The 72,089-nt window shown below is 33.5% G+C and overlaps 3 protein-coding genes across 7 annotated transcripts; 2 read left to right on the forward strand and 1 right to left on the reverse strand.

The window, feature by feature from the left end:
• The first annotated feature begins 22,452 nt into the window (after positions 1–22,452).
• LOC131675076 (uncharacterized) lies at positions 22,453–27,649 on the forward strand. Of its 4 annotated transcripts, none has more exons than XM_058953921.1 (2): positions 22,453–22,729; positions 26,052–27,649. In XM_058953921.1, exon 2 carries the CDS (start codon positions 26,073–26,075, stop codon positions 27,414–27,416), a length of 1,344 nt encoding a protein of 447 aa, XP_058809904.1. In that variant the 5' UTR covers positions 22,453–22,729; positions 26,052–26,072; the 3' UTR covers positions 27,417–27,649. The 4 variants fall into 4 exon arrangements, with proteins under 4 accessions (XP_058809904.1, XP_058809903.1, XP_058809902.1 ...); XM_058953920.1 differs by having other exon boundaries at positions 22,453–22,923; positions 26,052–27,648; XM_058953919.1 differs by having other exon boundaries at positions 22,453–22,702; positions 26,052–27,647.
• A 7,958-nt stretch (positions 27,650–35,607) lies between these two features.
• LOC131675091 (ATPase family AAA domain-containing protein 2-like) lies at positions 35,608–58,660 on the reverse strand. The gene is made up of 9 exons (XM_058953936.1): positions 58,507–58,660; positions 58,124–58,272; positions 57,792–58,061; positions 56,443–56,634; positions 56,115–56,296; positions 55,641–55,827; positions 37,584–37,769; positions 37,205–37,346; positions 35,608–35,990 (listed from the first exon to the last, which is right to left on the reverse strand). Exons 1-9 carry the CDS (start codon positions 58,658–58,660, stop codon positions 35,608–35,610), a joined length of 1,845 nt encoding a protein of 614 aa, XP_058809919.1.
• Positions 47,633–49,872, forward strand: LOC131675149 (uncharacterized). Of its 2 annotated transcripts, XR_009303001.1 has the most exons (4): positions 47,633–47,724; positions 48,427–48,720; positions 48,778–49,045; positions 49,123–49,872. XR_009303001.1 is itself a non-coding variant. In XM_058954014.1 (3 exons), the coding sequence occupies exons 2-3, from the start codon at positions 48,865–48,867 to the stop codon at positions 49,311–49,313; spliced, it is 372 nt and encodes a 123-aa protein (XP_058809997.1). In that variant the 5' UTR covers positions 48,355–48,720; positions 48,778–48,864; the 3' UTR covers positions 49,314–49,871. The 2 variants fall into 2 exon arrangements, 1 of the variants encoding a protein (XP_058809997.1); XM_058954014.1 differs by lacking the exon at positions 47,633–47,724 and having other exon boundaries at positions 48,355–48,720; positions 49,123–49,871.
• Positions 58,661–72,089: the final 13,429 nt, after the last annotated feature.

A 72,089-nucleotide genomic window follows, 5' to 3' on the forward strand; every position in this document is an offset into this window, starting at 1 on the left:
ACGGTATGGTTAATCATAATGAAATCGCAGAAGTAAATCAAGAGAGAGTTACCGAAAACGTACAATTCAGTGCCGCAAAATTTATTATTAATATCAAAGAAAACTGTAGAGTATCACAAAATACTCTTGATTATGTTATCAGTGGTAGTTAAAATATATTTACAATTTACATGAATAACATTATTGTAAGTACAGTTTCGTCATCATTAGATACTATTCATAATTTATTCAAAAGCAATATATTTCCTAACCTATAGAATTCTTAGAAGGAATTACAAAACAAAAAAGATCAAGAAACGAATTTGATTAATATAGAAGAAGTCGAAGCTATGTTACTAGAAACAAATTCTCCTACTTCAATATTCAATTTTGTACAGACAAAAAAATCAATGGATAAATTTTTAACTGAAGATTTAAATATGGTCTAAGCAGAGAGTTTAGTTATAGATATTGAGTATAAATGGAAAAAGAAAAAATTTCATGGTAAAATTCAACCCCGGTTATGTACACTAGAAGAAAATGCTTATATCATACCTTTTCTAACAAAATTTAGAAAATTTTCTAAAAAATGAAGATGTTCGCTCAAACATAGACAATCCTCGACCTCATCACAATACTGTTTATCAAACTGTGCTGGATGATAATTATTATAATACAGATGAATTTTTTAAAAATAACCAGAATGCAATAGCGATAATCTTTTATCAAGATGATGTTGGCATGATCCATTTTTTTTTTTCTAGCGTTTCCAAAGACTATAAAGTATCAATGTTTTATTGGATGATAGCTAATATTTATCCTGAACATCGGTCATCTCCTAACAGTGTGCAATTATATTGTACACTGTTCACTGTACACTATTGTAAAAACCAAGTTCATAAAAAAGCCTGGAGTTCTAGCAAAAGTACTTGTATTAAAACCATTTATAGACAGCATCCAGCAACTAAAAACTGTCGGCATAGATATTAGATTGATAACGTTAAAAAAAATTATAAAGGTTATAAAAATATTGTTATTCTACTAAAGTTAACTATGTTAATCATTGCTTCCAATTAATATTATTCTTCTTACCGTTCTCTTAATGAAACGCTGCAACGTCATCGATCCTACTAGAGCTATGGCAGCGACTTGGAAAGGATTATACAAGCGACATATCGGCTACGCCATACAAGACGCACGAAGATGAAAAGAAAAACAATTTATTTGGTTTCTGCATTAAAGCTTATGAATATTAAAAGTGATATAAGTTCCAACTTAATACTATTGAATAATAAATTTGTAATTCGATTTTTCATTAAGAAAATAAAATGTAATGAGTTAAAATTGTGATTATTAGTATTATTGCATGTTGAAAATATTTATTCGAGGTATTATCAATGAAAATACGCTTATATCAATAATTTTTTTTGGTACCGCATGCGGAATCCCATGTGGGATCCCATGAGGGATCCCATGTGGGATCCTATGTGGTATCCCATGTGGGAAATTCCAATAGGGGCCCTTAAGTTCCGCTTCTAATTTTGCCTCTCACGTCACCTAAGACATGAGATGTTACTTCAACTTATTTCAGCACATATTAATTGAAGGGCCTTTGAAATTAACATATAAATTATTTTTAAAATACTACATTGAAGAAATTGAATTATTTACATTAGATGAATTGAATAATAGAAGAAAGCACTTCAATTTTGGTCATTTTGACAAAGATAAACATGCTCCTGTACTAGTCGAATATTTGGATGGCAATAACATTTTGAGACAAAGTGCAGGGCAGATGATTACATTAGCTCATACTCTTTTATTCTTAATTGCCGAATGGACGAGTGTTTTTGGTCATAGAAGATTAAATGAACGAATACAAAACTTTGTTGTTTTATTGCAAATTATGAATGTAAGTTTGGCATTCGAAAATGATGAAGATAGTATCAATCTTTTAGAAGTGATGATAGCGAGGTATTTTGAGACATTTACACGTTTATATCCTAATTATGCCATACCGAAAGATCATTTTATGGTATACGTTCCAAAATATGTCCGGTTATTTGGTCCACCTAGAGAGAAATGGTGTTTTCAATTTGAAGCTACACATGCTTACTTTAAAAGTCTTATTCCAATAGTCAAGAATTTTTTAAATATTGCATCAACTTTTTGCTATCGATATCAAGCACGGATATGCTCCAGGTTAATAGCGAATTCTGGCATGCCGTCTCCAAAATTTTTGTATAACGGTGATTGTATTTCCCCTGGTCCAACTATACTTCTACAAAATTTATCCTATGGTTATTTATTTCATGAACTTGTCAATCAAGATCTATGAGAAATCCAAAAAATTATGTGTACCTCCAAAATTATTACTCATGAAACTGATTTTATACAAAAAAGCATTGTACTACTTGAACTTACGGAAGAGCACTTACCTGCTTGTGGAGAAGTCGAAAACCTTTATATTTTGAATAACGAAAAAATTCTTTTGATTTCACGATTAAAAACTGTAAAATTCAATGAAATACTGAATGCATACTACGTAAAAAAATCATAGGTGACCAAAACACAATCATCTTAAATACAAGAGATTTAATTTTTTTACACCCATTGTCTTCATTCAGAGCGTTGAATAGAACTTATATTCCATTGATAAACCATGAACACATTGAATTTTATTAACTAAGACATTATCAATGATTGGAATTATGAAGCTTATAATTGCACACTCTAAATATTGATAATTAAGCTTTTTATCTGTATAAAACTAATAAACGCTTTATCTGTGTAAAATTAAACGCTCTATGCGAATAAAAATCTAACCCGTTTGAATTTAAACACCTTACACGTATTATTTAGTTTTAAACACTTACATGTTTAAATTTATGCGCGTTAGTGTGTGAATTTAATCACTTGGTTTTGCCGTGTCTATCTAGTATAATTTTAGTGAATATTATTTTCAATCTATCTATTGGTATTATTTCTGTCGTTTACTCTATGTCATCCTGAATATAAGTTCCCACTCCGTCAGCTTTATTTATTCTACTATTGTTGTGGTACATATTGTTTCTTTTTATGTTGAAATACTGATAATAATCTAGATTTTAAGTTTCAATGCAAATTATAATGCTAGGCTTATTTTCAAAGCTATTTATAAGAACTATTAACCCATTAATGCCCATGGACATCACATGCACCAGAGCACTTTGAAACCAATGCCGATTAGAACATCAGCCCTAATTATGTTAGAATATGCTAAAATTATAACTTGATTTATTTGTTTCAACAATTATTATTTAAACAAATTAAGCAAAATTTAATTTTTCGAAAAACCAACGACGGATATGGATTCTCTGTCAAATTACTAAAGAAATGACTTTTTGTTCTGTAATTATTAATAGCACCTACACTTTTATCAAAATTTCTAATGTCATTATTTTTTTGAGCTACTGAAGTATTTACTCGTACAATATCTGTAAAAAAATATATCTGGATTTCTTTAGGCCTGGAAATTATACATAGGAAAGAAAACTATGTTAAATTAATAAATAAAACAATATGGAATATTGAATAGATCTCAAGTTATAATAATTGGTTCAATTACAAATCGTTCTAAAGTTTCACAAGATTTTCCGTAACAAGTTGTCTTTCTTCTAAAGTTGCACGTTTGCAACTGAGCTCGGCTTCCATTTCAATAGTTGCCCTGACTTCTCTTTCGTATCTCTTATAGGTTGTACACTAAGAAAAATGTTATAATATAATTTACAATATGTATAGATAAAATTACTATTCAGTTAAGGAAAACGTGGACATATGACATATATAAAAGATATCGCTACATATTTAATAAATTTTATCAAAATATCATGGAAAAAATATAAATACATTAATAAAAATTATTATATTATATACTAAAAATTAATTCAAGAAAATGTATTATTTTATATAGTTTTTATTACTACCAACATAATTTTTACTCTTTATTTAATAACTTTTACTATTGTATCAAAAGTTTTTACTATATAAAATAGTAAAAATTATATCTTCTAAAAACACTGCCTAGTAATCATGATTTTTCCTACTTTATATAGTAAAATCTACTGCTGGAAGATTTCAAACTTCTAATGGCGGCGCCAATGTCGCGACAGGTCACTGTTAGCGTTGTTTACTAACAGCGGCAAGCCAGTTTGTTCACTAAAAGTGGCAAGTGCTTATTTTTATAACACAAGTGGCGAGATGTATTCGAGTAATATTCGTTAAACATTTAATAAAAAGTAAGTATGAATTAATTATTCAATATTTGTTATGCTTCCACGATGATTGGTTTTTGCATGGTGATATCATTTCATTTTTATATTGTATGTACGAGTACGGAATCTTTGTATTAACGTAGCGTTTTGTGAATCATTTGAAAGGTGATAGTTATTAAAAAGGTTTTCATTTTGACTTCCGGTCGAGAGCTCGAACGGGAAAGACGCACGCGATGTGAGCTAACGTTTCGGACAGCAAAAACTGAGGAAAAATTGAGCAAAATTAGTTTAAAAGTGAAGTGGCAAGAAGGGAAAGAGGTTAGCTAACGATTTAACGAAAAAGAAGTGAAAGTCAAGTGTAAAAAAGAAGAGGATGAGTGAATCTAAGAAGAGCGACGAAAGTAAGGTTATGGAAGCAATAGATAAGAAGCCGGTGGGTGATGATGAGCAAGGGTTGATAAAGCGGGGCCGAGGCAGGTCAAAAATAAGAGCATTCATGAATAGAGAAGATGTAAACAAGGAGGAGAAAGGCAGGTTCGCGAAAAGCAACAAAACGCCGCGCTCGCCGACGAGGGGGCCAAGCGAAATGGCCGTCGATAACGATGAGACGAAGACCCAGCACGAGATAGTAGAGCAAGCTAAGGAGAAGGACGTCGACGGTATAATTGAAGAGGAAGAGCAGGCAGAAGAGGGCATGGAAGGAAGTGATGAAATCCAAAGAGAAAGCGCAAGGGACAACCAGGACGACGAAAACCAAAACGAGCCGGTGGAAAAAGACGCGCAGGCGCAAGAGGGTAAAGCAGAGGAGGTAGATGGAAGATAAAGCAGAGGAGGTCGATAAGGAAGAGCAAAGGGAGGCAGAGGGGCAAGCAACAGAACGATCAAAAGAAGTGGCAAGACTAGCGATAGAGCTGGTCGACAGAAAACTGATGGAATTGGAAAGCTAATTCGAGGAAAAGTTGAGAGAGCAGAGAGAAGTACTTGAGGAGAAAATGAAGATGGTAACCAAATACAACAGGTGTAGGAGGGAGGAGATCTCCTCGAGGGAACAGGCGAGCGAGAGCAGAGAGCAGGTGAGCGAGAGTAGAGAAGAAGAAGATGGGGAAGCAGCGGCGCCAGCTGACGTCGGGCAACAAGGAAAAGCAGACGACGGACAACAGAAGCACACGAATGAGAGCACCGCGGAAGGAGAGGAGGAGTTGAAGAAAGAAAAACTGGACGCGATAAAAAAAGGAGAGTACGAATTTGAAATGAAGGAGAGAATGAGCAGAAAAAACAACGCGTTCATAAGAGGAGCGAGGACATCGGGATAAGACTAATGGAGGAAATAGAAGCAATAATAATGAGGATTACAAGAAAGCAGTTCAACATAAAAAGGATGAGACCGCTGAAAGGAGGAAGGCTCTTAACTTTTGAAAACTTCAGAGAAAAAATAGAATTTGTAGATTAGGCAGAGAAATTTGAAAGAATGAGAATAAACGTAGAAGAGGATAGGACGCCCAGAGAGCTGCAAATACAAAAATGGATAGAAGCGGTGACAGAAGTGGAAAGAACAAAAATGAAACAGGTAGCAGTGGGATACTTAAAAATAAAAAACAACGAAAGGATGAGCTTATGAGACGAAAGAAGAGAACTAGTAGGAGCACAAGAGAGGAGGTTTTTTCCGAGCAGAGGAGGGGGAGAGGGCCAGCAGACGAGTCTACGGCAAGAAAACATGGAGCAGTAAAATGGCGGAGAAGGGGGCGGGAACAGGGACAATGTTTTCGGAAGAGGAAAGCAGCAACTTGGTGACACACGGAGAGGGTAACGAGCCGGAGGTAAGTTGTAAGTGCGTATCGTGGAACATTGCGGGTTCTAAAAACATACTAAAATACAGAGACTTCCTGAGTAATTTCGACATTGTTCTATTACAGGAAACGTGGTTAAAAAAAAACAAGGATATAAACATAATTGAAAAATTGAACAAAAAGTATAGATGGATCACGAAATCAGCTAATAAAGTGAAAACGAGGGGGCAAGCAAGTGGCGGTGGGAATTAAGAAAGAGCTAGGTAAAAACGTGGAAATCAAAGAGTGGGAATGCGGATTAGTAATAAGGAATGTCGAGATAGAGAAAGAAAAAATTGATTTGATAACGATTTATAACCACATGAAAATTAAAAAAATGATTAATAAACTAAAGGAAGTGATAGAGATAAGTCTGTTTGAAGAGAAAAAATTCATTGTAGTGGGTGACTTTAATGCAAGGCTGGGGAACGAGCGATTAAGTAAGGGTAAAAAGAGAAATTCTGAAGATAAAAAAACGAATAGAGAGGGAATAAAACTGTTAGAAAGTTTAAAAAATACTGTAACGCGGAAATCAAAAACGGATGTACGGAAGGGGACGAGGAGGGGGGCACTTTTATTGGGGGTGCGGGCTCATCTATTCTCTTTTTGAAGGAGGGATAGGATTATCAGAACTTGTGACGAGATTGGAAGTAGCGACGCGGATAGAATCTGATCACCTGCCAGTAATTTTCGAGATGGGGAAAAGAGACAAAGTGAGGGGGAGGGAAAAAGGGAACAGAAAACTCACAGAAAAACTGGAATGGAGGAACGAGAAAGTAGAAGAGTATGAGTGGCGATGGGGAAAAGGTGGAACGCAGAAGAACTAAGAGGGGAAACGGCGCAGGAAAAATGGGACATACTGGTAGAGAATTTAAAAGTAACAGCCAAGGACTAAGCATGAATAATAGCAGAGGGGAGGGGAGAGCGATAGAAGCAAACTGAGTGAGGTAATAGAACAAAAAAAGAGAGTATGGGAGAGTTTGAACCAATAGAAGGAGGATAGATCAGAGGAGATGAGGGAAATTTACAAAGGCGAGAAGATCAAATTGAAAGAAATGATAGCGAGAGGAATCAGGAATGCGAACAAGGAAAAAATCGAAACTATGGCAGCGAGCAGGGACATGGGAGAATTCTGGAAGATAGTGAACAAGGAGAGGTCGAGGAAAAGTAGGAAGGGGAAAACAATTAAAAAAGAGGAGTGGGCCGAGCACTTCAAGAATCTTCTGGGAACAACAAGAGGGGGGAAAAAGCACAGAGGGGGAGGAAAGTGTGATCGAGAGGGAAAGCGAAAACGAGGGGGGGGGGGGAGGGGGAATAGACATTCTAAGCAGAGGGCTTAGCGAAGGGGAATTCAAGGACGCTTTAAATCGAATGAAAAACGGGAAAGCAGCCGGACAGGACGGACTCACGACCGAATTCTTAAAAGGACTACCGAAAAATTAGATGCGAACAATAATTGAAATTTTCAACGAGTTATGGGATAAGGGCAGATCCTAAGGAGATGGGAAACGGCACGAATTTACCCTATATTCAAAAGTAGAGACGAGGAGGAGGCAAAAAATTATAGAGGGGTATCGCTTCTTGACGTAAGCTGCAAATTGCTAGCAAAAATCATGACCAGAAGAATAAACTAATGGGCAGAGAGCAAAAACATTTTCATGGAAAGCCAGGCAGGTTTTAGGGGGAAAAGAGGGACAAGAGAGCATATTTTCATAATGAATTCGATCTTAGGCAACAAGTTGAAACAGAAGGGGGAAAAATTATATCTGGGATTCATCGACTTTAATACCGCGTTCGACAAAATCGATAGGCAAAAGATGATAGAGAAAATAAAAGAAAAGAAGATAAGGGGAAAAATGCTACGAATGATATCTATGAAACGACAAAAAATGAGGTAATCTCTAACGAGGGGCTATCGGAGAGCTTTGAGACGTTTCAAGGGGTAAAGCAGGGATGCCCATTGAGCCCTAGCTTATTCTGCCTATTCCTAGACGATATAGACGATATCTGGAAGAGGAAGAAAATAGGAGGCACGGTAGTGGGAGGGAAAAAATTCTATTGTTTAAAGTTCGCGGACGACATTGTTGTACTGGCAGAAAGCGCGGAAGGGCTGAGAGAAATAATGAGGGAGACGGAGATCTATAGCGACGAGTCAGGGATGGAGGTTAACACAGATAAAACTAAGATGATGATATGGAGTGAGGGTAGATTAGGCAAAGAGAAGGATTTCATATACAAGGGGAAAAAGTAGAAGTCGTCAAAGAATTGAAGTATCTAGGGTATTGGTTCACGCAGAAAAACGGGAACACAATACATATAAACAAAATAACAGGGAGGGTCACAAGAGCAATTAACGTGGCATGGGGAATTTTAAAGATGGAAAAAATAGAAAATTTAAGGAAAAGGCTTATAGACAGCTTATAGACAGTTTAATAAAGGCAGTGTACATGTATAGAGTGGAAATCTGGGGGTGGCAAAAATGGAAAAATTTAGAGAGGGTACAGAGGAAATTTTTAAAAATGGCTATGGGCTTAAATAGAAACACACCGAACTACATTACAGCAATGGAAGCAGGGAGGGCATCGATGGAGTTACAAATAGTAAGGAGGGCGATGGAATACTTAGTCACGATAGAGCAGATGGAGGAAAACAGGTGGCCGAAGATATGCTTAAGAGAGAAAGTGAGGGGAATGATAAACAATAATCCAACGAAATGGGGTAAGAAGGTAAGGAAGTGCCTGGAAGGAGTAAGGGATGGGGAAACTCTAAAAATGATATGGGACAAAAAAGAAGTAGAAAAAATAAAGGGCAAATTAGAGAGTGGGTTAGAAAGAAAAGCAGAACAAGAACTACAAAGTTTGTGGGGAAAATAGACGGGTAAACATATAACGAACTTTATAAAAAACTGAAAGAGATGGTGTGGGAAGAGGCTTATTGGAGGGACAGGATGACTCCGGGATGGATAAAAGAATAATAGGCGAGAAAAAGATGTGGAAACATAGACAGAGAACAGGCGAAAGGGTTTAAAGAAAGTGAGTGCAGATTCTGTTGAAGGATAGAAGAGAGCTTGGAACAGAGGATATAGGGGGTAAATGTGTAAGAGAGCTTGAGGAACAGGAAATTACTGTTAGGGGAAGGGTAAAAAACAATAAATTGATTGAAATATTAAAAGGGAGTCCTAACAGAGCAATCTGTAACTATGTATACATTTTTGAAAAATTGGCCAAATCGAGGAGGGATAGTGAGCATCCCGAATAAGAGCAGAGGTAGTAGGGCAAAGAGCAAATAAAGAAAAGGCTAGATATACATGTGCAAATATTTATATTGTTAAAGCGAATTTTTTTGCGGATTTTATTATGCAAAGATAGTTTTTTGTAAGTGTTTTTTTTAGAATGTAAGAAATAATGTAAAAGGAAATTTTTGTAAAAAGCCGTGAAGGCTATACACGAGCAATAAAATACTACGACTGCGAGGGGGTGGGGGGTCTTTCCAAAAAGAAGGAAAAAAAAGTTTTGCGTATGTAATTTTTTTTTATTTTTTAACATAATCTCCTTGAAGGTCGATACATTTTATTAAACGGCCTTTCAGTTTTTTTAAGTCATCAGAAAAATATGATTTCTGAAAACCCTCAAAATAGGCATTTGTTGCAGAAAATATATTTGATAAAATACGATTCTACCTCCTCCAAAATAAGGGAAGCAAATTCTTAAGTCGATTTTACTATTGGGTTATTAGTTATTGGATTAGTAAAAATAACTGTATTTGGTTCAAAAATATTGAGTGAAAGTGAAACTATCTGTAAAAGTATTTTAACGGTGATATTTAGAGGTAAATTTAAGCAGTGGTTACTTAATTATCCCTCTCAATTATCGTATCAGCAGCTGAAAAAAAACACGTATTTAATATTTTTCGATAATCTATTGATGAATAGAGTTTCAAGAAAATCGAAGAGGGACATCTCCCTGCCTTCCCTTGTTAGTAGTATTCGAAGCGAAAGAAGATATGGTCTAGTCATTTTTTATGTAAAATGCAAATGTAGTAGTTCACAATCAGTACAAGTAGAAAATAGACACAAAATTCCTGGTACGAAAAAATTCACATTTGAATTAAAGTCCGGATTGCCAATAGTTACAAACTTTCAGTATATTAGATAATAATTGTATATACTTTATAATATTTTACTAAATTTATACTACTGTGGGCAAAAAGTAAGGTGAATTTTCAATTTAAACTTCGCGGGCTTAACATTTCGGGCTAGTTCATTTTTTCTTGAGTTGGTAGGACTGCGAATGACATCTGGGACAAATTTCATGTCAATGTCATCATCAGTAATATATTTACGCTTGTGTTTACCAAACGACCAAGAGTGCATGTTTCGATTTTTACAATGTCTGATTTAATTGAGCAAAGAAGTGCCATCAAATTTTGTTTGCGGAATGAAATTTCGGCTGCGGAAACGTTGAGGATGTTGCGGAAGGCCTTTGGTGATTCTACCATGTCGCAGAAAAATGTTTATAAGTGGTACAAAGACTTCAAAGAGGGTCGAGAACGTGTTGATGACTTGGAGCGCTCCGGACGACCATCGACGTCAACAGATGACCAACACGTCAATAAAGTGAAGGAGTTAGTGCTGGAAAATCGTCGGTTGACTGTTAGAGACCTTACTGATATGATCGGAATATCAGAAGAATCTGTGAAAACAATTTTGAAAGACCATTTGGGCCTACGAAAAGTCAAATCTCGTTTGGTACCGAAAACGCTCAATTTCTTGCAAAAAATTCGCCAAAAATTCGACGCATATCGTTCCGCAACCACCGTATTCGCCTGATTTGGCTCCGTGTGACTTCTGGCTATTCCCAAAACTCAAGAGACCACTCCGGGGAACGCGTTTCGAGTCGATTGAGGAGATAAGAGCTGAATCGAAGAAGGCGCTGATGGCTATACCGGAAAGGGACTATTTGGCATGTTTCGAGGATTGGAAAAAACGTTGGCATAAGTGTATTTTATCGGGAGGGGATTACTTCGAAGGGGATGACATTGATGTAGAAGAATAAATAAAGATTTTTCATTTTACAAACAAATTCACCTTACTTTTTGCCCACAGTAGTATGTATACATGTGTTTTTATAGGAGCTATATCAATAGTTCTTAAATAGACAAGTTATTCACATTTAATATGCCAGTCTTATCAAAGCGAACGTTTAAAAAATAATTAAAGAGCTGTTGGCCCATTTATAGAGCAAGTGACAAAGGAAAGCTGCTACTCTGTTGTATAATTAAAGAGACTAAAGGTGTTGTAAGTTTTCAATTACGCGTGAAACATCTAATCTTGAAATGTATGTGTGTTTCTAAAATGACCAGTTCTATAAATTATAAATGAATGTCATAGTACAATTAGGATTATATATATTTCAAAACTTTCTGCCCAATTTCAAAATTTGAATGTCTTAATAATACTCGCCATAGTCCATTTTCTCCTTGTAACATTTCAAGGGCTCGTAGTCAGATCTAGTGCCTGGTTTATCAGCGTCGTAAGCTTGAATATTTTAATCCGATATCACGTCAATTAAATTTTGATCGAAAAATCTGACTAGAACCATGAAAATATTGTTGTTCAGTTTTTCCAATAACAACAACTAGTCGTTATCTGAAATATAAACAAATGCAAATAAAGTTACTAAGAAAATGTTATATCATCAATAGTAATCGACTGAATTTTTGTTTCTCCAACCTCTTAATTCACGAATAAAAATATTATGATAAATATTGCCATAATTCGCTTTTGCATGATAGATTGTGTATTTATCACACTGTAGCTTGTGTCTCAGTTACGTGGATTTCAATTCCTTGATATTTTCAATTGGTACTATTTGCAATTCTTCTAGTTCAATCATATGCACAAGTACTAGCGAAATGGTATGATTGTCGGTGTCTTGTAATGATTTCCCTATTTCATCAATGCCTGAATAATAAATTAAAAACAATATAGTGTGACGTCGGGGTCACTTTCAGGTAAGCTTGGAGTAAGTGTAAACTTAGGGTTGCTCTGATTTGGCTTGCGTGCAACACATAAGCCGGTACGAGCAATATTGTTGCGCAGAGAAATTACTAACCGTGAAATAATAACTGAGTGTTATTATTGAACACACCAGACTCTCACTTAATGTGTTCTTAATGGACTCTCGCCAGATTCACGCTTAACGAATTTCCAGAAAGAAAGGGTTACCAGAGAGAAAGAAAAGAAAAGGAAGGAACGAAAAGGAAAGATAGCCACATATGAAATTCACTTACTTTTTATTTTATTTGATTATTTGATACTTAGGCTGCGTACTCTCTGTTCTTTGACTTCTCTCCCTCTCTTTCTCTCTCTTTCTCTCTCTCTCTCTCTCTCTCTCTCAATTCTAGATGCACTTGGCTGACTTCTTGGTTGAGCTTTTGGCTGAGTTCTTGGCTGAGGTTTTGGCTGACTTCTTGGCACTACACTGCACTACTGATCCTTCTTAAAAAATGTTCTATCCTTTTGTGTTTTCTCCAGCAGTGGTCCTACAGTCATGTATAGAGTTTTTTATAAGCAGTGGGTGGTTGGGTGGAAATCCCCTTCTTCCGGCCCATGACATGATGACGATTAAAATTTTCTGTATTGGTGGAAAAATTTTCTTATTCGATTTGGTATTTTTAATTGGTCGGAGGCGTGAGTTTTCAAAGAGAGATAGGGCGGTCCTTTCTTAACTTGGGCCTTTTTCTCCAGAGATGCCTTTTTCTCTTGGAGTGCCACTTTCGAGAGCAAGAGTGACACTATGGTTTATAATTACTTACACAAAATCGTAATTGACTTAGGTAATTTTAAAGATATATAGTGATTATTTAATAGTGAGAGAATTATAATAACTATAAATTACAATAATTCAATAATTAACTATTATAAACATTTAGAAAAATCCAAAAACTTCTAAGAGTTATTATAAAATGTATTACGGTTCTATTGTTTTTTTCGCTTAAAACATGAAATTATTTACTAATTATTTTGTTCTTGCAAGGATTGAACTGGATAAATAATATATCTTTAAAAGGTGCGCATTATGGTACGATTTTTATTAGAACAATCACTATTTGATAAATACTTAAAAAATTGCATAAAACCCATTTAATATTACGGATATTCTCTTAGTGTTTTCTGACTAAAATGATTTTCAGAATGAGAACTTCGATTATAGGTTTCATAAAGCCACAATTATCTATTAATAAGGAAAATTTTGGGATCTCAACAATTTTATTTTAATCGATTTCAATGGTGAATTGCAAAGTTTCTTACAAAGAGAAAATTCGGTGGGAAATAAAAGATAGATTGTATTTTTATGACCCCTCTTCTTATCGGTGGGATAGTGCTTCAAAATATATACGCGATGGTCGTAGGCTCCTTTTAATACATGCGAGTGGGACAAAGCAGGATAAGACAGCGATTGTAAGGCCGAGTACACAGGTTTGGGCCACTATCAGGTTTTATATCAACACCTTATTCCAGATGTGCTTTCCTCATGGGAAATTTTATTAGTAGCGACTCTCAATTCTTTATATATCTTGAAGGTTCTCAATCTGTTCTTAATATTGATTTCTATTAATTAAATAAGATTAAAAAAAAACTAAATTACCGCCTGCCGTCACAATAGTCCATACGAATAGTTAGTTTGTGGCAGGGAATTTCGGGGGGTTTGACCGCGCTCCGAGTTCTTCCGCCACAAGGCCTGTTTGGTTCTACCCCCGATTATTTAGGGCGCCAGACCGTCGGCTGATTACGGCGATCGTCGGGGGTAAGGCCAGTAGGGTTACGCGTATCCCGGTCTGCCTAACGGCGACTGCGCAGAGTGGGCAGATGGGGGGAATACGCGTTATGTCCTAAGTTTAGGCCTTTGGTGTCCAACTTTCGATGCTAATTTCCTCCTTGATTAGTGTATGCCGGCAGCTCAGATGATGACTCCTTAAGTCAGGTCGTGAGGACGTTCGAAATCGCGCGTATTTTTCCTAACGAATAATCCGAAAATATAGCGAATTAATAAACCCGTATGTAACCGACCGCGGCTGAAAATCACTAACATGCAACAGGGGCAGGTTATCAAATAAGATATATGTATATACAGACAATTAATAGTTTTATTGATGCATTAAAAGTTTCTCACATACGAGGTCGGAATAAATGTGGTCGGTCGAATCCTAAATTTTCATTAATCCCTGAGATACAATTTAAACGGTTCCTAAAATGGTGGAAAGGTCAGCGCGAGTAACAAATCGCAATTTTCTTTTATAAAACCTACGCTCAAATTCGGCTTGCGAAATGGCGGAAAGGTCAGCACAACTAGTTAGTCAAAACAATTTACTTCAACGGAACCTACGTTTGTACTAAGTAACTAACGAAAGGTCAGCGCGAATACTAACTTGCAATTTTCTTTTGTAAGACTAACTTAATAAACGTGACGAAAGGTCAGCGCGAATACCAAGTAGCAACTTTCTTTTACAAAACGAACACTTAATAAAGTCGACGAAAGGTCAACGCGAATACTAAGTCGCAAATTTCTTTCGTAAACTTTACACTCAATAACTGGTAAACGAAGGTCAGCGCGAATTCTAAATCGCGAATCTCTTTCGTAAACCGAACACTCAATTTAAATTCGCGGAATGGCGGACAGGTCAGCACGATCCTATAGGCACCGACGTCGACGGATCCACGCGTCGCGACGACCTACGGCACTGAACTATCGATTCCCGCACTTCGCGATTAATTAAAATTGAGCGGCATTTTGCCTACTTACAAATTTTCCTTGCGGTACTGGCAAACAAAATTGGCAACAGGGAGTATAAGAGGCGTCTAGCGCTAAAGGTTCGACAGCGAAAATCAGCTAATAGAGACTCCTGCTCTCTAGATCTCCAATAGCGAAATATCTGAGGCGTCTAGCAAGATTAACAATAAAGAGAGGCTCCTTCCTTGCGGATCTCCAGTGGCAAAATGGACGAGAATCGGCTTCTCGCGGTCAAAGATCGTTTCTCTTCTCCTCTTTCCGAGAAGAAATATTATTATTGGTCGGTATGCTAATTCGGATATCGGTAGCGCCCTCCGGATTTTTATCATTGGTCCGTATGTAAATTAGAATAATACAGCGCCCTCCTTAACTCTCCTACTTTCGTCGTTATTTACTCTCTCTCACCCCCCACTAAGGTATCTATCATTAATTGTCGGAAAAGATCTACCCCTACTCTTATCTATTCGTCTATGCGGACGGAAATCAAATTTTATTCTAATTTGCCTATTCGTCGTGACGTCACTAGCGAATTTTGTCAGATGTTCGAATTCGGTCAGTTAAATTATTATTAAATCTAAAGGGGGTAGTTGTCGCTCGCTATCATAATAGGGGTGTCGGTCGTGTGCGAATTTTACAATTTAATATTTATTTCGTGTTCATTCTTTTTCAATTTTTAATTTTAATCTAAGAAATACGTATATAATATACGCCGTTTCATTTATAGCGCCCTCATCTTCGCATTTACATATCATTCTATTATTTTATATTGTCTGTCTCGCTCGCTCTTGTTTTGTCTATTTCGCTCGCTCTGTCTCGCTCGCTCTGTCTCAGTCTGTCTCGCTCGCTCTTGTTTAGTCTGCTTCGCTCGCTCTGTCTCGCTCGCTCTGTCTCAGTCTGTCTCGCTCGCTCGCTCTCAGTCTATATCGGCGCTTCAAGATGGCCGCTCAGTTTCTCGCGCGTACGCCTCGTGTCCTCGTGCCGGTTGTTGGAGCGCCTCCTGGGGCGCTCCCGTGTCGGTTCTGTGGTGTTTTTCCGGGTGTTAGTGTGTGGTCGCTGATTTTCGTGTATGTGTGGCGCTCAGGATGTCGCCGATGGTGTTCGGCAGCCCGACACAGCTGATTGCCGGCTGCCACTTCATCGGCGATTTTCTGCTCGCCCCAGGAGTGTCAGTGCCTCGTGAGTGTTCGTGTCGGTGTCTGGGAGTGTAACGGATCTGCATGTGTCATCAACATGCATCTCCGTTGCATTTCCCAGTCAGGTTTTGCGTTTTTCTATTGCCGGCCGGCAACACGTGGTCGGGAGTGTCTGTGAGTGAGTGTGTGCGTGCGCTCTCTTTTTTCCTGTGGTGCGCTCCTTTTTTTTTTGTGTCTGCTTTTCGAGCGTCCGTCGGATCGCGTTAGACAGTTTGCTTCATCGATATTTCCGGCGTGGTAGTTCGGACATGGAAAATAAAAATTGTCTGGGATAGGGCTTGTTTAGCTTTAATTTAAACAACCGGTTACGGGGCGGCAAGGGACGGGGATGGCCTTTCTGAGGTGTTGCAAACAATGCAGCACTCAGGGAAGGCCTTGTAATGTGCCACATTACAAGTTTTCACTAGTTTTTTTTGCAAAGCACGCAAGCGATGATATAATTTTAGAAGAATAAAACTCTAATATTTTTTGCGAGCACAATATTTTTTCAATTTTGTTTAATATACGAGGTGTGTTCAAAAAGTAAGGTGACTTTTCAAATTTCACGGGCAACGTACTTTCGATTATCGATTTTTTTGTTTTGTTATGTTGGTACACTCTTCCCGAACATCTGTACCAAGTTTCAAGTATATAGCATTTTTTGTTTGGTTGTGAGAGGCGTAAAGGTTATAAGTGTTTTACGTGCTCGGCGATTTCTTGCTATCGAAAAATATGGATCAAAGGATTTGCATCAAATTTTGTGTAAAAAATAAAATAAAGTGCTCCGAAACACTTGAAATGTTGACGGTGGCATACGGTGAAACTGTTCTGAGTAAAAAAAATGTTTACACGTGGTAAACTCTTCCAAGATGGCCGGGAAGATGCCAATGACGAGCCTCGCTGTGGACGCCCAAGCACGTCAACAACTGATGAAAACGTTCAACCAGTGAAGAAAATTGTTCTGGAAAATCGTCGAATCACTATCAGAGAAGTTGCTGAGGATGTTGGTATATCGCTTGGCTCGTGCCATGAAATTTTTTCTAACGTTTTGGGCATGAGACGTGTGTCAGCGAAGTTTGTTCCGAAATTGCTAAATTTTGACCAAAAGAACCGTCGCATGAGCATCGCTCAAGAACTGTTGAATGACGTCAACGATGACCCAGATTTACTCAAAAGGGTCATAACTGGTGACGAATCATGGGTATATAGTTATGATATCGAAACCAAAGTCCAATCGTCCCAATGGAAGAGCCCAGATGAGCCAAGATCGAAAAAAGCACGCCAAGTTCGATCAAATGTCAAAGTTTTGCTCACTGTTTTCTTCGATTACCACGGCGTGGTGCATCAGGAGTTCTTACCATATGGACGTACGGTCAATAAACAGTATTATCTTGAAGTTATGCACCGTTTGCGAGAAGCAATACGAAGAAAACGCCCAGAATTGTGGAAAAACAATTCATGGCTTTTGCATCACGATAATGCCTCTGCTCACTGATCTTTGCTTGTGAGAGATTTTTTGGCCAAAAACAACACCACAATCATGCCTCAGCCACCATATTCATCGGATTTGGCCCCATATGACTTTTTCTTATTCCCAAAACTAAAGTGACCTATGAAAGAACGGAGATTTGCAACGATTGAAGAGATAAAGACTGCATCGCTGGAAGAGCTCAAGGCTATACCGAAAAGTGCTTATGAGAAGTACTTTGAGGATTGGAAAAACTGTTGGCATAAGTGTATTGTATCTGAGGGGGATTACTTTGAAGGGAACAACATAAATATTGATAAATAAATAAATATTTTTTCTTAAAAATACAAAGTCACCTTACTTTTTGAACAAACCTCGTATAATGATAATCGTTTAAAAATATTTGTCACATCAATCAAGAATAATTCCATAGAACTTGAATTCAGATTTAATTTCAAAATAATATATGTGTATTTTTACTTATTTCTCAAAGCCACGATGTGAATTTGAAATTGAAATTCCTAATCTACTAACACGTTTAACACGTTCTCTAAAAGATCGGAAACACTGGAAGTTGAGAGAATGGGAGAAATGGCTATTATTTTATAGTCTGCCTATTTTTTAATTGATTCCTGGTTTTGAAAAATATGCAAACCATTGGCAGTTACTGGTTAAAGCCATACATATTTTGAAATCTGCACCGATAAGTGAAGATGATTTTGTTCGTGCAGATCGATTGTTAAAAATGTTTGTGGCAGATATAGATTTGTTATATGATCGATCTGATATGACTTACAATGTGTACCAACTTTTACATCTCATTAAAAGTATGAAAGATTGGGGTCCATTGCAATTTCATAGCGGATATCCATTTGAATCAAGCAATGGGAAAATTCTGCGCATGGTTAAATCCGCTAAAGGTGTACTTTATCAATTATGTTGCAAAATTGAATATAAAATTAGTGCAATACTGTTAAAAGAGCACATTATGAAATATTACGAAAATTCTCGAGTGCTGAAGTTCATTTCCCACTTAAAAATTGCATACAGCAACAAATGTATCAAAATAGGTGAAAATAAATATTTTGGAACATCCAATTACCCTGATATTAAATGGGTGAGCTTGCTAAATCTTAATCCGACTTTACAAAATCATACGAAAAACTTCTGAAAAACAATTGCATTTTTTCATCATGCTAAAAAGAAACTCTACGATCTAATAACTTCTACATTCAGACAAAAACTGAAATGTTTATGAAAGTAAATTATTTTATTGTCGATGAAGTTTCTGAAATAGAATATATAATATGTAATCGTATTAAAATCAAAAGCACTTTTGAAAAATGTCAAAAAATAAAAAAAATTATATAAACTGAGAAAGAAATGACAGTCATAAGCATAAGTGACATTAAAAGCATTGTTGTTTGCGTTAAGACATCACACAGACAATATATTTCCGCTGCACCTAACATGCTACATTATTAAAAATATATTAATGCAATACGTTCGTTTTATTAAGTATGTACGTATTTCGTATGCACACTCCGGATTTCATGTGCATGAAATATGTACGTATTTTGTACATATTTTGTACGTATTACGTACGTTTTTTGTTCAAATTATTTAAGAATTTTTGTACATATTACGTACAAATTTCATACCTATATTTTAAGGGGAAGCTAACATAGAAACGTCTTTACCTTTAAAAAATAATATTGTGACGGCGGACCATATATGATCAAAATTTTAAAAATGTCGAAAGAATCATTTTTCCTAATATTAAGACCAACGGTAGAGTTGAAACCGTTTCTCATAAGCTGTGGGAACCGAGTCGAGTGTCGCAGGGAAATTTTTCTTGATAGTCTCCAAACGGCAATAAAATCTAGTCTAAATTTATGTAACCGTGCATTCCTTTTTTTCATTACGCTCTTCTGACCCTCGCACCCTCGCACTTGCATATGAAGTGCATGCAACCTCCGAACACGTGAGCGCTGAGATGCCGATAAGAGAAGAGGGCCATGGGATCGCGTCTGCATCCTATTCACATCATAACTAACGAATATTTCCCTTTCCAACTAGAAATTAAGCATTCGAAATTATGAAATAATATTTTTTGAACTTGAATATTTTGACTTCAACAATATATCAAAAATAATTTTGGCCTCTCAAAACCTCTTATCGAGTTTCCGCTTAGATTAAGCAGAAAATAGAAAAAATAAAAAAATATACGTTAATTTTAATGAATTCACTGTTATTTAACGAACTTTTACTATAAGAAATTAATCTACGAAATTATACAATGTAGCGTGCGAGATAACAAGCATCGCTCTATTTTTATTATATTTTATTAATAGATAATTATTGATAACTGTATTTTGCGACGAATTTAATTATAATAACGATTGTTAATATAAGTAGTGTATAAGTTATGTATTGGTCGATTATGCTTGTTCCGACTTCAATTAATTAATAATTACGAAATTTTAAACTAATCTTGGCTGCGAATGATACTTGAAGAGCTATCTTAGGAACTAAGGCCCTTGCGTCCGCGTCCCCGATTTTCTCCACGCCCCCGTTTCAATCAGGGCCCGAAAATCCAGCCAGGAAAATCAAAAGAAACAAACGGACCAATTAACACATCATTGCCTGCTCCACTCCTCCCGAAACCAAGAGGCTAAGAGAGGGACTCATCACCCAACCACCCACTTGATATAAAAATGGCTGCACAAGACCCAAAAGTTAGTTGCAGTTGTTGTCAGTAGTTGTAGTGTCTATGCAAAGCAGAGATTGAGTACCAGTAAGTGAGTGCTGAAGGAAGCACAGAAATCAGTAGTATCAAGAAATCAGCCAAGAAGGTAGCAAAGAAGTCAGCCAAGAGCTCAACAAAACTCAGTCAAGAAGTCAGTCAAAGAGACAAGCAGCCAAGCAGCGGAACAAGCAAAACAAGAAAAAATCAGTTAATATAAAATAAGGACGCGCAGGCCGAAAAGAGTGAATTATTCAATAAAAAAAAGAGCAAACAAAATTTTTATTTTTTTTAACTTATCTATCTCTCCTCTCTTTTAGAAGTAGGTCGCAAATCAAAAATTTTCCCTTTGTCGTATTTGGAGACTACTTTTGATAGGCTCTAAATACAATTTATATTAGGAAAACCAGGTTTTACTATTGATAGGACCCAGGGTACTTCGTGCTCTCGGATTACAACTATTGATTGGAATCCAAGAGCAGAAGGACAGGTTTAGTGGCACTGTCCCTTTCGGTATTATTAATTTTCGAATAGTGATCCCGTTAGTTTATGCGAGAAATCGCAGACTAGCAACAACAGAACCCTGAGACTGCGCCAAGCCTCAGGTGCACCTGAGATGTGTCGTTGCCACGACGTCATAATATTTCGAGAGGAATATTGCAGAGGTTATAGGAAGCAAATTTTAGTTACCAAAATTTCCGTGATGTATAAAAAATTAGTAAAGATACAGCTAAAAATTTATTGGAATGAAAAGTAAATAATTTGCCAAATCTAATTAAAAAGAAGACTATTTTAGATATCGTCTTAACACATTTAAGCTCAATTGCCAAAGTTTAAAACTTACAATTAGTTTCAACTGCCAAAATATTTTTAATTATAAAACAATTAATATTATGATTATTCGGATGTAACTACTCAAACGAACAATGTGATAACTTTGTAGTAATCAAAACATAATTTAACTCTGTTTATAAAAATAAATAAACATATGTCATATATTCGTATAAAATATGAATAAAATAAATTTAGTTAATGTAAAAAATAAAGTCAATTAATATGAAATCAATCGTTAGCCTTATTAAATTATTTAACACAAAACATATGAGCATTCTAATTGCGATTTTATATTTTGAAGCTGTTTAAAGTTGCCGCGCAAAGTCGCCATTTGTCACTCTCCCAATGTAAATTGCAACGTTGCCAAGTTTTCAGTACATCTATTATAAATCGTGGTTTTTGGATAATATTTAATTAAAAAGTATGGTAACATGGTCTAAAACTTAGCACTTATTCCGCTAACGTTTTTCTATACATATATCAAAAAATTTTGATAACGTTATTAGCAAATTTGAGAGTTCATCGATCTTTTCAATGCAGTTCTATAAGGCCCTCGCCACATATGCGCATACGTGCGCGTACGAGGGCGTACAAATGCGTACAAATCGCTAAAAATTTTGATAGTGCCAACAACAGAAAGTTACTACTATTCCTCGCATGCCCCAAACGAACACACTTACTCCTGGAACAAACGTATCATAACGCTATATTATTGAAGGTTATGATACGTTTGTTCCGGGAATAAGTGTGTTCGTTTGGGGCATGCGAGGAATAGTAGTAACTTTCTGTTGCTGGCACTATTAAAATTTTTAGCGATTTGTACGCGTTTGTACGCCCTCGTATGCGCATATGTGGCGAGGGCCTAAGAGTTCATGTAAAAAAGGGCATTTTCATGATTGAATTTCTCGTTGACTAGACTGGAAACACATTAAAAAAATAAGTATGTTATCAGAATACGTTTAACTTTTATATATTCGAGTTTCAGCACGTGTTCATTAGAAGTCATTTTTAGTAGGCAACGTCCTTAAAAGAGCCTCGGCGCTCGCTACTCTTGCTGCCTCGGCTCTTATACTATCCCGGACTGAAAACATTTCCTCTTCCGGTGTAATTACGCTCATTGCGCTGTTGATCCATAAATAACTAATTCATTTTGCTTCAATTCACAAAACAACTATATAACGCAATATGTGCTAACGGACAAGAACAAACGACACTCGACATCGAAGCGTACGCGATGCACGTGTAGGAGAATGAACGTCTGTGAAAGAGAGAGAGAGAGGGGGAGATAGAAAGAGAGAGAGAATAACTTAGAGAGGGGCGAGAGGGAATAGAAGCAGCTGCGTCGTGCCTTGATGTAGCCTGCAGTTGAGCCAGTCCAGACTCCAGTAATAGTAGTGCCGCGGTGCTGATACAAACGTAGTCTCTTAGTCGTGTCGCTTTGCATTCCCTGAATAAATATACGTATATCGACTATCTAGACATACTAGAGTATTACCGGTCGACGTTATCTCTTATACGAATGACGTGAGTGTATATGAGTCAACGGAAGAAAAATTTTGTACACACTGACCGGCCTAGTGCAATTATTTTGACAAATTACACTGAATTTATATTACGTACAGTAAAAAAGACGTATGGATTTTCATATAAATATCTTATGTTAGTTTTTAGTGGCTTCTAGTTTTCGTTCTTGTCCTAATAAGCAGTTAGCTTAATACGCATGTGGGTGCCAGCTTAACTAACGAATTAATACTGTGTCTACATTAAAATCTGATTTCATCAATATCTGTACACGTTCGCCTTCACATTTGTCTGGCTATCCTCAGTTCTGCAACTTTTCTTTATAAACAGCGGTAAATTGAAAAATTCACGTACCTATCGATAAATATATAGCAATATATTATTTTTCACGTTACATCTTTATTTACGACATATAAATCATTGTATTACATTCTTAATACCACATTCATGACTTAATATATTTTTCTATTGCCGGTAAATTCTGAAGATTGGTTAATTTTGAGTTTCTATTAATTGTGCCAGCCTAAAACTTGAATAGTTAAACGTTTAGTAGTTTGATATATTGTTGATTTTTTTATAAATTAGCAAATGTAGTGTAATTTATAATTTTAATTTCTTATAATTAAACTATTGAAAAAAATGCACTTGCTTTGTAATTGTAATATTAGAAACTAAACATATATATGGTTAGCATTCAATTAGATCTATGTTTAATGTTGTTAAATAATATTTAATATTGAACGTTAAAAATACTCAACACAGCAATAGGATAAGACAACATGGTTATTTAGTAAATTGGAAGAATCATTAATCGCTATCGTTTAGGAGATATTTTTTGAGAAGGTTGCACACTCAATTAAAAAAAAAATGTTTGACTTAGTACATCGTAAGATTTTGATATAAAAGACTTGATTAATGTTTAATTCTCTGAGGGTACAAGATATAAATTATTTATTTTCTTATATAACGTGTACTCTAAGATCCGCAGTTTTTCTTTACATTTTTATTCATTTCTTGGAAGGAAAAGTCAAGATTACAGAGTACAAATTTTGTACACAGTAGAGATTATAGTACATTACGATACAAGTGTGGGAAAGTAGATTCCTGTCTCATGTGGCGTTTACGCCCGAGCGACACGAGACAGGAAACTACTTTTCCGCACTTGTATCGTAACGTACTATTGCAGAATAAAAAAATATATCAAGATAATTTCAATATATTAAAAGCATATGTTAATTCTCTACCATGCGTTATGACATAATATAAAATGTTACCGAAGTACATAAAAGTTTCTTTTTACTAATTTATATTTTTTTTGTTAAATTTAAATTCATTGATATTACCAGGAAAAATACAATTCATTGAATACGATCAAATAATTCATAAACAATTTTCAGATTGCACGTAATATAAAAGAAAAAAATTATACGTATCGTAACAGTTCTCCGTATTAAAATGATTAAGTACGAGTCTGCTAACATGAGGGTCTTGAATTCAAGTCTCGGTCAGGTCGGTTATTTTTTTTTAATTTCTATATATAGTTTAGTTTATTTTTTATCAAAGTTGTCTGCGTTATTTTATCCATAATATACACGCATTATTAATTATTCATTTTTTAACGACGAGGCTATAATTGAGTACAAACTTTGTACACATTCTTTAAAAAATTTGAACACTTATTTTCAGTGGGGTATACATTCTTACAGAGGAAAACTGGTCGCTTATGTGCAAGTTGTGATAAAATGATAAAAAACAAAGTAATAATAATAATCAAAACTTAAAAACTAAAATTTGATAAATTAATGAAGTCTATTTCTTTGATCGTTGTTCTCACCTGCTATAATTTTATCTTAATCGAAGCTATGCTTAATCGGTTGAGGTGATACCGAAAGAAAACCACTTTTGATATTTCGTTAACCAAATCATTAATCTCTTTAGAATCTTTATTCTGAAAAATTAGAATGAAACAAAATTAAAAACAATATGACAAGCAACTAGAACCCAGCAGTAAAACCACTTGGAAAATAACAGCCGAGGCCTGCCATGGCTCGGCCGGTAGGGCGACGGATTCACACCCGGTAGGCCCGGGTTCGATTCCCAGTCCCTGCTGATTGATACAAGCACCACTGAAAAATGTTTCATGTGCTATGTTCTACAACACATTGCAAACCTCCGTCGCTGATTAGCACTGATGGAGCATAGATAGAGCGACGTTAAATAAAAATAACAGCCCGATAGTTCTGGTCAGAGAAAATGCATATAATTGACTAATCTTACTATTATGATTTGGTCTTATATCCTGCGCCCAATGTTAATTCCATAGTAGACTACTAAAAGGACTATATGTTACTCAGTTTTGTAGTATCCTCTTTATCATTAATGTTGTGACGAAAATTCATAATGTTTAATCCCTTGATTAACCCCTTGAGTGGCGACGGTTTTCTAACTTTCTGTATTTAAAAGGCTAACCGGAGATATTACATTTAATTAAACAGAAATAGTGCTTCTAAGGGTTGGGTTTCTGAGGTCGCTGAATTCATTTTCATCGTTATTTTTTACCTGACTTATTCCAATAGGGTCGAAAATAAGGGATGTAAATAGGGATTGAGGAGATAATTGTTAATTTTTGGTGAAAAAAATTTTTTTCATTCAATCTGTATTTTGAACTCTCTCAGAATTTTTCCTTACAAAAAATATTCTTTGTGATAAAACAGAAAACTCTACTCAGGATTGCACAAAATGGAAAACTAACTTCTACTTTCATTTCACTAGAATTTCTGATTTAGAAAAGTATTCTTTGCAATTAGACATGAGATCCTAAACATGGAAAAAGTTTTCGACTTCAACCCTTGTTTTCAACCCCTATTTTTGACCCTATCAGGCTTTTCTATAACAAATGGAATCTCTTCAATAGAATAATAGACCATAAAAATACGGAAATAAAAAAAAAATTTTTTACGGAAAAATAAAAATTCACTTCTGACTTTCAACTATTGTTTTAAACCCAAACCCCATCAGATTTTTCTGTGGCAATAAGAATCTTTTGCATAGAAGAAAACATAAAAACATCGAAATCAAGAAAAAAAATTGTTTTTCGTGAAAATCTAAGAAATTATCTCACGTTCAACCTCTATTTTTAACCCTTTAAGAACTCCGTAGGCCAAAATTAACGATGGGGATAGAATTAGTTATCTTAAAAAGAGTTATATACGGAGTTTGGTGATGTTCCTTGGAGAATTACTAAAGTTATTTCGATTTGTACATATATGATTGTACTATATACTGCTACTCAATAGGTTAATATTTCTGAGACCACACACTTCTTCCAGTTACATTCAAAATCCAGAATTCTGGATAAATTTCTTTATCATTCGATTAGTATGAGTTTTATTCAATATGCTACTGTATGTCAATTTTTGTTCTTACATTGCAATCAATTTGTGTATTATTTTTGTTTTAGGTTTTTTGTCGAAGTTCTAACATGGTCCCAAACAACAGCGGTGCACTCAAAAGTGTTTTTTTGGACACAAACAGACATTCATCAAGAATTTTCAACAAAACTTTTATTAAATTTGATGTGTCAATGGCTAATGATAAAATTGGTTTTATGAGATCACTGGATTTATTTTATGTCAAAAATACAAAAGAATTTGGATCTAAATTAAACTGGGAGGAAGTTTCATCAGCAGCCACTTTACCATTAAAAGAATGTTCAGTAGTACTCACCGATATAAGCTATAATACAAGAAGTGAACTTTGCAATAATGGCATAAATTTTATTTGCTACAAAAACCTGCATCATCAATTCAATGTTAACAAATGCAAGAATGTAAAAATTCGGAAGCAACAAATTATTAAAAGAACTTGTTCAAAGCTTACTGACACAAAATCTTTGAAAAATACTAGTAAAATTGAATCCATAAAATGTAATGTTGGTAAAAGGAAAAACAATAGCAGTGTCACTTTCAAAGTGACTTTAAAAATAGGCAGTGAAGTCATTTCGAAAAAGTACTGTAAAAAGAAATACTTTAGTAAGGAATCTCCATACAAACGAATAGTCAATAAAATGCATCAAGACATCGACTGTGAAAAATGTAACGATATCAAAGACAGTTTATACAACTCCAGAGTTAGATCGGATATTGCGAATTGTCATCAAGACAGTAGTAAAAGCCCACAATGTGAATCCTACGATCAAAATGTATTTGAAGATAAGTGGCTTATGGCTGCAGCACTTGTGGAATTGGAAATACAACGACACCGTTCGCAATATATGAAATCTCCTCCTTTTGAAAATAATATGCAATATAATGATGAACGAAAGAATATTGATAACAATAATGTAGATGGTGATGCTGCTGTTTCCGAAGCACGTGAAACAATACCATTGAGTACTATTACCGAAGATGATATACAAGAAGTTTTGCGAATAAAAAAAAATGCGAAGAAAAATTGTAATAAGAGTACCAATACTTTACAACGGAATAGGCTGACTACGAATAATAATGATGAAATTATTACTATTGATGATAATTGCGATGATTTAATGGATGATTGCGTAATTATTGGTGAATCTTTATCAGAGGATTACTTGAAAGACTATAAAGAAAATCATTGTCCATTTTACATGATGGACACCGAGAAACAAGGAAATAAAAAGAATTCTTGTTTTAACGATGGCAGGAACATTGTACAACACAAACTTCATCATTCAGATTCCCAGATTTTAGCTCTTAGTACAAAAAATAATCCAAGCTTGCAATCATCATGTAATAAAAGTTATGAAATATCTAGATTTAAATGTAACAAATTAATTCAATACTGAGATTTTTTAGCATATGAACGTTACACTTTATACTATTAGATCACTATGTTATTTAGTACCTTTAGTTTTAAATAACAAATTTATTATTAATTATATGTTTATTAACCTTGCATAATAATAAAAATTTTATTTAGCGATAGTGGAAAATATTTTAAATTGTGATATTGTTAACAGTAATTTATCTTTAAAATTGCCACCGTCACTCAATGTTAATGCAGTTAAATATCAAATATAAAATAGTTTAAACTCGAATTTTTATAACGAAAATTTTATATTTTATTATCTAATATTATATTTTGTGATATATAGTTTTTAATTGAATGAAAGTTTAATGCTTCCATATTTTGACTACTTTTATATACTTATCAATTAGTCTATACATATTCAATATCTAACCGAAACGCAGCATTTTACTCAATGAATAATCTTTGAGAAAAGAGTCTTGTGGTACTTTTTTGTTTTTATTATTGTTTCATATCTTTAAAATTCAAAAATGCTATTCATTAGAAATTGATAGGAATTTGTAATTCTAAGTTCAGCTAGTGATTGTTGTTGGGAAAGTTGGCATTAATTAAATTTTCTTTTCTTTTTTATTTGAGTACAGTCATTTATCTATGAAACTATATGGTAATATAATGATTCTAAAAATTGAACTAATTCGATTGAAATTCTTAAATTACAGTTACAATAATAAACCTAAATGTTAAATTGACAACATCGTTACATAATCGTATTCAGTGTTATCTGATGAATTATCGTCATTAAGAATGGATTGAAAATTGCCACATGTCTTCTTTTCACTATTACTTAGATTGTTATTTTGGCCATCGACTTCTCCATATTTTTTTTAATGAATTATCATTTTGAAGCTTCCTGCTACTAAAAAAATACATGTACCGATTTATATGATTTTATCGCGTTTGCAGTTTCAGACCTATCAATGGATTTTTTTTAAATTAAATTTAAAAAAATTTCATTTACTCCATGCTTTCAAGATAAAAATACTTTTAAGTAAATATTTTAAAATAAAAATCGAATAAACCACTTTCTACACTTTTAAATATTTATAATTTTGTTGTTATTGTTATTTTTGAAATTGTAACTATAATAATGATGATTTGTTCCTTCATAGTTGAAAAAAAATTGCTCTTTCGACACAATTTTTATATAAAACAATAATAATGTTGGAATTTTGACGTGCTGGAAAAAATATTGGCATTCAGCGGCTCGAAAAACATACAGTACACTTACGGAAGCCGGAGTAGACTCCGGAAAAGTTGTTGTGGTCTTGTGATAATTAGAAATAAGAATTATTATTAATTAAATGGTTGTAAGAGAGATAATAATTATAGAAGTTTTTAAATTATAGAAGCTTTAAAAAAATTATAATTCATTAATTCATGAAATAGGTATGAGTGATTTTTAAAGAAAAAATCACTTATGTAAGGTATACCATCTGTAAGGGTGATTAACAGTGCTCGAGAATGGCTATTTAGAAAATCCTGAAAAACCTTAACTTAAATATATGATATAGTAAACAGAAATACTTTTCTCAATTTTTTCGAGTTCATACTTTGGTTTTCAAGAAAAAAAAATAAACATCTAGTTTTAAAAAAATATAAAATAAGGGTTGTAACTCTCCGGGCTATAAATATGCCTAAGATCTTAGACTTCTTACAGCAAAATCCTCCACTTAGTTTAAAAACATATTCACGAAATACTGAGGTATAATAAGAAAACGATTTTGGGGTTTAGATGAAAGGATGGTTTTTTATCCTTTAAAAAAAAATATATTATACATTATTAGCTGAAACTCTGTCTTTATTCTTATTGTTTGATTCATAATTTTTTTTTCTATAAACTAATAATATCTGTTCTGTAATACTGAATATAGATATTTGCAAACAAGCTTACCTTTATAGGTTGTACCTGTTAAATCTTAGTTATCTCATAAAATTACACGGGTTGATAGTTTTTCTGATTTACTATGTAATTTCCCAATTTATTTATACAACCGTAGATTAGGAATATACACAACAGTATGCATTACCGTTATTAAAAAGTGATCTAGAGTAATTTATCCTGTGAAGCATTTAAGAGTTAACTAATGGAACATAAAACCACATGCGGCAAAAATGCATAAGTGTTTTCTTTTCGTAACCTAGTAAATTAAATTATAGTCACAGAATGTTATTTAATAATATACGACTGGACATTGATTGTATTGACCTATCGTACAGATTCATAAAAAAGTTTTCAATAAAATATGATTGAAGATTTCTTACGAGACGATGCTTTAATTAATCATTATGTTATAAAATAATCATTTCAACTTGTACGTATAACACAAGTATACAAATAATAGGTCATTTTCTGTATCACAAGCCAGCAATGGTATTTCCGAAGGATTTTAGCGCGCTGAATTCAAATCTGGCCTCAGAATTGTTTCATCACGTCAGGTTTTTGAGATATCCTCATCCAAAAGTGCAAAAAGCTCTGCTTTTTGACATATTTAAGGTTATGTAGCATCGTAAATAAATTTTGTCACAGAAAACTATTCAAAACCTCTTAAAGTACAAATCTTCCTCTTCAAAATGCCGTTAAGTTTGCCTAAATATCTTTTTTTTTCGCCAATATATCGCATTTTGAAATTTTCATATTTATGAATTTCTCAAAATTCGAAAATCCATTAATCCGTTAAGTCCTAAGTGGACGATTTTCTTTTACTCTTTTCAATTGATCTTTTGTCAGGAATAGAAATCAGGAATAGACATTTCTGAGGTAAAATTACCTGAACTTTCGATCTATACTGTTAGAGTTTTGAAAAAATGCGTACGTGTGCTTGTGTATATGCGTGCGTGTGGCTCGGCAAGTCTAAATATGAACTGGCAATGAGTAATAAAATATTAGAAAATACGAACAATATCAAGTTCATGTGAAAAACAAATGAGTCATCCACAATAACAAGTATCTTGGAACGGAACTTATTTGTATGCGTGACTACGATGTCATAAAATTTGCATTGTGCCTTTCTCTCTCCATTCTATTTATCAGTCAGCTTTTACGGTATTTGATGCATTGAAAATTCAAGCATAATTTTTATTGTACGAATTTTTATTTATTCAAATTGTAATATGTAATTCAAATCCCTAAAATAGTTCGCTATAGAAAAAAATTGTTTTTGAAGGTAAAGTTTTGAAAATCTTTTTTTCTGGTGTAGTTGGTCTTGTATAACAATAGAAAATACTGGCTCATGGATTTTTCAAAATCATTTTTTTATAAACTATATATTTAACAAAATATTAAAAATTTTCGAGCAAAATTATTTCAATAAGCTAAGATTACTCAAGCTGACTAACTTTCTAAATAAAAATAAAACACAGAAACTCGATAGTATATTTCTGTGGATTTTCGAGCGCTTAATCCAAATCTAGCTTTAGAATTGATCCATCAGACCATCACCTATGGTTTTCGCGATATCCCAACCTAAAAGTGTAAAAATCACGATTATTTGCTATGTTCAAGTTTATTGACGTATGTAGTAGTCAGGACAATGCAGTACTTTTATCCATTAAAATTCATTTTTCGGATTACAGTTATTTTTTTTCTTCGAGATATTGATTGAAGTTAAGTACTTTAGTAGCTTTACAACAACATTAAAATAGCTCAATCGTCAAATACCTGTATCTTGCGTTCTCTAGACCCTTAAATCCCGATTTCTTTATGACCCGGCCATATAACCTTTGACCCCTATGACCTGTGATCATATAACCCTAGACTTTTGAACCCCAATGGCTCTAATCCAACCCCCAACCCTTCGACCCTAATTGCCTTAACCTAATTCCTGATTCCGTTGACCTCTGTAACCTCTGACCATATAACCCCAAACCCATGAACCTCAATTGCCTTAACTTCCTACTTCTGTAACCTGAGACCATATAACTCTAGACCTCTGAACTCTAATTGCCTTAATTCCCAACCTCTGTAACTTGTGATGTTTATGTTGTTGCTCAACTGCTAAAAATATTTAATATTAATTAATAATATCTCAATAAAAAAAAACAGATATCTTTAATCCAAAAAATAGAGTTTAAAGGGCAAAAGTGCTGCTTTATGATGGTTTCACGGGTTTTTGGAAACATTTATTCAGTGTTATATTACCTGATATATAGCAAATAATCGTGATTTTTATACTTTTACAAATACCGGTAAGGATAAACAACATAAACAATGTATTTCAAATTATATAAGTGGCAAATATTATTTATATCCTACATCATTGTCTATATTATTGTTTAGAAAATAATTATCAAGAAAATTATTAACAAAATAAGATAAATCAAGCTGTTAACAAATTCATATATATAAAGCATTTTTAATAAAATTTGAAGTTACTGCAAATAACAACAAAATATAGACTATCGTATCATATGTTTAATATTTGTCAGAGCTGGCTGACAAATAGCTTATATACCTGGGTTTTATGGTTATTGAGATTATTAGAAACTGAAAGTTGTTATATTTCACCTTCAAATTAAATTTTCTAGACATAATTAAAGGTAGAAAGAGTAAATTATTTAAGTGATGTGGTATGCATAAAGAATAATTTATTTTGGCAATGAAATACAATGGTAGTAAAGGTTTCATTATTAATAATCATTGAAGCTACCCTATATTTAAAAAAAATAATACAAATTGGTGCAGTAGATATCAAATTATGTCAAATTTTTCTAAGCGCTTCGATTTGAACGCGCGCTTTTAGTTTTTTTGAGCGCGCGAAATAAATCTCCCCGCCGCCGTCACCGGCCTTTGGTTTTTCGCATAATGAATTTAAATTAAATTTTACAATACAATTAAAGTCGGATTATTAAAAATTTAAAAAACTCATTAAATAATGTAAGATTTCAACAATGAAACGCCCCTAGCCTAATCCCTTAATATTAATTAAGACCTGTCATTTAAAAAATAAAACACGGCTCCTATTTATCATAAATAAACTTTTTTTTCAAAATATTTTTCTCGAATCCAGATATCCAAATATATAAATAACAAACTGCTATAATGTATAGGGAAACCGCAAATCTAATTGTTTATAGCAAAAAAAAGTACACGTTTTCCAAACTGAAAATAAATAGTTAAAAAACAATTTTTTCATGGCTGATAAACATTTCTTGAAATTGATATTTTAATGAAGAGTTTGAGCTGTCTTGAAATTCGATACCCAAAAAAAAAATTGCAGCCTCGTACTTTGGACGTCTTTTAATAAACTAATAAGATTAAATCGACAACGAATAAAAATATAAAATCGTGCGACAAGTAATTTTTTAGAATCATAAGAGCTTCCCATCAAAAGCAACACATATTGAAAAAAGTCATTTTTGCAATAAATATTCAATATGTTATAAAGTGCCATTTTCTAGGGTTATTTGCCCTTTGCGCAATAAACTAATCGACGAAAATAATCACGCGACAGCTCAAATTGTAGCTTTTAATATTTTCTATAACTTTGACGCAACACCTTTTTTGCTATAATGAATACCTCGGCTTGCAGGAATAAAAAACTTATTTTCGCCAACTTTGAACCTTTATAACAAATTTTCCAGCTAAGGTCTCAAGCTACAAAATATATACGTTTTTTATTTACGTTGCTCTGAACAGATCTACGTTGTCAAAATCCATCATCTAATTTTTGCATCAATATTTCTCTATTGATTGGACTATAGCGTTTTTGAAAGGTTTTCACCTTTTTCGAACGTCTGTTAATTTTTTAAGATACAACTTTTGGATGCCGATTAATAACACTTTTCAGCTCTGCCGATTTTTGTATTGGATGCTCAAAAGCATGTGGAGAGGAATGTACATTGAATTAATTTCCAGGATCAACGACGCGAAATAGTAATCGATTTTGTGACTATGTAGATGTGACGGCAGGCCGTAATTTAGTTTTTTTTTAATCTTAATTAATTAATAGAAATATATATTAAGAGCAGAATGAGAACCTTCAAGATATATATAAAAGGAGCAGGATTGAGAGTCGCTACTAATAAAATTTCCCATGCGGAAAGCACATCTGGAATAAGGTGTTGATATAAAACCTGATAGTGGCCCAAACCTGTGTACTCGGCCTAACACTCGCTGCCTTATCCTGCTTTGTCCCACTCGCATGTGTTGACAGGAGCCTACGATCATTGCGTATATATTTTAAAGCACTATCCCACCGATAAGAAGAGGGGCCATAAAAATACAATCTATCTTTTTCTTTTCAACCGAATTTTCTCTTTGTAAAAAACTTTGCAATTTACCATTGAAATCGATTAAAATAAAATTGTTCTTATTAATAGATAATTACGGCTTCCTGAAACCTATAATCGAGTTGTCATTCTGAAAAACATTTTAGTCAGAAAATACTAAAAGAATATCCGTAATATTAAATGGGCTTTAATCAATTTTGTAAGTTACTATCAAATAGTGATTGTTCTAATAAAAATCATGCCATAATGCGTATCTTTTAAAGATATATTATTTATCCAGTTCAACACTTGCAAGAACAAAATAACCAGTAAATAATTTCATGTTTTAAGCAAAAACAACAATAGAACCGTAATGCATTTTATAATAACTCTTAGAAGTTTTTGTATTTTTCTAAATGGTTATAATAGTTAATTATTGAATTATTGTAATTTATAGTTATTATAATTCTCTCATTATTAAATAATCACTATGTATCGTTAAAATTAACTAAGTCTATTACGATTTTGTGTAAGTAATTATAAACCATAGCGTCACTCTTGCTCTCGAAAATGGCACTCCAAGAGCCATCTCTGGAGAAAAAGGCCCAAGTTAAGAATAGGCCGCCCTATCTCTCTTTGAAAACTCACGCCTCCGACCAATTACAAATACCAAATCAAATAAGAAAATTTTCCCACCAATACAGAAAATTTTGATCGTCATCATGTCATGGGCCGGAAGAAGGGGATTTCCACCCAACCACCCACTGCTTATAAAAAACTCTATACATGACTGTGGGACCAGTGCTGGAGAAAACACAAAAGGATAGAAAATTTTTTGAGAAGGATCAGTAGTGCAGTGTAGTGCCAAGAAGTCAGCCAAAACCTCAGCCAAGAACTCAGCCAAAAGCTCAACCAAGAAGTCAGCCAAGTGTATCTAGAATTGAGAGAGAGAGAGAGAGGAAGAGAGAGAGAGAGGGTGAAAGAGAGGGAGGAAGGGAGAGGGAGGGAGGGAGGGAGGGAGAGAGAGAGAGAGAGAGAGAGAGAGAGAGAGAGAGAGAGAGAGAGAGAGAGAGAGAGAGAGAGAGAGAGAGAGAGAGAGAGAGAGAGAGAAGTCAAACAGCAGAGAATATGCAGCCTAAGTATCAAGCAATCAAATAAAATAAAAGTAAGTGCATTTTATATTTGGCTATCTCTCCTTTTATTTTCTTTCTCTCTAGTTACCCTTTCTTTCTGGAAATTCGTTAATCGTGAATCTGGCGAATTTCCGAAATATTTCGAATACTTAGAGTATAAGTAACACATTAAGTAAGAGTCTGGTATATTCAATAATAACACTCAGTTACTATTTCCAGGTTAGTAGTTTCTCTGCGCAACAATATTGTTCGTCCCGGCATATGCGTTGTACGCAAGCCAAATCAGAGCAACCCTGAGCTTACGTTTACTCCTGAGAGTGACCCCGACCAATTATATTTTATTTTTATACTTAGTTTTAGTAGATGCATTGGTTCATTCAATATGTTTCAATTATACTTTAACAATTGATAAATTATTTTTGGAACTTTCAAGAAATATCAATTATCTAAACCAATAGAAATTTCATAGTAAAATGAGTAAAGTATTTTATTACATATTTACAATGTATGAATCCACAACACTTGTATACATAAACAATGGATTCAACAAAGATAAGTTTTTTCCTGCAAAATGCGGTGAAGTTGACTGGAAAACAAGTTAAAATAAAGTACAGATAATTTCAATGATAATAGTAAGAACATATCGATAAGGGCTTGGCAGACATACATAGTTCTAAAATATTTTCTATGGGTGTTCGTCTCGGATGACTAACTTTGATAAACGAAGTAAGACAATTACAAGATTTAATTTGCTCCGTTACTGTGAACAGAATTAAGTTATTATCTTTAAAAAAGAATAAGATAATATTTGTTATGTATGCAATGAATTTACATATCAACTCGACGGTTGTATACATTTGTTTTCATTTCATTTTCGAAATTAGTCAGGCAAAGTGCTAAGGAAGCATAAGCATCCGATTTCTGAGAATCCATGGCTAACTCAAGTGCTGCGCGTAGATTTTCGAGTTGGTAACAGGGCCAGGCCTCAGTAAGCGTAACTGCTCTGCATAACAAATCTTGCACTTGGGTCTTCATGAGCAGTCTCTCAGCACTGTGGGATGCACTTAGGGGATTACTACTTGAGGTCCTAGATCGTTGGCGTTTCGTTGGTGGAGACTCGATGTTCGTATTCACGTTTTTACGTTTACTAGTGTTGCGACCGTTTACCAATGCTGGCGCAGACACCGTCCGACTCGATGCCGCTGCTGTTGCTATATAAACGTAAATCAAAGAAACTCTGTTACATAGACTTCTATAAAATCCTGTTTTATAAAATCATTGGACAAGAAAGGCGCTTTAACTTATTTAATATTATATAATTAAGCTAAAAATGATCTGAAAATTCGTTTTTTAAATAAAAATCTATCCTTGTAATATGTTTATAAAAAAATTATAAATAAATAAAAGACCGATAAAGGTTTATTGAATTTATTGATATTCATGAATCTCAGCAAAAATGTCGTTTGAATATCAGGGATCTCCATTTCAAAATTTTCTATCAACTTTTTAATTATAAACTGTATATAGAAGAGGATGGAACATGGCGACTATGAAATAAGTATTCTATCGTTCAAACTTTTAATACACAACAAAATCTTAAAAATTCTTAACTCTTATATATTTATTAAATAAAATTTATAATTCTAAAAGTTCCTAGCAACTTGATTTTGTATGATTCTATGTTCAGAGCCTTTCACAGACACCCAAAACTGTCTAGCTACTCAATTGCTCTTATAATAAGGGACGTAACGTTTCTACGGGTATGGCAGTATTCCAGTCCCCATCTCTTACGCATTACCATTCACCGAACATCGCTATTTCTTTCAATCTTTATCTTAGAATAGAACAGTTCACATAAAAAGTAACTTTCAAAGTTGAAATATTTTTGATATATTAAAGTAAATGCGTTAGAAACATTTACTTCCACGGCATTAACAAATCGGAGGGTGTTTCTAAGTATTTTGTTTGCTATTCCATTATAAAACATTTAATACTACTAATTTAAAAAGTTACTTTCTTGAGTTATATTATAAGTATTATATATGGCTTTTTTTTAATTTATAAAGCGTTATGGTAATAATTCGTTGTGAGAATAATTGAACAGTAACTTTTGGCACAGTACTTTGTGACATAGAGCTCATTTGTTAAAAATTTAAACTTTAAAGCCCTGTTATTCCGATTTGGATTTTCAGATCACTTTGCAATTTGAATACAACGTACATAAAGTTATCAGTACTCTGAGTACTGATTGTCAAAGTTTGGTTACATTTATTCTTGCTATAGTAAAATTAAAAAATTGAATGATTTTAATTGTTTTTGTTCAAAAACTACAATTATTTACACTAGTTATTTAGATATTTCGAGAAAACGTCAAAAAAAAATTTTCAAAATTAGATAAATATATGTACAGTAAAACAATTTATACCGTTGTATGATTTATCGGAGATGTTGTCTGAATTGGAATTTGTCCGCAGGAACATTTCATAAAAGTATTGTTCTCGTTCCGTTCTGTTTGGTGATCCAATTTCAAATATTTCTTGCTGGTGTTCGTTAAACAGTTCCAATATCTAATAAAAAGCAATTATTTTTAATTGTCATCTGCCAATAAAGTAGAAAGTGCGTGCTGTAACAAATTACAACTTGATAATTATATAACTATATATCTTATAATTGAACTTTTTAGAAATCCTATGATTGTAGATACTTTTCTTAATATTTTTATCTCCAAATCTAGCCAAATACCATGATTGTTTTAGAATTTGGATTGAGACTCATACAATATCATGAAAAGTTCATAACATTACCTCAGGTGGTAAGTCGTGACGATCACATTTGGCAGTGGTCAACACCAGCACGTGAACAGAATTATCTAGGCCCTTTATTAGTGACGTAAAAACTACCCGCGCAATTTCGTCCACTAAGTTCCACCATGACAATACGTCTGGCACATAAAGGAGGGAAGGTAAAGTATGACGAGCTGCTTTCACTTTCTGTTAAAAATAATAAAAAATTTAAAAAGCATTTGAAATATCAAATATTTTCGCGAATATCATAATATACTAGGTAGATCCTAGTGCTATATGGTAGAACATACTTGTTTAATTGATTTGATGGATATTAATAGGTAAAATATATATTCAAATTCTAAATGGATAATTATTGAAGCTAGAATTTAACTTTGATCATTTATTACTAATTGCAGTACAATGAGAACATAGTTTAACGTGTCTCCTACGGTACTGCTGGTACTAACTAGTATAATTCATCACACTGTAAAAAAAGACAAAATATTCACTGGAGTATTCTGCTAAGTTTTATGTACCTATTTCATATAACAATAACATTATTTATCGTCTCAATATATTAGACAGATTGTAAATAAACATAAAGCAAATAAAAAAAAATGTTTTGATTTAAAAGTCTTTTACTAACTCATGTAGATTTTGCACAGATTTTGAATTAATTTTAAATCATTATAATAAATCTTTACTCTACCTAAATATGTTTTCTTTTTATTTTAATGTTTTAATGTCTCGAACGATCTATTACACGTATCACTTTATTACTTGCAGAAAATTACCAAAAACAGAATAGGAAATTTTTATTGAAAACGATTAGATAGACTTTAGTCATAGGATAATCTACTCGGACTGTCACTGTGTTTCAGCGGTCATTTCAGGTGTTTAAATCGCTCATCAATTATTTCCGATGAGACTTTTTTAATTGGGTAGATCGATTAATTTAGTCATAAAATTGCAAGAGGACAGAGCGAATTACTAAAGAAAAATGTTAATAATGTTGTAGCAAGTAAAAATAAAAAAATTAAGTTTTATGTTAGTTCAAATTCCTTCATAACCTAAATAGAAGCTTCAGTTGCTCAAATGTATGTGGTAAATATCAATAAAAAGCTTATCACCTGATAAAAAAACTGAAAATTTTCGACAGTTGAAAGTTAAATAAACGGCGATTTGTAAAAAACGACCTAAAATTGTTGCATTTAAATGTAGTTGCCTTCATTTGAAAAAAGAAAAATCAGAAAAAATATAGTAATTGAGAATAAAGAAGGGATAGCGTACGAAAGTGAACCTGAATTTAATGATGTTTTGGATTTAATTTGCAGCTTGCCAATTCCCGTAACTTTTACATTTTCTCGTTGCAATAAAGATAAGAATTTCATTAAATAATGATACATTGTTTACAGGTAAAAGTTTGTTCGATACTGCAGTTCCAGTGATCTTCGATTTAGAGACGACAGATTTTGGCAAAGCGATATAAATTTATTAAGTAAATATAAACAATATAATTTTTACAAATTCAGTTATATACTATTTTTTTCAATATCTGAAAAATATTTTTAGTTCGTCTTTAAAGATATTATTTATACAAAAACCAAAAAATTGATTACCACTTTTTACGGTTTGTTACCTGCTGCAAATAAAATGTTTTTGAGGCTTACATGGTGCCCGAAAAACTTATACCTCCAGTCAGAACTGAAGTTACGAGTTTGAAAGTAATTCATGAAGAATTATATTTTAATGAAAATATTGTAAAAGTGACGTCCTTCAGAAAGGCTCCATCAAATTTTTTAACGTTTTTGAAAGGTCAAGGAAAGTCGGTTATATTATATAAGTAGTTCATAACGGTTTACTGTAAATTTTTATACTAAAGAAATGTGCTTTAATTTATGTATGTACGTGTTCCAGACAAGTAACTATTCGAGAATAGCCTTCTATTTTACACGTGTCGTAATTCAAAACGATTGAGTTTTTTTCCAACTTATGCCAAAAACGTGTGCGAGCCCATTGAAAATAATCCTTGGCGTGGTCGACGAAGGGCGTACGGGTTATGAAAAATAAAAGAGAAATTTGAAAGAGACAACAAAGATGCAGTCGAGAGCGTCGTGTGCCGCATGTGTCAAATCGTCGGCGATCTTGCGACGAGATAGAGCAGCTACTGTTCAAACTAGATCTACAACAGCTCGCTCGGACAAACCCGAGTGTGCATTCGTAATGGCAAGCAGCTGAGCTGTGCTTGACCTTCATACGCCGCCGTAAGATGATAAAGCGAAAGGCGAGCGCAAGGATCGAGCGTTTTTACAATGCGACCTGCTATTGTCCGACCCATAGAAGCCCGCGCGCGGCACACAACTGTTAATGCCACAAAATAAAAATAAAAAAAAATTACGTCTCAACCGATTATATGCAGAAATTAAACCTACGAATGTACGGCGATGCGAAAATAAATCTACGGAGAACAAGCGACGCACACTTGTATTTTTCCTGCCAGCGTACCTTTTTTCATATGTATCTATTAGCGAAGAGCGAACTAAATATTACAAGCAACGAAAAGCGAAGCCACTTGAACGCACGAGCACCCGAGTTCCCTTTTTTTTTGCTTTTTTGTATTGTTACAGCTCAACAGTAATGATCACCGATCACCAAGAATTTCCCCACGTATCTCACGCTTTTCATTAAATTCTTCATGTGCACACGTCACGCAGTGGCAAATGCCCTGTATCGTTGTCGAAGACGCAACGCCATTATCACCGCCTTCGACGCATGCCAACACGCGCCGTGAGTGCTTATCAATAAACAAGCTCACGGTCGTGCATGGGATGGGTATCGAGCTGAAAACGCATCGGTTTTCACGTCTAATACCCGCGAAAATTAGGAGTTTGTTGCTTTCACCTCTCGAACCTGCGGAACGGGAGGCCACATCGGGCCTCACCGAGGCCGATCGGCAGCGTTGCACGAGGAGCGGGGTAAGTAGGCTACGCGCACAATTGGCCAAACGGCCGAAGAAAATTACGCCTTCGCCTATTTGGGCCGAATGGAAGGGGCAAAGACGAGCGAGACTCGCAGCGGAAAAGCCTGCCGAACAACGGAAAAGAGGACACGCCCCGGTTAACCGGCCGGAGTGGAAGGAGGGAAAACGGGCTTAAGCCCTTTTTTCTCAGCGGCCGAACGGGTAGCGAAAAATCCTCAGAACTGATCAGATGCTCGAACAATCAGGTGGCTTCGCTTTCGCGAAGCGCAATTTTTCTTGTCCGGTTCACTTGCAAATGCGACTTTTTGGATTTCTCGCGGCGTAAATTAGTTGTAATTTCAACTTTGTATTTCATCATTATTTTTTACTGAAGTAACCTTTGTAATTTGAGGTTTATGCGAGTTTTATTTTTGTTTTATTGTGTTATCGTTTTGGAAAATCTTGTAGTAAAGTTAAGAATTTCATTTAATTAATTGCCATTTATTTCACTTTACCTTAACCCGAACAGTACGAAAAATATTACAAATACTTGTATATTCGTTGTGCAAAAAATAGAAATATTACTTGTATGAAGAGTGTACTTTAATTTCTGAACATCAAAACTGTTATTACTAATACAGCCGTTTGGAATTGATTATATGTTACCAATACTGTTTGTTCACGTTTTATATGTATATGTACTCGTATATACGTTACGTAGAAAATTGAAATACTGTATGTAGAAACATACAGCTCATGTATATTACAACATAAGCTTGCTTGTGTCGTCAAAAACGCTTTTGTTATGTTGCTGAGCATTTTACGGCATTTATATTTTAATATGTTTTTATGAGTACTATTAGTTTCAATGTATCGTTAATAATCACAATATTTATTCTTTAAATTTATTAGATGTATTCACGGATGTAGTTAAAGGTTTCATCGATACTTTACCTATGTTTCGAGACAAATTACCCGAGAGGGTTAAAGCAAAAATGATGTAAATTCTCTGGTTGTACTAATGCAATAATTTAAAATTAATATTGATTATATTATAAAGAAAAGTATAATTATTTTAAGTTTAGTGATGGCAAATGAATCCGCCAAGAAAAAATCCTTTTGTAAGAAATCATTAGAATTTCTAAAAAAATGTGTTACTTCATGAACAATTAATAAATTAGTAAGTATTGAAATTGATAAACAAGTTTTAATTAAAACATATAATGAAGAATATGACGAAGATACAAAGATAATTGTACAAAAATTGCTATTTATTATTAATTACAACAATTGACGATTAAAATAAAAAAAAATTATTAAAAACGTCTGTAAGGGTTTAACGTAGAAATGACTCTTTTCAATGGATTTTTTAATTGAAATGCTCGATTATTATAAATTACTTTCGATCTTCTATAGACTTAAAAGACGTTTACTTTTTAATACCATTACGCGAATCAAGTCAGAAATGTATTTGTTTTGATTGGAAAGGAAACAGATATAAATTTGTTTGTATAACCTTCGGGTTGGATGTCGCTCCATGGTTATATATTTTGAAACCTATAATGAATTTTATATGAAGCAAAAACTTGGTCTCGGTAGTCTATATCGATGACTGGCTATGTTTTAGTAATATTTATCAAGAGTGTTTAAATATGTTAATGTTTACGATTCAAATTTTAGAATTATTAGGCTTCATCCTCAATAAGAGAAAGAGCAGCTTAATTTTACAAGACAGGTATTAGTTTCTAGGTCTTATATTAAATTAAAAAACGATGTCCATGGAATTGCCTGAAGTATAAAAACCACAAATATTTGTTTTGATTTATAAAATACGGAAAGTTAAGTCCTGTAGTATCAGAAAATTCGCTATACTGGTGGGATGCATAGTAGCTGCATGCCCAGCCATAGCTTATATTTGATTGCATTTAACCCATTAACGCTCACAGGACGGTTTTTCGAGACCTGAGTTTGAACTATTCTCATGTCATGAATTCTCGTGGAAAAAATTCAGGAACCATTGTTTCTTATGTTTTCGAGTATCCTCTTTCCAATGATGCTGGTTAAAATTGTCGCTGAAAAACTTTTACGGTCCAAAAATCAAAAATAAATAAAAAAAACATGATTTTCTGATTTAATTTTTTTTTTAAATCGACTTTTCGTTCCCTAAGCATTTTTTTAATGCCTAAAACCCTTATAGATCGCGGCCTCGAGGTTTTAACTACAAGTTACTATGGTTCTCCGGATATGAAAATTTTTCGTATAAACAAAATGGCGGCCGAAGTGAAAATATTTATCTAAAACTTTACAAATTTTTTTCTCGAATACTATAGATTTTCATGAAAATTTTTAAAGAACAAAAATGTCTTAGAATTAGTTATAAAATACTCTCAAATTTTTTCAGAATCATCCGAGAAAATTTTGGGATTTCGGAAAAGTCTCTGAATTGAAAATTTAAAAATTATGTCGGAAAATTTTGAAATAATTTGAGAGCGTTCTTTGTTTGTTTTTAAGACATTTCTATTCTCAGAAAAACTTTCGTAAAGTGCATGGTTTTTGGTAAACAAAATATTTGTTTAGCAAACTTTAACATTTTTTTTCTCGAAAAGTATACTCTTTAGGAACATTTTAGGGAACGAAAAGTCGATTTAAAAAAAAAATTAAATCAGAAAATCATGTTTTTTTTATTTATTTTTGATTTTTGGACCGTAAAAGTTTTTCAGCGACAATTTTAACCAGCAACATTGGAAAGAGGACACTCGAAAACATAAGAAACAATGGTTCCTGAATTTTTTCCACGAGAATTCATGACATGAGAATAGTTCAAACTCAGGTCTCGAAAAACCGTCCTGTGAGCGTTAATGGGTTAAAGAGCCTAGAAAGGGTGAAATATTTTAATGTTTTAAAGAAAAACTATAATTACTCTGCAAAAATGGGATTGTCGACAACACTACATTTAGATCTAGAAAGGTGACAGAAAAGAATTTCAACTAGTGTCAATAAGATTAAATAATATAAGTTCAAATTGGAAATTTTCTTTGATGCTTCAAGGACTGGTTGGGGCACATCTTGTAACGGAAAATAATTTTTGGTAATTAGAGTCAGGAAGAATCATAATTTAATATTGATTACCTCAAATTAAAATCGGCCCTTTACTGCTTAAATCATTTCGCTAAAGATTTAATTACGTGTGAATTGTTACTGTAGATCGATAATACGACTGCGATCGTATATTAATAGAATGAGAAGTATACAGTAATCTTAATTAAATTAAATGATTAGAGTTATCTAGTAATATTGCGGACAATTCAGTCTTTGGATTTTTGCATCATACATCACGACATCGCGCGGTACCGCGCGTACTCAACATGAATACGGAATGGGAACTAGCCTCTTGGGCCTTTGATGCTATTATGACCAGCTTTGGTAAAATTGATATTGACTTGTTCGTCTCTAGTAACAATAAAAAGTGTTATGTCTATTGCTTATGGCAACCGGATTCCGAGGCGTTCTGCATAGACACGTTTACACTCAATTGTAGTTAGTTTAAAATTTTTGCCTTTCCACTAGTGGCCTTAGCTTTAAAGACGGTACAAAATGTAATAAATGATAAAGCACAAGAAATTTTTGTTGTTCCCTATTGGCCGTTGCAAACATGGTATCCGTTTTGGAATACAATGCTAGTGGAGGAATCAATAATTTTCGATCAAAGTTTTAATTTATTATTGTTTCTATGAATACAGGGCTATCCAGCATTCTTTGGTCTCCAAAATGCGACTAATGACAGGAGTATTATCCGGTAATGTTATTTAAACCAGGGACTCGGCAAGGAAACAATCCAGTTAATGTTCAAATCTATCTCAGAGTCCACGTTAAAACAATATTGCAAATCACTTGGAAGATTAAGCAATATTTTGGTTTTCATCTAGCAAAGATCCTTATGAGTAGTTCTACTAAAAAGGCAAATGTTACCAAATTTTTTGCTAAATAGTAAATTAACGCCTTTGGCACTTTTTTCCTACAAATAGCATCCAATATCGATAAAAAGAAGTTTTCTGAGTTCTGCATAATTCTGGACCGTTATTATACCCGTTATGCCTATTTTTGACTATATAACCAAATTTCATCTCCGAAGTAATTTTTCATACATATTTTCTAATTGGTATTTCTTATTTACTTTATATACATATATTATTGCAGTTAACATATTATTTTCATATAATGAACATATAAAATTACTTATTTAATTAGGTCGATAGAAATTTTTCACTAAAGAAATTATAAAAAGCAAAAAAATAAATAAATGTGAAAATTTTCAAAATCAACGATTGGTAAAAAGAAGAGAGTCTCAAAACACTCCTTTTGCATTTAAATCAGTTTTAATACTCTTTTAAACGTCCAAATTTTGTAATAAAATCTACATTGAGATAATAAATTTGATTTCCAAGAAAAGACTTTGGAGATGAATTTAATATTTTATTTTAGTGTAAATATACTAAAAGTATTAGAATTCATTACAACGTATCAGGAATATTAAAGGGTTATATAGGTTCTTAAAAATTATCATATGAATGCATTTGTAATGTGCATACGCACGAGTAATATTGAGGCTTTGGAGATAGGAGGCTTTGGAGATGAAAGTTAATTTTTCCTCAAGATACATAATTTTTTATTTATTTTATTTATTTATTTATTTATTCCAGAGTAATATACATAAATTATAATATGCATACATACATTACATATTAAATGTAATCCACCAGAGGAACTTCATTCCTGTTTGCTAGTCTGGTGTAAAATTAAAACTAAAAACTACATGGAATACATACATAACTCAATTAGAATAGTCTGGGGGTGTCGGCTTATGCTGAAGTAGCCTTGCACTGCTTCAGTAAGTAGATCACTGTTCATTGCACTTATTGTTTCTATATTACTAAATTCTATTATATCTATTATATATTGTCTATTTATATCTAAAACATATGTATAAAACGTTAAAAATTATTATATATACATACTAATCGATAATTTTTTAACAGAACTTTTCATTTAATTCATCAGAATTGAAGTTATTATTGACTGTAAGGGATTTTTACTGCTTAATAGCAATGTGTGCATTTTTTGCAAAACCGGAAGACAATTTTCAAAGCTATGAATAGAGATAAAGATAAAAGTTAAACCTATTGATATGGATGCTAAAAGTGACTTTAATGTGTTCATTTGAAAATGGCTTTGTTGAAATTAATGTAAAAAATATTTAAAAACCATGTCAGTGGTATTAATGTTTGAAATAGTGTTGTAGACACTATAAAAAGCCTTCGGAGATGAATGATCTTTGTCCGCCATTTTGAAAATATTGGAGATAATAGGTTCTCAAATTTCGTTTAAGTAGTAGCCATTTTTTACTGATATATATCGTTAGTTATCAATAGGAAACTTCTGCAGAATACATGGTACAGCGGAACTCTGATTTGTGCCTTTTCAGTAGAACTGCCCATATAAGGCCAAAATTAAAACGGCAATTGCTTGGTTAGGCTAGAAGTTCTTAAAAGGCGCCACTTACGGTAACCTTTACACTTATAGATCGGTTCTCATACTAGTTGTGGGAGAAAATAAGCAGAAATTTGTCAATTAATAGATTATTAAGACGCGTATACAACGAAAGACCCACAAAGCCAAGATATGATAGGACGTATGGCTTCGAGTTGGTGCTATTAGAATTAGAGAGTATATATCCACTAGAAAAATCAGCCTTCATCAACTAACTGATTATTAGCAGTTTTATTAGCTCTACTCACCTCGTATCGAAAAAAGATTCTTATTTTAATAAATATTGAAAATATTCTAAAGAGTAAACAAGGTTATGAAATAGAGATTCGGCATAGAGTTAAAAAATCCAACCGTTGCGTAAAAAATAACAAATTGATTATTACAACGACAGCACGTAATAGAGTTACATTGAAAAATATAATTAGTAGATGTTAAGAACCTTTTTAGCCAAATGTGGCATAGATAAGAGGCCCACTCCGCATAGTCTGCGTCATACGTCTACTTCGGTAACGTTGAAGAAAATATGTTAAGCTAAACATCATAAAGAGCCTAGCTGAACGGTCAAAATACTAATATTTTAAACGCTTTTATAACAGGCCTATTTCAAGCGTTAAGGGCTTATACGCTTAGGCTCAAACCAGTAGATGTAATCTTTTATAACATTTTGCGTTATACTTTGTTTTTATAAATCTTTGTGTACAAGTTTATAAGCCTTGTAAAAATTTATCTTAATAAAGGAATAAGTAAAGAGAAACATGTACTTAACTATGTGTATAGACTCTAAACATCTATGTAGTAATCCAAAAACGAGACATACAACATAATAGGATCGAGCGAGCCCGACGAAAACTTGTTACTCCCGCCATTGAAGCAAGCAAGCTAGCTAACAAAAACTATATCAGTATGTATGAGTTGTACTGAAAAAGATTCAAAGAATGGTATGAACAAAAGATAATTGCAACAGATAAAACAGATGAAAGAATTATACTGGCTTACTTTCAATTCCTGTCCAGCAAATTATAGAACAACAACTCTATGGACAACTTATTCAAAATTGAAATCAAATCAAACTAAATCACATGAGGTAATGAAATAAAAAATGAGGAGATTTATACATTTTTGAAATATGTCCCAGAAAATGAATTTTTGTTGCATAAATTTAGTTAAAATAAAATTTATATATGTACACATTTCATACAGAATTTGTTATAATAAATGTATCCCATAAATTAAAAGTATATGCAGCTACGCCCTGAAGACATGGGAAGTTTCTTTCTATGATACAGAAATGGAACTCTTATTCGTCAGTTAAAATATATTTTCTATTTATTTTCATTTTTATAAAATTCAACTATAAAGTACTCTAAAATTTCAGTTCAATTTCTACAGAATATAGGAAAAGATAGGGGAGACTAGGACTAGTTAGCATACGGGGTAAAATGACTAATGTTTAATAATTCCTATTAAATGCCATACACTACGTGCATCACGGTTAATATCAGCGACGTAGAATAACACAAGGAATTTTCGTATCGAGTTTCAGTCGGAAAGTAGCTTTCATCGCGGAAACTGGTAAATTTGAAAATTTTGAGTTATTGAACCAAAAAATTTACTTAAAAATTAATAATTTCTGAAAACGAATGTGAAAAAGTGGTAAATAATGGCTTTTGTGCATGTTATATTATGTTATTCTTTGGTTTCAAATTTGCTAAAATAACTTTTGTTTATTGTAGTAAAGAAAAATATGAAGTATTTGAAATGAGCATGTATGGTACATAGTAAAAGATGTTGCTACTGTATAAGAAATACAATCATTGCGTGCATTCATTCCAATCAATGATAATATAACGGAAGTTAAAGTAAAAAAAATTTCATACTCTTCTAAATTTGAAATAAGAAGCTTGATTTAAAAGATAATTTAAGGTAGCTCATCAGTATTTGTCGATTGATTTACATAGTCAAATTTACATTTAAAAAAATGTATGAATACTATCACTTTAATTCTGATAAACTCAAAATAAGTTGAAATTATAATTTTCGAGAATAGTCTTATTGATAATTAGTTCGTAATTTATAATAACACAATAGCAATAGTAGTTATTAACCTATTAACCGAGCGGGACGTATAAATACGTCAAAAGTAAACAATATCGGGTACGGGTAGGACATATGAATACGTCCTCGATATTTATATTGCGCCCTGGAACGGGCGGGACGTATATTTTACTACTACTATGGTAATACGTCATTCATGCACGTCTTAGTGGAAAAGGTCGCGCCCGTTATATGTTGCGTAATTAGAAAGGGATTTCCCCGGTTAACAGGTTAACTTGATTGTGGTTGTTTCTGGAATAGGTTTGCTGCGTATGCGCAGCTGACGGCTGCCGCTAAGTCTGCTTCGATCCTCGATCATAACATTAGCCTAATCTCTATCAAACTACGTGATTGTTGTACGTGATTTTAATATATTTGTCAAGTATCAATTCATATAACAAAATGCCGAAACACAACATTCATCACGCGAAAGGAAAGAGGAAAAGCAAATTTGCTAAACAAAAGGTTGTACAAGGGCTTAAAAATAATTTGGATGCAATATCCGAAGCAGGAAAACTGAAATCTCAAATGAAGTGCTTGGTTGCCCAAACAAGTGTAAGTAACAGTTTATAATAATTTGAGTGATGAATTTAGTATTGATATAAATTGTAGTACTTAATGTAATGAAAATTAATATACTAAGAGGAAAAAGCTGCTCATGTAAGACGAGTTGTAGAAATTGATACTTTGGCAGCAGAAATGTGGTATAAAGATTGTCAAATACCAATATCATTTAGAAATGTAACTGGTGAAACCCAAAAAGGATTGGCTAGTGTATTAGATGTTACCTGCATAAAATGTAATTCACTGTGTGCTGTACATACCAATGTATATAACCCAGTTAATAAAAGCTATGAAGTGAATGGTAAATTAGCTTTTGGTGAGTTAATAAATTTAATTTTCTTTTATTTGTTATATACTAAAACAGTAAAACTGAATATTTCATATAAATTGTAGGAATGATTGATGCAAGTGTTGGCGAATGTCACATTAATACTGTATTGTCAGCAACTGATGTACCAACAGTATTACCAACAACAATGAAAAAGTATGAACGACAAGTTGGTGTTGCTCAAGAATCATGTCTTGAAGCTGTACGACTAGAAAAGCAGATGACCTTAAAGAATGAGTCAATAGAAAACAAGTAAGACTTACAGTATTTAATAAAAGTGAAAATTAATTGCACATCTCTTGATGCCGGTTGATGCTGTAAAATGAAATGCATTCATCAATAGATGAGTTATGCTAATGCTAAGATAGTGAATCATGGAAAAAAAAGAAATTGTATACTATTAATTGTTAAAGATGTATGCTATTGGAATAAGTTACAACTAAAACTACATGAGCCATTGTATTGTGCTATTTTCATGAAAATTGTACGTATGCAAATAATGTTGACTTAATTTTCTGTTATTTTTGTTTTACTATGATTGTTATTTATATAATGTTAAAGAAAATTATTTACATATTTACAAAGTGATATTTACATATTTATAATTTGATTTTTACAAAATTTCAATCATGTACTTACTTATACGTCTACAATTGTCAAGAAATTTCTTTACATATGTACAATTTGAAATGTCGTTTATGTATATATTTAAATAAGTTTTAGAGTGTATTCTTTTGTATATTTTCATTATATGTACAGGGTGTTCCATTTTAAAGGAACCACCCCGAAATTTTCGACGGTTGGCGTTGTACAAAAAAATTGTTCAGATAACAGTTGTTTGGGACAATGGGGGCAACCTTTCTGTGAAATCCGATTTGACCTTGAGATTCATTTTCAAGGTCATTTGAAGGTTAAAGTCATTTATTGAATAGGAACCTATATTTTTGATCCCGGATTCGGAAAGAGCGGAAAATTCTACGTTCAGATAACGTATTATGTGTGAGGTGCGGTTAACCCCTCCCTCGCCTAAGGTCATGTAGGAGTCAAATTTATGATTTTCTTCATCTATGCACAGGGATAATCAGGCAAGAGTAAGAGTAAAAAACGATCATCGAAAAATGCTGCTTGTGATAGAAGAGAAGTCATAACATGCGAATCTGGCTTTGTAATGAATGAAGTATCTAACTTGATTTCTGAGTAAGAGCCTGATTCTCAAATGTTGCCACCACCAAAACTTGATCTTCAAGCATGCGCAGTTTTACTGTACGATTTGGAAACTACTGGCTGTTCATTACAAGATGAAATTGTTCAAATTGCTATTTAATCGTATACCAATGACAATGCTTTCAACATTTATATAATTCCCTCGAAATCGTTTTCGACAAAAGCATCAAAAGTGACAGGATTTCAGGTTGTCAATGGTGAATTATATTTACACGAAAATCGCGTAGAATCTGTGCCTGCTACACAAGCGTGTCAATAATTTTTAAGTTATCTTCAGAGTTTCAAACATCCTATAATTTTAGTGGCCCATAATGGTTTCTCATTTGACAATCCTCGTTTGAAACGGCTGATGCAACAATATGGATTGTATAATGAATTAAAAAAAATTGTTTTTGGTTTCGCTGATTCATACAGATTTTTACAAAAATTCTCCCAGAGAGAAAAAAAGAGAAGAAGAAATTTTCCGTTGATGCTTTGATCACAGATTATTTGCCAGATAACTACTCATCTTTTTCGCTTCATAATGCGACTGATGACGTGCGAGCTCTGAAAGAATTGCTGGGCAAAATATTGCAGGACAATTCTGAATCGAAAATTAAAGCATACACTAAAACTATTGCAGAAATCAATAATAAGAAGAACTTAAATTCTAGAAAAGCATTTAATAAAGCAACTTTGAGTGAATTCAAAGGTAAACTGAGCTCTCGAATTATAAATAGAATGTCGGAAGCTGGAATAACTAAGCGTGTTACAGAGTTTGCTTACAAAAAAAATAGAAAAGAAGGTCTACGCGTATCTGAAAATCTGAAAATGTAGATGGAAAACCAAGAGTAACTAACACGAAAAGCATTTTAAATAATTTTTATAGTTTATTCATTAATGAAAATTTGTAATTTTCATGTACAGTTTCGATGATTAGTTGTATAATGTGTTGATTTGGCTCTATATAGACAAATAGTAGTGTCTCAAGTACGAAAGGCCGTTTGAAATTTAATTGGTTTTTTTATGATTGAAATATTTTTATCATTCGTTTGTCATAGTTGACAGTTGATATATGTAATAAAACGTTGAAACCCATATTGATTTACAATGATCCTTATGAATACCTATATATATCGTATATGTAATATTTTATGTATCTCATGCAATTTTGAATTACGCGCGCGTCGGACGTCTGTCGGCTCGCTTGTACGGCAGTCAATGGCAGACATCTTAGTTTTGCAAATCGAAGGTAAGACCACTTTTATTGTTATATATCTCTTCGGAATTGACGTTGACACTTATCTTGTATGATATCATTTGAATCCTTAGAAAATCATCAATAAATAGTTAGTTTATGAATATGATCTCCCGTTTTTCTGCACAGTAATTAATCAATCAAGCTTCACTTCCGGTCGGTCTCTCATAAGAGGTACGTTAAATTTGCAATATTCAAAAGGCTCGTTTTTAAAATTTTGCACGTTAACAGGAGCTGAAAAAGTAGCAGAAAGGTTCTTCAGAGTTTTATTAACGATCTTACAAAATTTCGTTACGATCTTCCATATTTGAGTTCACTGATGAGCTTAATGATACCTTAAGCGTAATTTAAGAACAAATCTCCTCAAATATCTTATTAATAGCATTGGTAGATAATAATGGTTTTATTGATGGATTCCATATTAAAGTGTAAGTGCAATAAGAAACATGTTTAATGCGGCCGCTTGATAAATATGCGTTGGTCTCAAGCCCGATCAAACGCGTAGAGCAAGTGTTTTATTTAAAGTTATATCAGATTTTATTAAAAATTAAGTTATTAATATTATTCATTTTATTAGTTTATTTATAATATATTAAAAGAAATACTCGAGTGACAGAATATGAAATTATTTATTCTTTAAAGACCGTTAATGTTATTTACCATGTGCAGTGAGACATATACCGTACGAGCAAAGTGTGGCCTAACGGCCAAGCGGCAAGCGCGCGGTTAGGTTTATTTAAGTGCTGTGTAAATTCTCATAACGGGAACTTAAGTTTGACAACGGTTTCTCATGTAAAAAACGACAAGAAATACAATGGGCAAATTTTTTTTTAAATATCAATTTCCGAGATATCATTGATTAAAAAAAATGTCTATAACAATGATATAAACAAATAATTATGTTTCTTTCTATTTATATTTTAAAAGTAAAAATTTTTCCGTATTAAAAAAAACACGACGATCTTTGTTTATTAGTTTCAAAAAATTGAAATAACAAAAAAAATTCATATTTTTCAATAGTAGAACTGGACTCGCTATCAATATTTTAATCTAACATTGTGCATATATGTTAACCTCTATACAGATAATAAGAATATTAACTTTGAACAAATTTGATGAATTTGACATTATGGGCTGTATGAAACAGCCAATAATAACCTTACAAACATATTCCTCGGTCGTAATGACTCTAGAGTATTAGTTATTAGGTATGCGTCAGCAGCGTATCGGGTGCCGTTACGCTGAAGGAGAAGATGTTATCAGCACGAGATAGTATAAGAGCCGAGGCAGCGAACGTAGTGAGCACCGAAGCTTTTATATTCCGCGATGCAAACATTTTCTTTTCTTGTGTGAAGTCGATCGTTATACTGCTGATGCTTCAAAAATTTTCACTTCTGGCAAGCCCGTATAATGATTGGGTTTTTAGATACCGAGAACAATCGGTCGGTAAAAGAGTCATACGACGCAAATACACAAAATTTGTAATATATTAAGTATAATAAATAACATTTTTGTTTTTCAAATATTTTATTAAGAACACTGTCAATACTATTTAACCGGCTGACACAAACATGTGCTGCCAAAATCATGTCTTTGTCGCGTCAAAGGAAAACTACAATTCGTTTAACTAACTTACGCTCCATGTGGTGAGTGAAAGTTTCACTGTAGTGTGAGTCATCCTCCAGTGTAATGAATCACCTCTTCTGTTTTCTCTTAGTATAATAGTGCTATTACACTAAGAGGAGCTGCTCGTGCGTATGGGACCCCTTTACTGACCGAATGTGCTCTGTATGTAAAAACCCGAATACGGCCGCCTGCAGTGAAATAGTTATTTTCGATACTCCGTGCGCAAAGTGCGCCTTTCCCGCACGCTCGGCAGAAAACGTGCTTTGAAAATCGCACTTTCCACACGTCGTATCTAAAAATACGGTACGGCACACGTTCGGGAAAGAGTTTCTCGCTTCGCTCGGGCGTAAACGCTACACGAGACATAAATTTACTTTCCCCCACTTGTATCGTAATGTACTATGACAGTTTGTATTAGGATGACGCAGCGAGCGAAGCGAGAACCGAGTATATAACATCCCGCGCTATATAAAAACTTTCAATACGTAGTGTACTGGCACTTAACTCGGCCATTGCGCTTCAAAAATTTTATAATTTTGACGAAGACGTATTTGAGTTACGTGCGGGTGATATTTAATTGAAATAATAAACACGCAGTGTTGTTACATAAATATATTTATATTTTATAAATATTTAAACACTTAAATAATAACTTGAATAATAAACTTACTATTAATGGTTAATTATCATATTATAATAAAAATTAATCAGTACAACACGATATGTACAGAATGATTGCATCTGAACCGTTATGGATTTGTACAATTCAACATGCATTTTTGATATTTATGAAGCTAAGTGAAGTAGCTTCACTTAATTTTATGGATAGTAAAATAGAAGAAAACAGATAAATATACAATTAATTCAAATTCAAAATTACATCTAACTATAAATAGCTATCTTATCTTTTGAATTACTATTTAAATGTTTATAAAATTTATAAAATATAAATATATTTACATAACACTAAATATTTGTGAGATTATGTAGTGTAAAATCAATGAAAAAAAAACTAGTAAATCTGCTTGCAGTTGTACCATATATCATTTATTTATTGATTGCGTACCACCTACACGTAATTTGAATACGTCTTCGTCAAATTTTTTAGGCGTTATGACCGAACCCTGTACCAGTACGATATAGTGAAGATGTTTGTCATGCGCGAAAGTATCCGTAAAGGCTGGGGTATTGAGTTCCAAGCACAATAATAACTAAGATTACTCCATATTCTATAGCTTTCTTCACGGGATCAGTTGATGCGATGATATGTAATTAAGTATACTTTTATTTTTTTTTATAGTTAAAAATATATTTTAATCTATGAAGTATTGTCTTTGATAGAGCAACTGTAACCTTATAGTGCGTGAGAAGAAAAAAGCAAAAAATATCCCACAGGACACAGCGAGAACGAAGGAAGGGTAAAATACAACCCTCTCCATTTAGAATTCAGCACAGCAAACAATACACTCGGTCACTGCATGATTTCTTAAATGGATTATTCAAAAGCCAGTTCGGTAGCCATTCATTTCTAAGCTTTTTGTACTTCTTGATCTCAACAACATAAACGTGAGAACTAGATCTGTGTGTACCATGAATTACTTCATTCAAATTTGAAATTACTCTTTTTCCACGTTATTTTGAACAAACTCAAATCGCACACTGTACTCCAATCCAAAATACATAGTTGTAGGAGTCGTGTCATGATATTGTCGAATATTCTGTTGTACCATATGAAGATTATATATACGTGTTTTGTATAAAAGTACTCATTGGATTGAGAATTTGTAGGGTCTCAGACTTTTACAAGACTCGCAAGTCTACCAAATGAAGACAAGAATTTAGCGAGTTGACACGCGCTCACACAGCCAAACACAGGTATCTGACCCTACCATAAAACTACGGTCGACTCTTTTCGGACAAACTAGCTAAATCCACGCTGCACGCATGTATTTTTCTTCATTGTAACTTTTTTCCCTCTGATCCTTGAGGAGATCAGACAGCCCGAAATTATAGTAAATTAAAGTAAATATGTTGTATATGCGTGCGTCTGCTCGTAAGATTGCTGTGGACATTTGCATATGGCACAGCTTCTACTTATTTTTATTATAATTATTTATATCGACATTGACTTTCTTACCCACTCTTATGAACTTTTTATTAATAATAAAATTATTATTACCATTCAATAAGGAATGCTCGATGACTTTGTAATCTGTAATCTCTCTTCAATATAATTATTACCTAAACTTTTAGAATAATAGTTCGTACTGACACAGAGCCATTTGATTATACTCTGTTGATTCTTAACATAATACTATTATCTTGAAAGCTTACGTAACTTTTGATTGTTAGCTTTGATTTTTTTAATTAGTGAGCAAAACAAATAGTTACCAATTTTAACGATACATATATCTAATTATTTCACTAATAGCTCTATTATCGGGAAAATAATAGAGCTGATGTCAATCAAAAAATCATCTGTTTGTAAAAACATACTTGAATGATAGCCTCTTCAACAGTCCTACCAGTTTCTTCATAAAGTGTTGTCACGTCTAACACGTGACATGGTAGATGTTCGAGCGCGTGAAGTACAGCCGGGCCGAGATGACGAGTGTGACAGTCATCAGTTCCACATAGTAACAATCTTGGACAATTAGTCGAATGTGAAGCAATTGAGTCGCCTCTGAAAGTAATATTACAAATATTTCTGCCATCAAGCGTTCATTACATATTATTTACGTTTATGTACTATTAAAAATATTTTGTAATATATATATAATAGTATTATGTAGTAAAAAATATTAATTACATTTATTTGCGTTATGAAATGTATCATATAAAATAGAATCAATTGATCTCCATCATTTTAAATATGGCTCATAGGGGAAGCTTCGTTACCGTTGAAGGATTTTTTAAGACAAAAATTAAAATTCGATATTTAATGTTAAAAAGAGTTAGTGAACTCCTTACAAGTCATTGGAAGTTATCATTTCTGCTGGACAAATAGAATGTAGACTTGACATTATACAGGTTAACTTGTCTTGAAGTAGGGCTCGCATTTCCGAAGGCAATGTTTTGACTGGTATAACACATATTCTATGTGAGGCCGGAACAATATTCTGCTGGGCTTTTATGAAGTCTAATTTTTCAACCTGCCAATTTCGTATGATTAATATTCATCTTTTAGAAATCAGAAATGCGTATTGGTTGTTTACTTTTGAAATCATTTTATAAAGTTAACGATACTACTATATTATTATGTCATTGTAAATAATTGCGATTATTTTGTTGGCTGTACCTTGAGAGATCGTTCATTTATATGATACTTGGACTTTGTAGTATAAATTTGAGGGTAATTTCTTCTGACGCAACACATTACAGCTTCGGCACAAAGTGCTTGTAAATCACTGCCGCAAAACCCAACAGTCTTCGAAGCCAAATAAGCTAAAAATTTCTGTGGAGGTTTCTGCTTCCAACTTTTTACATGTATCTGACCAAACATAATAACATTAGCTAGATATTCGTAATTGACACAAACAACTTGTTATAATCGTTACGTGACTCATGTGATCAATAACTGTTGGTAATATAAATCGTATGATGTCATCATGTGAACATTTTTAACCGGTGAGATATGGAGACTCAATACTAATCTATAATTTATCTTAACGTATTTGACTAATTTGATACAATTAAAAAATTGTCTTACGTAGTTAATGTTCAAAATGAAAGGCAAAAGAATTTATTGGTTAGAAGCCGTTATACAACTATTAGAGAGTTTATAGTACATTTGAAACATAAAAATAAAGTTGTTTAATATGAAAAAATAAAAATACAGTACTACACCTGATAAAATTTATGAAAAAGTGGATGAAGCTATATAAGTGAAAGTTCCTACAAATAAGAAAAATTATTACACCTTAAAACTGCATATCATTAAAAGTACATATTTATTACACGATGTGGCGTTAGTAATTTTTTGTTTTATCTATCTACGTAAGATCATACAGAACTAATATGATAAATAAGATCAGTTCAAATATAAATTAAAAATAAAAGTACTTATCATATAATCTAACAAATGAAGAATACATTAATGATTTCAAATATAATTAGTTGTGAATATAATCTAAACAAATACTTTTGTTGTAATAAAAATTAATGTCTGTATTGCGTGCGAACCTAAACCTTATTCATATTTTTATTTCATTAACCTTACTGGTTGACTGAAGATAATTAATAAATGAAAAGCTTTCAGAGCGTCAAGCGAAGTGGGTTTTGATAGCTTATGAAATGGAGTAATTTTAAAAGTTAAATTTGCGAGGAAAGATATTTATATCTAATAGATTTGGCGTTAAAAGTAAACTAAAATCAAAATTGAAATTCTATAAAAACTGAAAAACTCATGATCCACGTAAGATGATTGCAATTTTATGACAAAAGTCGCGTATAAATGAATCAAAAATAAACTTAGATGTGGCCAATACAACGCTTCTCCCGCGAACTTGTATTTTAAACATTCCGTTTTACTTTATCAGTATGTATTGACTCCAAATTAACGATAAATAAGTCTGCTTATTATATGGTGAGAAGGTAAGTAGAATAATAACAAAAAAACGCATGGGGAATGGTGTGAAAATGACTTACTGCAAGTATATCTTTCCTGGCGTTATAACAAGGCAGCGGGAAATAGAGTTCTCGGTCGAATCTACCGGGTCTTCTGAGAGCAGGATCGATCGAGTCGAGTCTGTTAGTGGCTCCGATGACAATAATTTCGGAATTATTATCGAAGCCATCCATGAGAGCTAGCAAAGTCGAGACGACACTCGCGTGAACGAAATCCTGTCGACTCGAGCGAATTGGGGCCAGACCGTCGACCTCATCGAAAAAAATAATACAGGGCTTGCTTTGATGGGCCTGTGACAAAAAGCCATGCTCGTAATCTCTTCGCCTTAACTTTAAAATACAGACGTACTGACCATTTGAAAGATTTTTTTCAACTTCTGTTCACTTTCGCCAACCCATTTGCTTAGACAGTCGGATCCCTTGCGCGAGATAAATGACACTCTTCGCTCGGAGCTATTGCACTCAGTCGCCAACGCACTTGCGACTAACGTCTTTCCAGTACCTGTATCGCCCAACTCTCAACAATTTGTTGTTTTTCTTAATGCTACATTTTCTTCTGATATTTAATAGAAACTATAAAACGCTAGTAATTGTCAAAGTGATCTAGCCTTCAATAAAACTTAATGTTTATTCGACTTCGTGCAAGTCTCACGTTGAAAAATACGTTTTTGAAAAAGGTAATTGAACAGCAATTATTATTAGTAATGTTGGCTGATTAATTGTTAAATTATTTCACCTGGAGGTCCGTAAAATAAAAGGCCTCGTGGAGGTCGGAGGTTAAATTTGGCATAAATATCTCCGTACATCAGCGGAAAAAGGACCATCTCTTTCACAATTCTTATATGTTTCTCGAGACCACCAACGCAAGAGAAGTCTCTTGCACCAGTCATTTTTCTTAACTTGTTATCAAAACGACAGTGTTAGTAAACACAATTATGCTGCGATTATCATCATAACTTTTTCACAATACTTGCGACACCAAATTTAATGCTGTTAGGCAAATATTAAGCATCATTACCTGCATTTCTTGATTTTCTAGAGATAGCTGAACTAGAATTTTTGTTGAAATGTTATTAGATTATTTCACCAAAGAATTTCATTATTTTGACATTTTCCTGTGTGGAAACGTACGAAAGCAAAACAAAAGGTACTCGAACGACTGATAAACAAACTTCGAGTACAATAAATATGTTTCGTTACTTTGGCACCTTTGATTTATTACTTCAAACAGAGATTGATTGTCGTTGCTTTGGATCAAAATATTAGAAAATACAGTTGTCATACATAAATAAGTAATAGAGAAGCTTCTTATTTTTATTAATTTTAATTGTGGTTATTCTATATGTTTCTATTTATGAAATAAAAAATAATCTGTTACCACTAAATTATTTGTTATGCGCTATCGAAATAGATGGCAAGCGTGATGTTTAACACATTCTATTTTGTTAAAACTTTCTTGCAGATGAAAAAGATTTTTTTTTCACCGTATATAAAGGAAAATCCTCTTTAGGTTAGGGCAAATTCGTTTTACAACAATATAATATAGCAATAGTAAATAACAAGAGTTACGGCCGCGGCCACGGCAGCGGCAAGTATGTTCGCTATATCTGGAGAATTTGATTGAGTGTTTATCATTTTATTGTTTTTCATAATTAATTTAATAATATGCTACAACATAGTTATTATACTATTCATTTCTAATAGAATTCTAGTTTAGGAAAAAAATCTTTAAAAAAATAATATTTTATTTAACTTTGATTACTGACTGAGGTTATTTAATTCTAAATACACATGAAATGTTTTTCACTTCGCCATCTATATCACCATCTCATTCTAAATACTTAAAATTTCATTAAAAAAATGCATCGACATATGGTTTACAGAAGTACTACATCTATAATTCTTCAATAAATGAAGTTTTGGCAAAATTTTTTGAACTACTAGGTATTTTTGAATCTATAATGCAATGTATTCGAGAAAATAAAAATAAGCTATATTCAAAACTTTTTAAAAATAATTATTGGTAAACTATTGAAGAAAAGTATTTAAATGAATCGCTCTGCCTTTAATTCTATATTTCGATAATTTCGAAATTAATAATCCTTTAGGATCTCGAAAAGGAATAAATAAAATAGGGGTAACATATTGTTCCATTTTAGGTATTCCACTGAAATTTGCTAACATGTTAGAAAATTTTTATTTCAAATTCATAAATATGATCTAAAAAAACTAGGGAATCAAAAAATTTTTTCTAACTTTGTTCAGAAACTTACTGAACTAGCAAAAACTGGCACAATAGTTATTATAAATCAATCAAAAATAAAAATATATTTTATTTTAACATTTATCGTCGGAGATAATTTAGGTTTAAATACTATTTTAGACTTTAGTACGAGTTTTAACAGTAACTATTATTGCTGGCTCTGTTTTATTCATAAACAAGGTTTAAAGAAAGCAACAAAAAAACAAAAAAGAAATAGCAAAATATTTACGAAATGCAACAAATTATAACGAACATACTAAGAATTAAAGACTAGATGTTCTAGAAACATGTTTTTTCCTAATTATCACGTTATAATTAATATGACAGCTGATCCGATGCATGTACGAAAGAATTTGTAGATACGATATTGCCATAATTTTAAATGTGATTAAGGCCTGTTCTTTTACTTTAGCTTGTATGAATAGCAGAAGCAGAATAAAATCTTTCAATGTCAATGATCCAGGCGTTAATATAGCAGAGATTAAAGAAAGATATTTAACTCATGGATACATTATTATATCAGCTTCAGAAATGAAATTTCTAATTTTTAATCTTAATTTATTAATCGGTGATCTAATTCCGGATAAACAAATTGCTGAACGCTGCTTATAATTGAAGTCGCATAAAATAGTTTGTATTAGAACAAATTTTTAAGAATGACATTGATTTATTTGAAAAAATGATAACTTCTTACTTAATTCTTTACGCAAAAACTTTCAAAGTTTTCTTAAAGGTAAAAAACCATATCTTACTTCATTATCCAAGACTCATGAGATCGTTTGGATCACTTTTTTTCATGACATGCGTCCGCTATGAAGGCAAACATAAAGATTTGAAAGACCATAGCAAAGTCGTAACATCTAGAAAAAATATATCTTAGACATTAACTTTTAAACAGCAATTAAAATTATGCCATCGCTTTATTTGTTATGAAGGGTTTCTACAAAGATTAGTTCTTGGTCCATGTAAAATTCAATTTTCGTTTTAAAAATAAATTGATTGCAAATAATCTTAAATAGTATAAAACAATTAAATGGGTCAGAGTAAAAGGCACTTATAGAAGTGATAGCTATATCAACATTTAAGCATGTAATAATGTGACGTTTAAAAAAATTGTCTATGTTGTTATAAATGGTCAAAAAGTTATTTTCATATGTCTTGTCATCTGCAGGAGCGTCAAGTTATGCAAAGAACTAAGTGCTTATGAAATTAAAGAAATTACAGAGTATGACACAATCGAACACGATAATCTAATTGACTACGATGTTTATGATATGCATGTACTCAAAGATTCGACCAAACATATTTCTACTAAATTTTAAACTAATAATATGCTTTTGATTTTGAAAGTACATGTTGGTACAGTTTTGATTTGCGCTTGGAGACTTCCATGCGTACTTTATATGCATGGATATGATGTCTCAATAAAATTGTTCAGTTAATAATAAAGATAGTGTTTTGTATTTATTAATATCACATTTATTTTTAATCAGTTAGCTAGTACATATGGAAAAATCACTATTTAGCTTGGTATTATTTTTAATTTTAATTATTAAATATATATTAGCTAACTATGTATATTTGTTGAAAATAATCGCATATCAATCACTATTTGTACTATATTTTTTTGATTTAATAATGCTTGGCGTGGCTATAATTAAATATTTGTTCATTTCAAATAAATGTAATTAGTTCAAATTTCAAATGAATAATTAGAGAAATAAATGTAACAAATGTAATAATAATGTAATTAGTTCGAATTTAATGCTTATTTCAGCGACATGGCATTTTTTTATCTTATTCATTTCTTTGTTACATTCAATAAACATTTCATCATTCTTAATAAATCTATTGAGCTCAACGACTAAAAATATTCATATAAAAAACACTATAATAGAATCAAGTAAATATTTTGTTTTCTCTAACAATGGCAACATTGAATTAGTGTGATATTTATTTATGCCAAATTTACAATTTTTCACTTCAATTCTATCTTCAGCTACATTTATGAAATATTTATCGATTACTAGTAAATGTTTGATTGAATTCAAATCTACTTTGATAAATATAAATTTTCGATTATTAGGCATGATAGAATCTTTTACCAATTCAATTTAATATTTAATAAATTCGAAATTATATTTATTTGCATACACAAATATTTATTAATAGTAATTAAATATTTCATTACGGTAAATTAACATTTATGTTATGTAACTAAAGATATGCTCAATCGACATATTCATTTAATAGTTTCTAATCTAATGTTATTTAAAATAATTTTATACTATGTAATGTCCGATAATTAATAGTGTCATTTTATTTTATTTTTTTGATTTTTTTTGTATTACGACGTCAATGCATCAAACTGCACAATTTTGAGAAGCGAAAATAGGTTGGAAAGTTTTTCTTCTCAAGGTTTCTTCAAATTCCAAGAGAAGACAAGCTGACCAAATAGTTTGCGATTAGAAAATAGGTATAAAAAATTTTACGACTTTGTTATGTACGTCCATAATACTTAGGATGTCCTTATACAAACAGCATGATCTGCTGACGCCCAAACCCTATACGGAATGCAGAAAAAAAAGAGAAAGCTCCTCTTATGCGTTTTCCACCGAGTTTTCATTTTTCCGTTTAGCTTAGTCATCCAAAGTTAGAAAATTATTTTATTCTATTGAGTAGTTTGTGCAGTTAGATAAATTAAGTCGTACGATTTACCATTTAAGCTACGTTTTATTTAAGCTCCATTTTATATGTATTTAAAGATGTAAATAAATAACATTTGAGAATTAAATATAACTCTCAGATTGTTATATATATATATATATATATATATATATATATATATATATATATATATATATATATATATATATATTAATGGCTTATAATAGATAATAATTAAGTCCTTGCACATTAAAATTTTAAAATAGTACTTTTATACGTGATTTGGCATGAGTAATTCCATCTGTCTTAAAGAAACTGTACGTTTTCCTATTGTGGGAAAATTTCCACCAATAAGTTTTGAAGTTTTCATGCCCAAATCCTTCAGAGCCCCTTGCGGCCTTATTTTGAAAGAGAGAATATGCTAAGTAAGGTGCGAACTGTTTGCCACTGCTACGCCACCCGCAGCAAGAAGAGCCACGCTCAAAGGATACACTCTCTCTCAAGAAGCCCAAGGATTCTATTTCGAAAATCATCAAAGTTTACAATTATTGTTTTAAAGGACTCTATAAAATATATAAAAGTAAGTTTTATTTCAAATATTAATTTTTTTTACATTTCTTCACCTTTCACAATCCATCTTTCCCAATTCCGTATAGCTCGGTCCTCTCATTGAAAAACGTGTTGGATAGACTTGATACAATAGTTTAACGCTCAGAACTTGGATCATTAGGATCTTTATAGGTCTGAGTGGAATCTATAATTGATAATTCTCTGTTCCTTCTGAAAAGATTGATCAAACATCAAATTTTTCGGTATTTGTAACCAACACCAATCTTTCCTTACCCGGGTAAAGTGAGAAATCAGAGCCCGAAAAAGATTAGAAATTCCCGCCTCACGAAAAAGTGAGACGTAACAACTAACTTAAAATGAAAAAAGAAGTTTCCATTTTAATTAAACATATTTTGAATTCTGTTAACATTTTTTTTAAATTTAACTAAATGTTTATAAAGGAGGATTGGATTAAATGAAATATTAGATACCAATAATATTTTTTTGAAAAAAACAAATTTTCTATTAGGTTAGTAACTTATCTCTTACAATTCTCAAAAATAACGTCACTGAGCACGCATATTTCCTGCAGCTGTGACGGCGAATCGTTTTTCTTTTAAATAAATAAGAATCTTTTCTTTTCCATAAAAGGCGAAGTTAAGTGCCTTTTGTTCGATCAATTTTGTAGAGTTTTCGTCTCAAAAAATGCAGGCCAGAGTCAAAAATAGAAAGAAGCAATATCACTATATAAAAAACTCCCATAAGAAAAGCATGGAGCCGTATTAGAATGTGCTCTTGAAAAACCTCTGCAACAACTGAAAATAGGAATAATAAAGAAATAAAATTAGGGCATAGATATTTTACATAGATTAGTTAAATAAAAAAATTGTAAAAGTAATCTAAGAAAATAAAATAAGAGCAATTAGATTAAAAAGAAAAAAATGTAGATTCAATTGAAACCTAGATGTAAAAAAATTAATTAAGTAATGAAATTGAAGAAAAGCTTTGCACGTTTATAATTATTATCAATTAGCGCACACAAGCCAAGAAAAATGTACTTGAGGAGCCATCTCTGGAGGGAAGGCCCAAACATACAGAATTCACGCCCCTAGCGTCTCCGGAAAATTCACGCTCTCCGATCAATTAGAGTTCGGAAAATCAAAGGGGGCCAATGATAAAACAAGGGCCGGATTAGCATTTCAACTCTCGAGGGACCTAGGAAGGGAGACCTGTCCTGCCCACCGCTTACAAGCACGTTTGTTCTCCCGCACCACTCCAAGAAAGAAGCCTGCTCGTTCAACCTACAGCCATCCAGATTTAGAAGAAAAAAATAAGCATGCAAAGCTTATAGTAGTGTTAGTGTGAAGGGATTTCGTTATCAAGAAAAAAGCAAGTAAAACCTTTCAACAAAAATTTTTCTTTTAATTTTTCCCTTTCACTTTTACTTAGAATCATCCGCGACGCGAAAATTTTTAGAAATAACACCCTCTCGACCATAGGTTCGGGTTGGTGTTATTTTTTTAACGAAGTCTGAGCCAAAGGTTTTAGACTGAGTTATAAAGGAAAAATCCGTTATCCGAAAGTCTTTTCAAATAGAACATCCTGGCGAGGTTTCGGGTGATTCTATCCCACCGCAACTCCCACAAAGCCTTCAGATCACGACCTAGTCAGTCGTCCTGAGCATAGTTAAAGTTAAACAGTAGAATCGTCTTAACCACAGGTGTTAGGACGATGACATTTTTTTACTTTAACGGAGAAATTATCACCTCGTGCGTAAAGTCATACTAGCCAAGGGTCTAGTACTACGACGATACGCTACGACGTGACACAGTGAATGGAACGATTTCTTTTTTCGAAGAACAAATATTTTCGACACTCCGTACGGAAAGTGCGTCTTTCCCGCACGCTCGGCAGAAAACGTGCGTTGAAAATCGCACTTTCCACACGTCGTATCAAAAAATACGGTACGGCACATGTTCGGGAAAGAGTTTCTTGTCTCGCGTGGTGTTTACGCCCCAGCGAAGCGAGTTTTAAGCGAGAACAAAGTTGACCTTTGAGTAACCTTGGGGGTCTCCCGGACCCCACATATAATATATCATTTGAACGTAGAATTCATCGTAGCTTTTGAATCTGGGGTCAAAAATAAGGGTTCCTATTTGAAAAAAAATTAAGTTTTCCTTGAAATGACCTTGAAAATCAAGTTCAAGATCAAGGTTGAGGTTATCATAAGTTGACCCTCTTCGAACAATACAACTTTCGTTTGAAACATTTTTCGATTATCTTGCCAAGTTTTGAGATATCCTACTGGGTAAGTTAAAATGGGACAACCTGTGTGTGTGTGTGTGCGCGCGTGTGTGTGTGTGTGTGTGTATGACAATTACATTGTGTGTGTATGTATAATTGTCATATATATATTGTGGTGTTGCGTCATCACGACAAACTTGACCTACTAAGCTCGCGCAAAATCCTCTCTCGACAAGAGGATGCGGACAGATCAGCTGATGCCGTTTAGCTCACACACGCGCATATCCGAAACCTCACGAAAATATACTTCTCAGGATCTACCAAATCGACGTGCGCGTCCCTTACACCCGCGCACAGCCACTCGCGCAACCATAACTCGGACCGACACTCCCCCAGGAAGCCAGATTACGAAGAAGGTCGCAGCCGAGATCAGCTGATCCGAGACGCCGACAGCAAGTACTACTGGAGATCGAAACGACCCTAGCAGAAAAATGATTGATTTAAAAAAATATATATATATACCATTAGCTTCGTCTTAATTTGTACCACCCGGAAATTCATTTTTTGGAATTGGTACCCCCCCAAAATTAAAAAAAAAAAGCGAAAAAAACGATATTGCGGAAAACTAAGTAAATAGCTTTCTGTCTATTTGGACTATTCAAAATTATCTAAATTTTCTTTTCTGTACCCCTCCAAATTCCAAATCCAAAATTATATTAAAGTTATAAGAGCTGTATTAATAGGAATGGGTTATTTTCTGAAGTAACCCATTCCTATTAATCAATACAGCTGTATTAATAAGTATTAATGCAGCTCTTATAACTTTAATATAATTTTGGATTTGGAATTTGGAGGGGTACAGAAAAGAAAATTTAGATAATTTTGAATAGTCCAAATAGACATAAAGCTATTTACTTAAAATTTTTTAAGAAAATTCACCATTTTTCTGCCAGGATCACAAATTTTATTATTTTGTTGTAATTTACTGTGTTTCTATGAAAAACGCTGTATAATTCAAATTCTACAGGGGTACAAATTATATTTTTGGATTTCGTAGATGGTACAAATTAAGAAGAAGACATTCATAATCTAATACATAAAAATTTCACGATTTTTCCGCCGAGAAAAGAGATTTTCCGCAGCGCGGAAGACACGAAATTAGAATCGTCGAATTAAACTACGAATTAATTTTTTTCTCAATATTTTCGAGGGGTTCAAATACCAAAATAACTATTTTTCAAATGGTACTGATTGAGGCAAGGCTGGTGGTGTATTTTGTTGTACGAAATAAATATTTTTCCTATCATAGTTTCCTACTTTATCATCCGAGTAATTAGCTGTTTTTGGATGTAGGAGTTTAAGAACACACGTTAACTTAGGACTTTGTATATTAACATGTCTAATTAAATTTTAGAGTGTAAAAATTACAATAAAACTATTTTCAGTGGGTAAAATTTAAGGTAAAGCTAGAGATATATTTATACTGTAAAATTTATCAGTATTACAGTCGCACAAAAAACATTGTATTATTCAAATTCTACAAGGATACAAATTAGTTTTATGTATTTTTTAGATGGTACAAATTAAGAAGAAGGCATTCATATATTTTTTTTTTTAAATTGCATATTTTTCTGCTGGAAGATAGATTTTTGGAGACGACGACCAAGGCGGTCCCTTGCGCGGGACGGTCAAACGTTCCAAAACGAGAATGCGGGAGATAAATAAAATGCAGTGCCAAATGAACTTGACAAACTTTATTAATCCGTAACAGAAGAAGTAACTCGGTGGCGAGAGGAAAAGAAGTGAGCGCGTGTACACAATTACGTAACACCACGTGGCTCAATTTCCCGAGCGCGATGGTCGGATAACGCTCCGGAGTCGGTGGCGCCCAGCAGGTGAGAGAGAGCGTGCAAGAGAGACGGTTCCGCTTTTCATGGAACGAATCGGAGCTACCCCCTCTTGCCGCAGAAGGTGACGTCAAAGGTCGCTAGCGAGCATCAGCGCTCAAGCGGGAAGTTGGCTCGTCTCTTGCCGTCGTTGTCTCCCGAGTGGTGTCAGCACCGACCTCGTGTGGAACGCCACAGATTTTCCGCCGCGCATGCGCAGTAATACGTTAATTTGAATTGCTAATCTACCCTACGAAAATCTTTTTGTTCTCTATTTTTAGAGAGGGTGCAAATTCTAAAAAAGCATTTCTCTGATGGTACAAATTAAAATGAAACTAGTGGTATTTTTTTTGTTTTATGATATCAATCATTTTTCTGCCAGGAGTATGAATTTTCCGCAATATCGTTTTTTTCGCTTTTTTTCAAAATTTTAGGGGGTACAAATTCCAAAAAATGAATTTTCAGGTGGTACAAATTAAGACGAAGCTAATGGTATATATATTTTTTTTAAATCAATCATTTTTCTGCCAGGGTCGTTTCGATCTACTGGAGCCCCGAACACACTCACACTCGTGAACCGTACCGTTTCCTACACACTAAACTGGACACTTATGCACACACACACATACACAATTGACCTCACGCACCCCGGGAAGCGACAGGAACGGCGGCAATGGACGCGATGTTAACGCGTGAGCCGAGCAGCGGCCATGTTATGACGCACTTGTTAGCAAACTTGATCTAGATCGAAAGAGGGGCAACCGAACGCGTGAGTGTGAGCTAGACAACTGATAGGAGAGCGATCGGACGCGAGCGAGGGGAAATCGGTAAGGCTAACGAGCGCGTGCGGAAAAGAGATAGGTGATAAAGACGCGAAACTAACCGACGCGCGCGACTTGACCAACTAATGGTAATAAGATAGGGGGTAGATTGACAAATAAGGTAAAACCGACGCTATCTGACTAACAAATAGGGAAATTAGGCGCCAAAAACCGGCCAGTAGTAAAATTGCGCGGACTGGAACATTAAAATAGACGGCGCTGATGACCGAGTTAGCAACAACCTCGACCAATCAGATAAAAACCTACGATGAGAAGGGGAGGTAATCGAGGAGATGCGACGCGACGCCGCGAAAAGCCGCGGAAGTATTAGCTAAGCCTTAATTGTGCGCGGAGACCTAAAAGAAAGCAGTAGCAGTGAAAAGCAGTAGCATTGAAAAGCAATAGCAGTGAAAAGCAGCAGCAGTGAAAAGCAGCAGCATTGAAAAGCAGTAGCAGTGAAAAGCAACAACAGTGAAAAGCAATAGCAGTGAAAAGCAGCAGCAGTGAAAAGCAGCAGCAGTGAACGAAACAAAGTAGTGGAAGCATTAGCAGCGGTCGTATCTGAAAGCGTAACCGAGAAAGTAAGAGTAAGTACTCCTCTTTGTTCTCTTTTTTAATTCTAACTCGCGCCCACCCGTAACCGAGACCGTTGTTGACCGACCCTAGTGCCACTTGATCATTCGCGATCGCTAACCGAACCGCGAATTGTCGGGAGTGCTGCCTGATCTTTGCGATCACTAACCGAACCGTAGATCATCGGGAGTGCTGCCTTTTTGGAATTTTTTGACGCTTTTTAACTGGCTGTATTTCCCTTGAAAATGGTCGTACTGGAATTTGAAAAAAAGCGTTTGAAAGTTTGAAGTTTCTAGTTTTGAGATCTCATAATCAAAAAATTTTTCAAGCAACATGTTCTGCTCAATCCTTATAAATACCAAAAAAAATTTTTTTATTAAATTTTTTAGTTTTTTTTTTAGTCTACAAACTTGGAAAAAATTTTTCTAACTCAGCCACTATATGGATCGGATAACTTGTTTATTCAGCTTTAATTTGCATTTTTGAAAAGTTTAATACCACCACCTCTTGTTGAGATATCGAACTTTGAATGGAAAAGGATATTTTTGTCTTTAACCATCAATATCTTAGCAACCGCTGATTGCACAAAAAAATGAAGGTAGGTTTTGAAATCTTGAATAAATTTCCCAAAAAACTGAACTACTGTTTTTGAAAAAAAAAATTTTTTTTATTCTTTTCATTAATTTGAAAAATCAAGAAAAAAAGGGTATTTGGTGACTTTTGGGATAATTAAGCGCTAAGTTGGAAATATCAAGAAAACCAAAAATATTAAGCCTGTCTTTTACAGTTCAATATGCCCACAAAAACTCTACTAAGTTTCAATTCAATCGATCAAGCCGTTTTTTTTGTTTTATTCAATCGGATTTTTGAAAAAAATTAAAGGATCACAATTTTAACTTTAATTGATTTATTTAATTTAACTTTAATTTAACTTTATCTTGAAAAAAAGGCAAAAAAAATTTTTTTTTCTTAATTTTGAAACAATTTTTTTTAATGACTCCAACAAATTTTGAACAAAAACTACCGCCGGCATCAGCATTACCCGAAGCGTACCACATGGAGGTTACCCGGTCAGATTTACGATCATAAATGATCATAATCTTTGCCCTTTTTAACACGATTCTGTTATTGCATTTCATGATTTTCCTGATTTGTAAACTGAATTAAAATTTTAATTAAATTTTAAATAAAATTGATATACCCAATCAAATTTCGAACTCGATCTACACGCTTTTCAGAAATTGCTTATCATTAATTTTCGTGAACTCTTACGACGCTAAAAAAAAACAGTTTTTTTTTCAATACCACTCCTTTTGCATTACAAAAAAAAATTTATAAATTTGCAAAAATCAAAAATTCATTTTGATTTTCGATCATGGTTAGACGGCATTTATCAGAATCGGAGGTTTCTCGTTTGATCACCCTGCTTGAAGAAGGTTACAGTCAACGTAATGTTGCTATCCAGATGGGTGTTAGTCATTCCGTCGTATCTCGAACGTATGCGCGATATCGGGAGACGAACCAATACAATCATCGCCTTGGACAAGGTCGCCATCGTGTCACGACTGTTCGCGATGATCGAGCGATTGTCCGATAAGTTCGACGTAAACCTTTCATCAATGTGAATATCGTGGCAAGAAATTTCCCAAATCGGGTACAACAGCGACAAAGGCATCGACAGCAGCATCAAGTGCGAAACATTTCTTCCCGAATAGTAATCAACCATCTTTGCGAAATTGGGTTAAATGCACGACATCCTAATCGTGTACCCCTTTTGACAGCGAGACATTGCCGAGCACGCTTAGCATATGCTAATGCACATCGGGCTTGGACATTAGGACATTGGGAAAATGTTTTATTCACTGACGAATCCCGGTTCGTTTTTCATGGAAGTGACCGACGTCCCCTTGTTTGGCGTCTTCGTGGAGAACGTTTTCGCCAGAATTTTGTTCATCTGATTGTTACCTACGGCGGTGGATCAGTCGTGGTCTGGGGCGGCGTTTCACGAAATTGGAGAACACCTCTGCTGATTGTACGCGAAAACTTAACAGCTCAGTGCTACATTGACACAATTTTGAGACCGATTATACTGCGCAGACGACAACATCAGAAGGCGTTTATTCTAATGCAAGATAACGCACGTCCACACATAGCCAACATCACCAGACGCTTTTTAGAACGACATGACATGACATTGCTGCGGCACTCACCAATGAGTTTGTGGCAGCCTCTCGCTTTCTTTTCTAAGAAAATATCAACAAAAGAAAGTTCTTATCCTGCTTATTATCGTGAACTTCTGGCTATCTACGCTGTGATCCAACACTTTCGCCATCTTCTGGAAGGGTACCAATTCACGATCTTCACAGACCACAAACCATTAATTTACGCCTTACAGCAAAAACGTGAAAAGCTCCCGTCAATTCAACTCAATCAACTTTCGTTCATCGCAGAATTTTCAACGGATATACAACATATCAAAGGTACCGATAATGTCGTTGCCGATACTCTTTCCCGGATCGAAGTCGTTTCTGCACCATTTGATTTCGAGTTGCTGGTTAAATCTCAAGAAAAAGACGAAGAACTCAGGAGAATTACTAAAAAAAACTCTTTTCTCAGCATTAAGCGTGTGCCGATTCCTGGTACCTCACTTACGGTGTTTTGTGATACATCGACAGGAAAACCTCGGCCTTTCATCACACAACCTTTTCGTCGTGACATCTTCAACCAACTACACACTTTAAGTCATCCCGGCACAAATGCTTCACTCAAATTAATCAGCGATCGATTTGTTTGGCCTTCCATGAATAAGGATTGCCGAAATTGGGCTCGTACTTACAGTGATTGTCAACGATAAAAAATTACTCGCCATGTTCACGCTCCACTTGGAAATTTCGAGACTCCAACGAAGACGTTTTCACACATCTACATCGATCTGATTGGTCCACTTCCACCTGCACGTGCTTTTCGATATTGCTTGACTGTCATCTATCGTTTTACTCGATGGCCCGAGGTTTATCCTTTAGAGAACATAACTGCAGACACTGTGACTCAAGCACTTTTAGATAGCTGGATATCTCGTTTTGGCTTTCCAGAAACTTTATCCTCAGATCATGGTTCTCAATTTACTTCACATCTCTTCAAGAACTTTATCAATCTCTTTGGAATCCGACGCAACTTCACTACAAGTTGGCATCCTGCTTCGAATGGTTTGATCGAACGCTTACACCGCCATTTAAAAGCTGCAATCATGGCTCATTCTGACATCGATTTGGTTCAAGCTTTGCCTCTGGTACTTCTTGGTATTCGTTCTGCTTTT

The sequence above is a fragment of the Phymastichus coffea genome, unplaced genomic scaffold, assembly GCF_024137745.1.
Source record: "Phymastichus coffea isolate CEN01 unplaced genomic scaffold, Cenicafe_Pcof_1.1 PCOF00016, whole genome shotgun sequence".
Taxonomy (NCBI): Eukaryota; Metazoa; Arthropoda; class Insecta; order Hymenoptera; family Eulophidae; genus Phymastichus; species Phymastichus coffea.

Coding starts and splice junctions, on each gene's coding strand:
- LOC131675091 (XM_058953936.1), bottom strand. CDS start 58,660: ATGACTGGTGCAAGAGACTTCTCTTGCGTTGGTGGTCTCGAGAAACAT. Junction 58,062..58,123: donor TGAAAAAAATCTTTCAAATG/GTCAGTACGTCT, acceptor TTTTTGTCACAG/GCCCATCAAAGCAAGCCCTG. Junction 56,635..57,791: donor CCAGGAAAGATATACTTGCA/GTAAGTCATTTT, acceptor ATGTTTGGTCAG/ATACATGTAAAAAGTTGGAA.
- LOC131675149 (XM_058954014.1), top strand. CDS start 48,865: ATGTGGTATAAAGATTGTCAAATACCAATATCATTTAGAAATGTAACT. Junction 49,046..49,122: donor GAATGGTAAATTAGCTTTTG/GTGAGTTAATAA, acceptor TATAAATTGTAG/GAATGATTGATGCAAGTGTT.
- LOC131675076 (XM_058953921.1), top strand. CDS start 26,073: ATGGTCCCAAACAACAGCGGTGCACTCAAAAGTGTTTTTTTGGACACA.